We start from the raw sequence: 69,913 nt of genomic DNA, 5'->3' as shown, positions 1-69,913 counted from the left end.
GTCACCAGTTGTTCTTGGTTAACTCTGTTGGTCTGGAAGCATTGCTATCAGCTGTAGACCAGGCACTGTGTCCAGCACAGAAAGGAAGCCTGAGATCCTCATGAAGAGACTGTATCAGTAGCTCTGACCACCAACACTTGAGTGAGTCACCTCTGGGAACAGACTGCCTAGCTGACCTCACCTGGACAAACTTCAGACCACATCAACAGACAGATTAGGATTTCTAGGACACAGTTCAGGCAGAAGCTTTCTGAAAGCCAACAATGAATGAGAATTAATGACTTCAGATTGAAAAAGGTCATTTTACTATGATTATTATTTTTTAGAACATTCTTGATGTTGTGTTATCTTTCATAGATCTGTGAGGAAGCCCTTTCTCTTCCTTCTTAACCTACAATTTAATAGACTTTGCTTTTGTAAATTGAAAAAAAAATCCTTGTTTTTTTTTCCCCCCAGAAATGACTTAAGTCTCTGGGTGCTTTTTCTCTCATGTACCTCCCTCCTCAGAGGTGACTACTCCTCTAAATTTGATATATATTATCCCCATGCATTTTAAAACACTTTGTTATATATAGCTTTCCATCAGTGATATATGGCATAGTTTTCAAGCTCTTAATCTTCATAAAATGGGAAGCATGTTATAACTCTCCCTCTACAGTTTTCTCTTCTGGGGAGTTTTTTAGATTTGTCCGTATTGATATATGTAGTTCTCACTCATTCATTCTCCCATTGTGTGACTATACTTTATCCATTTCCTGTCAGCGGACATTTAGGTTTTTGCCATTGTTTGTCTATACAAATGGTGATGCACTAAACATTTTGTACAGGTCCGATGACCTATTTACTGAGTAGAAGAACCTCCAGTAGAAAACTGGCACTGTTTCAAACAGCTGATAGCCGGGTATGAAAAGAAACACTTTCATGTGATTCCCACTGATCCCCAGAACTCAGCTCTTAGTTCTTTCAACTTTTCATGGAAGTGTAGGTTCAATGAGAAACTGTCCTCCTTTTTACTGAAATATAATTGGATTGTGCATTAGGGATGCACCTGGGGATAATTCTCATTTAGCCAGGTATGATCAGCAACTTTATGTACAGAATCAATGCTGCAAGGCCCTCCCCAGAGAGCACACCCAGTGCCAGCCTCACGAGTGGCAAATAAGGTAGCTTCCTGCAGGCCAGGAGCATGCCCCAGTCTCAGGAACTTTGAAAAGAGAGGAAATCATCTAGTCACCTGGTGTTGACAGCTACTTGGGCTCCAGTTTCCTAGCAAATAATAGAAATGTTCCTAAATCCAGGCTGAGAGCCCTTATGAAAACTTCCAGACAGACAATAATTCCAGGGCCTTTGCAGTTGCTTGATGCTGCATGGTTCTCTAGATTTGAAAGCGAACTCAAGGGGGCCTGTAAATTAATGGACATTAATTTACTTACTACACCTGTGTAAATAATCATGCCAAGCCTGATTAGACCCATTGTTTGGGGAACAAGAATACATTTTGAAGATTATTATGACCCTGGAGGGACTGGAGACTGCTTATAAAAAATGTGAAAGACTTTAAATAGGCAAAAGAATGACCGTGTGTCTCTTTGCTGGAAATTTGGCATGACCTAGTGGACCTCAGGCTTGTCTGATTTTGTGGGGTACACATCTTTGACTGTCTGGGGCTGGGCTGTTTTGTAGCTCTGTAGAGGAAACAGAGTTAGCTCCTGGAGGCTAGCAGAGATGCACATATGTCTTGTTCAGGAGAAACTATAAATCTCTATAAATCCAGTTCTCATGTAGACTGCCTGTAACAGCTCACTGACTCCTCATTAATTAAATAAAATGTGTTGCATTTCTATTTGCATAAGACATATGTGGATACATATGCATGGTTTTACTTTTTTAATATATTTGGTGCCTGGGTGGCTCAATGGGCTAAGCATCTGACTTTGGCTCAGGTCATGATCTCAGGGTCCTGCGATTAAGCCCTGGCTCCTGCTCTCTGCTCAGCGGGAAATCTGCTTGTTCCCCCACCCCTCCTGCTGCTCATGCTCCTGCTCTCTTTCCCTTTTTCTCTCTCTCAAATAAATACAATTTAAATAAATAAATAAAATATTCTGTAATACTTATTAATTCCCACAACCACTCTGTGAATTAAGTGTTGTCACTACTATTTGATAGGAAACAAACTGAGACCCAAGGCTGGGCCACACCATCAAGACTTGATGCCTCCAGTTCCAGAGCCCAGTTCTCAAGCAGCCCCACACCTGCTTACAGATGCCTGGACACAGTCCAGACATCTACCTTGTCAGTGCCCTGCACCCCTGTTCTCTCTAGGATCACCATTTCCTCTGCTTCTGAGGCAAACAACTTACTGTCCCTTCCCTGCCCTATCTCCTATGGCTTCCTCTGGGCTGTGGGCAAGTGGTTTTTTTTCCATGCACTGCTCTGTCCATCCTCTGCTCTGAGCAAGTCCTCTGTCCCTGGCTGTTCCCCTCTCAGCTATGGGTCAGTTCTTTTTTTTTTTTTTTCCTTTAGAGATTTTATTTATTTATTTATTTATTTATTTATTTATTATGAGAGACACAGAAAAAGAGGCAGAGACATAGGGAGAAGGAGAAGCAGGCTCCCTGCAGGCAGCCCAATGCAGGACTTAATCCCAGGACCCTGGGATCACAACCTGAGCCCAAGGCAAATAGGCATTCAACCACTGAGCCACCCAGGTGCCACCTAGGTCAGTTCTTGCATGCAACTCAGCTCTGCTCCCTGGTTTCCTCAAAGCAACATTGACCCAACCAAAGATATAGGACTGGGCACCTGGGTGGCTCAGTGGTTGTGATCCTGGAGTCCTAGGATCGAGTTCCACGTCAGGTTCCCTGCAGGGACCTGCTTCTCCCTTTGCCTATGTCTCTGCCTCTCTCTGTTATCTCTCATGAATAAATAAAATATGTAAAAAAAAAAAAAAGGTATAAGATTAAAGGTGGGATTTTCAGCCCACCACAGAATTAAAAACAACTTAAACTGAGTATTAGTCTTTAATTCTTACAAATACAGGTGTTTGCCTCTGAAGCTCTTTCTTGGCCATTGGTCCTTCCTCAGGACTGTCTCATTGCCACCTCCTCAGGCCCCTGTCTTCTTCTAGACTCCTCATTCTCTCCCCACCCTGCCCCTCATGGGCTCCTCACACCCTCCTTGCTAATCCCCCACAGGCAGAGGCAAAATTACTTTATTAAGAAGAACAACTCACCTCTCTGGCTTCCGCTATCCAGGCCATGTGGGAAAGAGAGGAAGAATCATATTTCAGAAGGAAATATGATCTTAGGGCTGTTCCCACACACACACACACACACAAATGACCTTTTGACTCTGTTGGAGGAATTTATGGTTTTCTGCTGGCCCAATCCGTTTCAACTTCAAACTGTAGGCAACTTTTCTAATAGAAATTGTTTTCTCCCTATTACACAAAAATCGAATTCCCCGACAGAAGGTGATAATCTGTCAGCATGGAATGCACCCAAACGTTGCCACTGGCCTGCAGATGCTTCCCAGAGAGGAAATTCTAGAATGTGCTGAGCAACTGCAGTCTTTTGTTCAAATAAGGACACATTTACACAGCACATGGGTTCACAAGGTGATGTTCGTTTGCATGAATTGTTGGCTGGAAAACTTATAGATACACATCTTAAATGTAAATCTTGCCTATGGTCTCCCAAAAATTCTTGTGAACAAAATAAAGATTTGCCGCTCACAGGACAATGGGGCAGGGGTCAAACTGGGGAAACCAACATTTTAAAAGAGAACACGTGAGCAAGCATGAGTCTATAGTGATGGGCCTCAAGGCTCTGCAGGTAGTGGTTCTGTGGAGTTCAGTGATTTTATTACAACTGATCGTGTCATCAACCTCCTTATTTAAAGATGGGGAAGCTGGGTTTGGGCCTCTAAGTTGACTGTGGGAGGTCCCACAGAGGGCTCTGAGCAGAGTCGGGACTTGTTCTCCTACTCATCGGTCGACCACCCTGGGTGCTGGGCTTCACCCAAGTTAGGAGGACACAGGCTGAGATGGAAGCCGGCTGTGACACACTCAGAGCCTACAGACTGCTGACAAGGCTCCATTGTTGGGTCAAACTGATCAGGTAAAGTGCAGCCGGGAGAAGTGCCAGTCTACCTTAAGTATGTAAAAACCACAGTTCAAAATAGGCAAAAACTAACCAGGTTACTGCGTAGGGGTGATGGGATTGGCACTCCTTTGTTCCAGTTTTTAGCGAACAATGCCCCCAGGCTTCTGCAATAAGGTTTGGTGGCCACACGGCGGGGCCAAAGCAGAGCATGGTGGCCTACAGCACTCTCAGCGCCCGAAGCAGGACCTTGACGCCGATGGAGGCAGGGGACACAGAAGGCTCCTGCTGTTGGGTGGGGGGAAGATCTGTGGAGGGAGCAGATAATCTCAGCCCACTGCACGCAGCACAACAAATGCCAGGACAGACAGATGGACTAGTGGGAGTGCGCTCAGAAGAGGTGGCCGACTCCTGGGGCTGGGCACTTGGGTCTGAAGAGGACGGGTGTCAGTAGGATCTCTGAGGATCAGTAGGTCAGTAGGATCACTTGGCCACAGCACAGCAGAGAATAGTGGGACAGTAGGAAGGGGCCAGGCAGCTCAGGTATGTCATAGAGACAGTAGATTCAAGGCAGGGAGTGGAGGAAGACGGAGTAGAGAGATGGTCAGGGCCCAGCTCCTGAAGGGTCTGGATGAGGGATTTGGGCTTGTGTGGGAAACAGGACCGTCTGGTCAGGAATGAGCCTCTGAAGATTTGCCTTGGCAGCCACGGTACACTCCAGGGATGGACAGGAGGGAGATGGCACAACACTGTCATGTTAGTGCAGGAGGAGAGGACAGGACCTGAACCAGGAGGAAGAGAAAATGGGTAGAAAGAAACCAATTCAGAACTCCTTAGGAGGCCCATCAGAGGACTCTGTGACAGACAGGGACGTGGAACCATGGAGAACACTCAGGTCACAAAAACCCCCACAGATGTGATGGGCTCATTTGTTTCACAGGCAAAGTTAGGAGATGGCAAGCAGGTGGGAATGAACACAGCTCTGGGATGCTATCCTGCCACCTTTCCACTCTGCCCTGCTCAGTGAGTGGTTTTCTGTGCTAAAGTCCTTACGAGGCCTCAGGGTCACAAGACAGCCACTGTACCTCCAGCCTTCATTCCAGGCAGGGAAGGTGGCAAGGACCTTTCTCTTGAAAAGGCTTTGAGTTTTCCTTTGGGATGCCCTCCTTCATCTCATTGGCCAGGACTGTGTCATAAAGCCACCCTAATTGCAAGGAAGGCTGAGTGATTTTAGTGGAGTTCATTGGTTCCCTGAACAAAATCAGAGTTTGGTCAGGGAAGAGAAACAGATGAGTATTGGCTGGGTACCAAGCAGTGTCTGCCCCAGGGGGATGTGGGAGATGGGGATGTCTCGGAAATACCCCAAGTCTGACAAGCCCAGCTTAGAGTCATAAACAGTTTGAGGTGCCCACTGGCCTCCAGAGAAGATGGGCAATTAGATACACCCACTGAAGTTCCAGTGAGGACACTCACCTGAAGCCAGAGATTTGGAGTCGTCAGCTCATAATGAAGGATAACCTTCCAGAAGTTCCCAGCCCGTTCCAGAACTCTGCTCTACAGAGAGCACACAGCCTCCAGAACCACTAAGTACGAACGGCGGTGCTGTATCAGGCTTCCAGAGGAAAGCATCCCGTTGCCTGAGCTCTGGGATGGTTTCTGCGTATGAACCTTGGCCCACCGCGAGCTCAGCATCTCCTTGGGGAAGAACCGCCTTCTCCCTGGTCGTTGCACACGCACAGAGGGCGGGAGCGTGGAGGGCAGGAGCTAGACAGGCCGGGCCGGACGTCGGCCGTCCTGGGACTCTAACAAAGCAGTTCCTTAAGCAAGACTCAGTGTCCCTCTTTGCCACCGTGTGTCGACCTTGGCTGACTGGGACAAGGGACTTTTCGCCCCTCTCCCGCCGCAGCTGGGTCCTCATCCGTAACCAGGAGCTTCAGGAGGCTGCGAGGAAGCCCGTTAATTATCCTCCGTGTGCTGAGAGGGGCCCGTCCTCAGGGATTTGCAGGGATTTGCTCTTCCGCATCCAGAGCCAGGCCTGCCCACCGGGGCCATCGTCGTCGTGTCCCAACAATCCCCGCCTGAGAGCAGGAGGAGCCCCCGAGGGAGGAGCTTTTCCGAAAGTCCGGGGTCTCTCGCCACCTCAGCAGTCCTGCCTCCAAATCCTGCCTCCCCGACGTCGGCGGTCAAGCTGCCCCGAGGCCGACCTCTGCCCCCGCCACAAATCCCGCAAGTGCCTGCATCCCCTCCCCACCCTCAGCGTCGACCTCAGAGCCCCTCAGCCTCAACCTGGAGACGCCTGTCGCCTCCACAGGCTCCTCCCTTGTGAAGGCAGGGTACTGACTCTTTTTTTTTTTTTAAGATTTTTTTTTTTATTTATTCATGAGAGACACAGAGAGAGAGAGGCAGAGACACAGGCAGAGGAGAAGCAGGCTCCATGCAGGGAGCCCGACGCGGGACTCGATCCCTGGACTCCAGGATCACGCCCTGGGCGCCTTAGACACTAAACCACTGAGCCGCTGAGCCACCCCGGTGTCCCACTGGCTCCGTTGGTCTGTAGAGCCTTGAACACACAACCATGATAGGTCCTGCTGTGCCTTTCTTGCCCGCTCTCCCCCAACTGTGAGTGCATCAGGGGTAGGAACCATACCTGAATCTTCTCTGTCATCGCAGGGATTCTGTGGGAGATGCCTGGTGAGTGAATGAATGAATGAATGAATGAGCAAGTGAATGAATGCCTAGGGGACTGGAACTGTGCAGACCCAGTGTACCCCCAACCACACAGGATGAGGAAGATAGCACACTGTCTATACTCGCTCTCGTGGTGGGACAAGTTCTGGGGGGAGGGGGGTATCAGATGACCATTCCTCCTAGAACACAGAGCCCTACATGGGTTATGTTCCCTGGTCACACACCAATCCTCTTGAGATGAGTAAAATAAGAGTCTCACACACACTCGTACTCACAAACACCTACTTGTAGCCTCCATCCAGTCACATTCTCTGGTCACATGGCCCCTCTGGAAGACACCATGCAGTGCACATTCACTGGTGTGAGCTCCTAGAACCCATCCCCCATTTCTGTGGAAGCCACGCCCTAATTTGTGTTCAGATGTCCACCCTCCTCCTCTCGGCCTAGCCCCACCTCCAGCTCAGGGCCTTGTAATTTTGGGACAATCAGAGGTCCCCACCCCCAGCCACAGAAACTGACTGGGCACTGGGGACTCAGGCCAATGAGACAAAGGAGATTTGCTGAAGGGCTTCTGCGAAGGAAGACTTATGTCCCTCTGCAGAAGTTTCTTTCCGCACAGTGCAGAGCACAGATGTCAAACCTGAAACTGATGGGAACCCTGTCCAAAGATGAAGCTAACACCCAGGGAACAGGGGGCCAAGAACATCATGGAAGGCCTGAGCTCTAGCTTGAGTGCCCATCTACTTTAGATGCTAAGAACGCCCAGCCAAGGCTTGATGAGCAAAGGAACCCAATGTTTGGTCACAATGTCCCAGTTCATACCCAGTGTTTGGGAGTGGGTGACACTTAGAGGTGTGAATACTTAAATTCCCAGAGTGTCAGGGCCAGTGGGACCAAGAGAAGCAATGCCAGTGTGGTTTCCAAATCCAACCAAGGATGAAGAACAAGAGGCCAGACAGGGCTGGCTAGTATCAGAGTCACCGTGGAAGGGCTTGGGAGCGAACAGAAGGGAGGGGAGCTGGCTGGAGGGAGGGGGAGTTCCCAGAGATGGGCTGGGGCCTTCTGAAATAGTCTGGTCACTGCTTGTGCAGAGTCTATGGCTTTGGGCAAGGAGAGGGAGGGACCATTAGCACTGACAAGGTATGTGCCGCTCACCTCTGAATTTCAATTTCCCTCAGACAGACAAGAACCTGGTAGTGTCCCAGCTCCCAGACACTACCCAGCTCAGGCTGCCGGCCAACTGCCTACCCTCTTGAGCAGGGGCGCTACACCCAGGCTCCCTACCTCTGGGGGCCCTCTGCGTAGGGTCAGCTCCCTCCCACTGCCTGTATGGAACTCCCTGCAGGCCCCACCCTGTGACACACAGCAGAGCTTTTCCTCCAAATTTAGCCCCACTGTAAAGCAGGACCTCCTTGAGGGTCAGAGGGTACAGCTCAAAGCCACCATTCAATATATCCATGAATCTCACATTGTGATTAAGCCTAAGGCAAATAAATGTTTCCTTAGGAAAATGTATTTACATTTTCCATCCCGAAATAAAAGTGAGGATTCTCATGGCACACCCCCATAGCCCAGGGCACACCCCCGAGGTTCTAAAGCACAGTGGAGCTGACCAAGTCTGGGCTTCAAGCCCAGCTCCAGCAGCAATTAACTGTCACTGTGGAATGAATGAATGAACGAACGAACGAATGAAAAGCTAAAGCTTTCAAAGCAGAGGTAAGTGGAAATGAGCTCCGCGTGCCTCCATGTGCTCAAGGAAAGTGTGGTTGGCAGAGCCAATGCTGTCACAGCCAGACAAGGCAGGGCCACAGCAGTGGCCGTTCTGCCACCTGAAGCAAAGCCCAGGGGTTTTACAAAAAAATAAAGCTAAGATTCTGACATTCACCTCCTTCACCAGCTTTTTACCACTTTTTACCACTGTACAGAGTTATGTGGAGACAAGTTATGTGGAGACCAGGAGCTGCCTGCAGTGGGGACCTTCCTGCTGGAAAAGGAGGGAAAAGACAGGCCAGCTGAGCCCATCCCTCCTGGCACCAGGTCAGGCCTTCCCAGGCACCCGAGGGCAAACATTCAGGTTCAAAAGCCTGTCCCGAGAATCACCAGCAAGCCACTGACCCTCCTTGGGCCTCGGGTTCCTCACCTGGGAAATGGAGTCCTGGCTCCTGACCCTGGAGTTTTCACCCATATTAAATAATGTCACTTAGGCGGCACCTAGCTGGCTGGCACCCTTCCCTTCCCATCACTCACCCCCCATCACCTGAACCCCAACCAACCATCGGTCAGAACACCAGGGGGCTGGGGCTGAAGCTATCAATCGGATCCAGAGGAGCTCAAGAGGAGGTGGCCAGCACACCACAGCTGGTGGGGAAACTGCAAGAGTGTAGTCTACTGACCAGCAGCACCTGTCCTGGCAGGTCCGGGGGTGGACTGTCTCCATAGAAGTGCCGCAGATAATCACAGTGTACTCATACTGCGGACAGAGGTGGAGTGAGAGCAAATAAATGAACATAGGCTTTCTGAGTGGTTTCGCCAGTTTGTTTCATTTTGCTTGGAACACTAAGATTTATTTTCAAACGGCACACAGACGGTCTGCAGGGTGGGGCCAGGCCGGGCTGATGTCTGGGCCCTGAGCTCTCTGGAGAGACCCAACCCCACCCACAGCAGCTGCCAGGAGAGAGGACCCTCACCCAGGCTGCTCGGCCAAAGCTTCAGGCAAGCAAGGTGGCTTGGCAGCCCCTAGCCCCGCCCTGTGGCCAGGCACACATGCGGGACGCAGGGTGGGTGGCCAGAACCTAACTAGGGGACACAGCAGCTTCAGGAACACTGGTGATTCCACTGGACTTGCTGAAACCAGGCTCTTTGGAAAACCACCTAATCTTTGGGAGAACACCTCGTGGCTTAGGCCTCTCCTCTCAGTTTCCCTTTGCTTTTCAAAAGTTTAAAAACAAAAATCAAAAAAAAAAAAAAAAAACCAAAACACACATTTTTCGGGAAAAGGTGTTCTTCACACGCCCAGAGAGCTGCACCAGCCGTGGCCCTCACTGAACCCGCTCTGTGAAGTTCTCAGGGAAGACGCCCCGGCATTTCTCCAGCTCCTTGTGCTGGTTCCAGTCACTCTCCTTCACGCCCATGAGCCAGCCTTCATCCTGAGAGTGAAGCAGAGCACCCAGGTCACACAGGGATGGGGGCAGAGGGCACTGGAACCCTGCAGGGCATGGGTCTTAAGGGAGATCTGCTGGAAAGATGTCCCCTCCTTGGTCTTGATCAGTTCCTCCAGCCCATCACACCCACTTAAAGAATGCCTCCTCCAGGCAGCATTCCCTGCTACCCCAGACCCAAACCTGCCCAAGCTAGGAGCCATCTGCCCTTCACCAGTGGATTTAACTCTGGCATTTGTGTGATTCCTCTTCTCTCTAGAAAGGCAGCCAAACTGCTGCACTGGTCTGAATGTGTCTAAACGCCATCCCAGGCCAGGAGCTTCCCACTATCAGGTGCCCACAGAGCATATCAGTTGTCCTTCCAGACTTCTACAAACAATACCAGAAATTTCTGGTGAGCACTGACCAGTTAAAGTTTCTCAGTGACTCAAAGCCCCTCATGAAGCCCTCCAGCTCAAATCCAGCCTTTGCTTTCACCCTGACAGTTCACCAGGACCACCCTACCCAAGCCCTGACAAAGTCCTTAGCCCCAGACCCTGACCCCTGGGCCTGCAAGGCTCATTCATCCCTGCCCACAGTGGAGGCCATCACTGACCCTGCTATGCCTGGGATCTCCCTCGGTCCGTCACAGAGCCTACGTATGTCCTCTCTGACCCAAGTCCACCCACCTACATGACTCCCCCTGGTAGCCCGCCCAGTCCAGGGCTGGCCGAGGGAGGATGTGAGTAGAGACCCAGGGGTTGACAGGAATCTGCCAATTTAGCACCAGGCTCAGGAAATCCTTGTTATTGAAACCTCCCAGACCTGTGGCCTCAGTCCATCCCTGCTGCCCTCAAGTCTCAGCTCACTCAGCACCCCCAGCAAGCCTGCTGCTAAGAAGCCTTAGAGACCTGAACCAGGCAGCCTGTCAGGATTTGGGGGTGCAGTCCCCACTCTACACCAGCCCCAGGCTCCATGGGGAGCTCACGGTGAGACCAACTGACATGGAGAAGCCACAGCAGGGGGTGCTCTAGGAGGTATCTGGCCTGGGGAACAGCTGGGGACACAGCTGGGATGTTGGGGGTCCTGCCAGAAGCCATACTCTGTCCCTGTGGGCAGGGCGCAAGGGCAGCCTGGAGGAGGCAGCCCAATGGGAGGCCGCAGAGTGGGCATCTTGCCCTCTCACTGCCGGGCAGGAGGGCTCATGGAGAGGTGGCCAGGGATCCTGTCCTAGGAGGAAGGATGCCTTGAGGGGCAGCGAAGGGAGGAGGGGAGAAAGACCTTTAGCTGCAAAAAACTGAGAGAAAGGCAGTGCCAAGAAAGGAGGAAAGCTGACAGTCCGCGGAAGCAGACAGAGGGGACACGGGGACAGGGAGAGAGACTCAGGGAGATGGGATGGCATAAAGGGAAGGGGGAGAGGTGAATGGAGGGAAAATGCGTGAGGGAAGCAGGGTACAGAGACAGAAGAGCAAAGAGGAGGAGGTGGGGAGCGCATCTTCACGCCCGGCTGTGGGTCCGCAGCTGGTGGGGCTCTGCTGCCCCCTGCTGCCTCCTCCCGCCACAGCGGCCAGGGCCTCACCTGCTCCTCCGGGTTCTGGAAGGGGATCACCAGCACCACGTCACCCGCCTTGAGCTGCAGCTCATCGGTGTCGGTGGCCACGTAGTCGTGCTGGGCCTGCACCTATGGAAGTTTGGGGAGAGCTCAACCCCCCCGCCCTCATAGGCTCCGGTCCCACCCGCAGCCAAGCATGGTGCACCAGGCTTTGTAGGGCTTCAGGCTGCCCTGGCAGCATGGTGACTGGGAGCCCGCCAAGGCAGCAGGACCAGCGCTCGAGCCGCCACCCTGCCCGCTGGGCAGCCAGGGGAGTGGGGGCCAGGGGCCGGGGGGCCGGGGTGCTTTGGGCCAACCCACACAGCTTCGCAGCTCAGTGTCCTCGTCTGTAAAAGGGCAACGTCGGCTCAGATAGCAGCCCAGGCTGTGGGGCCAGCAGCCCATGCTTACCTTGAACATGAAGCCTGGGGGCAGGTCCAAGCGTCCCGCCCCACCGCCACCCTCCACGGTGCCATTCACAGTTGCTGAGAAGGTCTCTACCACCACCGCAGGGAGAGAGCTCTGCAAGGAGGAAGCACAGTCAGCGTGGGCAGGGAGCTGGTCCCGGGAGGGCAGGGGCCATGAGGGCAAGGGGAGGGGAAGGTCTCTGTGACGGATGCCAGACTGGTCTGCCTCCCCTGTGGAACTGCCACCTGGACCAGCACAGAGCAAGGAGCACAGGCAAGACGGGGCTGGGGAGCCATGAGTGGGAGGGCAGGTGGACAGCAGGAAAGAAAAGACAGGGCCTTGGTCCCTGTCATCTTACGGAGGCCGCTTCACTTGCTGCTGTTTCCCCGGGCTCCTGGGCTCCAGCCGCAGGTGGGGTCCCACCCGCCACCTCCGAGGCCTCCGCTGGCTGCAACATAAATGCCGGCATGGGGTCAGACACGGGACAGACACCGTTCCCAAGACAAGGAGAGAGGCCATGGACGGCAGCACTGAAGGGGCATCTAGAGCCCACCAGTGCCTCTGAGGGTACAGGAAGCCCCTAAAAGAAAGGTCAGGTCCCTGCAATGGGAAGCAGCTGGAGAAGCACCTGGAAAAGGTGCTGGCAGCACAGAGATGCCAAGTGACATGCTGCACAGGCCTCTGGGTGCCACCAGGACCCTCCCCCATAGGCCCTATCTTCTAGGCCCAAAACCTGACCAAGCCTCAGCTTCTTCTCACCTGCCTGGCCTGGTGGCTGAGCCAGCAGACCCCATGCTTGGGGACAGCAGCCAGCCCCTGTCCCAGTCCAAACAACTCAAGGCAGGCCCAGCAGCCCCTGCCTGGCCCTGGACACCTGCTCTCCAAGGAGGGGGCAGCACAGTGCTGGGCACCATGGTAGGGGCCTGGCCGAGGCAGAGTGCACACGGCCCAGACTCAGTGAGGCTGACCTGGCCAGCACTCACTCAGCCACTTCCGAGCTCTGGGAGCAATCACTCAAGCTTCCTAGCCCCTACTTCCTCGCCTGTAAAAAGAGCAAATGTCTAGGTTAGAGTGAAAATTAAATGAGAAGATTCTGGAACGTGCCTGCCATAAACCAGGAGATGCCCTGACCACTCCTCCCTCCCTCTGCAGGAAGCCTGAGCTGGGAGGCTGGGGTAGGGCTGGCGAGGTGGGAGGGGCCTATCTGGCCTGAATCACGGCAGGCAGGAGCGGCCTGGCCTCACCCTCAGGCTCACAGCAGCTTTGTCCATCCTGTGCCCCCTCCTCCGGGCTCTTCCTTTGCTGCTACACCCCCAGAGACTGGGGACAGGTGGGGGCTGGCAGGTGGACACTTACTTGGGCAGGCCCCGGCTCGGCCGTCTGGCTGGGCCAGGCCACAGCAAAGGTGCCCTCGGTAGCGCTGGGCTCCCCGGGAGGCAGGCTGCCAGCTGGACTCTCTGTGGGCTAGTGATGGGCCACCAGGGAGAACGGGGCGGAAGGGATGGGAGGCCAGGGAGGAAAGGGTGTCGGGCAAGGGCACGAGACAAGAGAAGAGAGTTGTGAGCAGCCTGGTGTCGGCAGAACAGAGAGCGGGTGCCTGCAGCAGGCAGCCTGGCCCAGGGGGGACAGAACCCTTAAAGGGAAAGCCACTCCCACCTCCTGGCTCCTACCACTGCCAAAGGGATGAGCAGGTGCAAATGAGCCACACACAGCTCAGCACCCACAGTCCACTCAACAAACTGGTGGCCCACACCAGGCTTTCACTGGCCTCCTCCAGAGTAAGACTATCCGGAGCTTCGAGCTCCCAGGAGGATATGCTGCCAGCACTTCCACACCAACTGCTGCTGCTGCTCCTCCTGCTGCTGCTCCTGCTCCTGCTCCTGCTCCTGCAGAAGCTACACTGTGGTTGTTGATGAAGTCCCACGCCCTCCCTGAGCCTCATGCCCCAGCCACCAGGTGGTGCTGACACCTGCCCGGCATGCTCACATTAGGGCACCTGGCCTCACCCTGCTTCCTCTGTCCCAACAGCTCCCTGATGCCACTACCCTGTAGGGCCCCCACAGACAGAAAACTCCTCAAGGACGAAGACCCTCCACCCCACGGGCCCCCTTGCAGGCCTCAGCAGGGGACCACTCACAGAGCCTGACAACTGAGCCGAACCACAGAGGACCCTCTTCTCTGGCTAAACTGAGGAGCCCCCTCCCGACAGGGCCTGCTGAGGGGCAGATTCTCCACAGACGGGAAGCAGTGGGACAGCTGGGGACAAGCAGTAACAACCAGCTCCCTGTGTGCATGAGCACCGGCCCATGCGTGCAAGTGCATGCACCTGTGAACAGGCTAGGTGCAGGAACAGGCAGGGTGGGCCGGGACCACGCAGAGGAGCAGCTCCCCCCCGGGGGTGGGCACAGAGCAAACACGGCTTACCTCCCAGAGGTCCCACGGAATTGACTAAGCGCAGCAGAGAGGGAGAAGGACAGAGTTAGTACAGAGGTTAGTGACAGGGTTGGGCGAGCAGTCCCCAGCGACCCCCATCCTAGGGCCCCAGAGCCCCCCAGGCACTGGGCAGCACAGAGCCAGGCTCCAGGGTCTCCAGAGAGCCAAGTCCTGGACATCTGCCAGGGCGCTGAGGCCACAGCTGCTGCCAGGAGAGGGCAGGATGCTGATGGGGGGCCTTATTTTTACCGAGTGGGTATTCAGCTGACCCTCCTCCTGAGGGTCTTCACCCTGACCTGTGTCTGCTCCTCCCTTCCTCACGTTCAGGGCTAGAGGAGGTGACAAGAGCTGGGGCCAGGGGGCTGACAGCCTGGTGACCCCAGAGGCCCGGCGTAGGTGGGCACACATGGCCAGACGTGAGCCCATGCCCCGGTGCCCCAGAGACCCACGGGCCTGCAGGCGGTGGTGGGCCCAGACCAACCTGACCAGAGGGCGTGGGTGCCTTCACTGGGCTCGCCACAGGCGGGAGGGGGTCAAAGTCCAGGTCCAGCAGACTGGCCTGCTCCGAGAAAGGCCCTGGGACCTCAAACTTTGCAGCAGTGGCAGAGGAGGAAGGCAGTTAGTGACAGGCCGGGAACATTCCGCAGGGTGCACACACTCACAGACACGTCCGCCTCACTAACAAGGGAGCACTGCCCACGCCACAAGCCCGGCATAAGTTCCACGCATACAAAGACAGCCCCTGCCACCCACCTCAGACACCAGCGGCAGGCTCACCGGGGCAACCACCCAGCGGCCCAACGCCAGCCCCGACTGCCTGCTGTCCCTGCCCCCCAGGCCGCAGGTCTCCCAGGGCCTGCTCCTCCTCCCTGCACCCCGCTCTCCTAGCCGCCCGCTCCGCCCACCCCTCAGAAGCAGCACAGTCCATCGCCCAGGCTGACAAGAGCACACGCACTCCCTCTAACCAAGAGGGCCCTAGGACAGGCACTGACCTCACCTCGCCACCCCACAGACACGCCTGTGGTGACACCCAACCAGCAGCCAGAGCCACTGGGTTAAGGACAGGCTGAGGTGGCACACACCACCCAGGAGCTCAATCTTAAGTGTGGGTCCCCCAACACCAGGGCTCAAGTGCAGGTCCCACCCCAGCCACCCCAAGATTCCCCTTCAGTGGGCCTGAGTGCTTGTGACAGGCATGACCCCAGGAGACTGTCCACACTGTAGGAAGCCAGCCCCGTGGTACACTGGGCCAGACAGTCAAAGGAGAGCTGCCCTTGAGGATGAGCTGGGTATGTGCCAGCACTAAGGACTCCCTACCCTCTGAGGAGGTGGGGCTTGCTCAGTGGCACCTCCAACTCACACACAGAGTTTCCCTTTGGGGGCCAGGGAACACTTCGCTGGAGAGGAAAGGCCCTGGCTTGGCCCTGGGTCCTCCTGCCCTCCTTCATGCAGTGCTAGGAGGGCCATAGCCCCAGCAGCCCACGCCAGCCTCTCATGTCTACTTGCTCCTGATGGCACCTAATGCTGACCTATATCCACCTAGTCTTCCATCAAGAAGGACCCAAGGCTTGGGTCCTGGGGAGTGGTCTCCCCAGAAAGGACTTTATAGCTGCACCTATCAAGAGAGACTCAAGACTCAATTCTGAGAAGACGAGGTGCCAGCTGTCTCACAGCTCAGAGGACAAAGTATCCACTCTGGGCAAGCCACAGACTTCAGAGAGCCCCAGCCAAGTGGTCTCACTTCCTGGACACTGCCCCAATGCTCAAGCCCCTGCCTCAGGCTCATCCTCAGCCACTAACTTTCACTGCTCTGTCCCCATAACCCTGCCTCTCAGCGAGGGAGTGCTCAAGACACCAGGGGTGCATGGCTTTTAGGCTCCCTGCCAGCAGCTCGCAGCAGCATTTCTCTCCCCCAGGTAGCTTCCCCACCATCAGAAGTCCATCAAGCCCAGACAGCCACCCTCTCATGCTCCACCAGGCCAAAGGGCAGACCACGTCCTCCCTCCCTGCCTCCCAGCAGGCCAGCCTCCCCACCATGCAGGATCAGAACTGTGCTTTGGTGCAGGGACGCAGGCTACTCACCTCAGCCCTGCAGAGCAGCCCTGTTAGCACAGCATCACGGACAGCCCACCCCAGCCCTGGCAACAGCACCCACGGAGTACGCTTCCCACCCTCGGGGCAGAGACCTGGCTCCCTGGAGTGGGCAGATGGGGTAGCAAGGAAGGCATGCGGTGAGTGTGAGTGTGGAGAGGCCGACACACTTGGTGCAGGCAGTCTGGCTGCAAGTCAGGCCCATAGGCTCCTCACCTGTTCAATGAGGGCAATAACCCCCTCCCATGCGTAGGTGAAAACCCAACAAGGTCACATAGATAAGCGGCTGGCACCACGCCCTACTTGGTGTTTACCAGCGCTCTGTGTCACCCTGTCTCCCTCATGTGCACTGCCACAGTTGAGACATACTCCAGCTGGCAAGCGTTCCAGCAGCCAGCTGCCCCAGAGCTCGTGCCTCCCGGCTTTGTCACCATGTAGGAGGACCCCTGGACCAGCTTTGGCTTCCTTCTACAGAGAGGGGCTCCCCTGCCTCCCAGGGCCCTGAGCCAGGGGATCACCCACCTGTATTGCACCCTGTATTGCCACCCTGTATTGCACCCTGTATTGCCACCCTGTATTGCAACCCACCTGTATTGCACCCTGTATAGCCACCCTGTATTGCAAGTTCCTAGTTCTCACTTGGAGTCCTCCTGTTGGGGCTTGTTGCCCACTTGCTCCAGGCCCCTCTCAGCAGAGACCACCGTCCTCATTTCCCAACTGCTTCTCCCTCCAAACTTATACCCTCTGGCCCTGCCCCTCCCTCTTCCCTTCAGGCCTCTGAGCTTGGGCAAAGGAACCTTCAGGAGGCAGAGCCCAGAGGCCCTGGGCAGAGCAACTCTATGGCAGCACTCCAGAGCAGGCTGGCCCGCAGCATGGGATTAGCCAGTCTGCATGACAGGCCAGCCCCTAGTGGCTGCAAGGCCCAGACACCAGGCTTAGAGGGGTGAGGACACTGTGGCCTCTGTACGCGGATCTGACAGTGTGCACCCACTCCCGTGCCACCATGGTTACCCTCCTGCTCAGCTCTCCATCTGTCCATCTGTGGATGGGCATTACATACCTTCTCAGGGCACTTACAGGCAGCAGCCCTGCTCTGTGGCCCAAGCACCGGCCCCCCTCCAAAGCCTGGGAGCTAAAGTCTAGGTGCCTTGGTCAGACATTCCAGGGCCTTCTGAATGGTGTTCCCATGGTCTCCTCTTGCTGCCCCACTGCAGTACCCTGCAGACACTCTGAACTCCCAGAAGCTCCTGAGCCCATGTCTTATCCCTCCCGGCCTACACACATGCTGCCATCTCTGGCTGAAGCAATGTGTCTGTTTGCAGGCACCTGGCAAATGTCACCAGCTCCAAGCAGCCTTTTCTGACTGGCCCGAGTCCTCCCCCCTTCCCGCTCTCCCCTTTGGCCATTGCATCAGCATAGGCACGAGGTCACTCCTGAGCGGACCAGCTCAGGACCACCCACCTGTGTCCCTGCATCTGGCCACAGTACGTGCTCAGAGATGGATGAGGGAGGATGGATGGAGGGATGGAGTGATGGATGAATGAGCAAGGCAGAGGCTCTGGGCCAACCTCTAGGGCCAGATTCTGGCTCTTGAGGTAGAGACATAGCCCATAGGATGAAGGAAGAAGGCCATGCACACCCCCAAAAGAACAAGAGAGAGCTGGGCCGCGGTGGCCGCGGCTGACCTGGGAGGGGGTGGTCACGCTGATCTCAGGGACAAACGTGTCATCAAACAGGCTGAGGATCTGCTCCTGCTTGACCTCCTTGGACGGGGTGTGTTTGGGAGGCGGAGGGACTGGTGGCCCTTTCCGGAGCTGTGGGTCGGAGGGTGAGGGGCCACACAGGGAGGCGCAGCAGAGCATGGAGGGCAGGGCAGACAGACAGAGACAAAGCCACAGTTAGTCACACCCCAGGCTGTGCCCCCCACCAGGCAACTGAAGACACAAACCAAGAGGAATCACTGCTGCCCAAGGCACAGACACCAGGACCACAAGGCCACCCTTAGAGGGAGACTGAGGAAGGAGGTCCAGAAACACTGTGCCTAGAGAGAGAGAGAGACAGAGAGAGAGACAGAGAGAGAACGACAGAGGGGGGAGGAAGTGAAAGAGAAAGACAGGGAGAAGACAGAAAAGAAGAGAAAAAAGGGAGAGCATGCGAACTGCCCAGGGGCCGCTGGAGGAGTTGGGCTGACACCCAACTGGGTAAGACCCTATAGAGAGAAGCAGTAGCTGAGGAACAGCCTCCCTCCCCACCTGGGCTCTCTGCCCCTCAGGGACTCTCTCTGCACCTCCTGCTGGAGGAACTCTGGCCCACCTGTCACCTGTGGAGGCTGGCACAGAGGTGGAGCCAGCGCTCGGCACAGGGCTGGGCAGGATGGCCACACACTTGCCCACTTGGGGGCCTCAGGCAACTCGGGAAACCCCGGCAAGTCTGGGTTTCCTCAGATGTCAAGCTGGGTGGGCATCTGCCTCAGAGTGGTTGTGAGGATTTAATGTATGAAAACGTAGAAAGTGCTGGCATCGTGTCGGGCCCAGAGCAAGTGCTATTCAGGTGTGGGCTCTTGTCACACTCAGCATTGTTATCCTAATCAGCCGCAGGACCAGAGTGCTGCTGCCGGGAACTGATGCTTCGGGAAGCCTGACAGCTCAGACAGGGCCGCAGGCCAGCGCCTGGCGACCACCCGTGGAAGGGATGCTGGGCTTTTGGAAGCCCAGCGTCAGTCTCCTTCGGCCACCTCACACTCCCCTCACTGAGCCCTGCTGACCATGTAAAGGTCCCATGTGGCCCCACGCCAAGAAAGAAGGTGAGGAGGAGGACATGCAGCCACCTCTGCAGATCCAGATGCTCTGGGGCTGAGGGCCCCAGAGCCTGTATCAGAAGGAAAGGAGGATGGAGGAAGTAACAGCCCCGAGGAGAGGATGCTGTGGGGACAGAGGGAGATACACAGCCACAGGTGCCCTGAGAGAAGACAGGACCATGAGCCCAGTGTTGCGGACAGAGGACCGAGAAAGTGGGGGACACCAGCAATGCAGGAGGATGGGGGCGGGGAGGGTGCCTACCTGAGATGGGGACTTGGGGAGGGCTGCCCCGGCTGCTGCCGAGGGCTCAGGCTCGTGGTTGACTCTGATCTCCGGGGTGGCGGCTGGGGAGCCGTCTGGCGGAGGCGAAGGGCTCTTGTTCCCTTTTGCAGGGGCGTTGTCACTGTGGAGGTAAGACCAAGAGGAAGCCCAATGGAGGGAGATCATTGCTTACAAGACGGACCATGCGCATCCACAGGTGTGCACGTGCACATGACCCCAGGAATCGCCGTGTGAAAATGCGTAGGCATGTGTGTATGAGGGTGTGTCCATCAAGAAGGGTGTGTGTGAAAAGGAGGGTGTGGGTGTGTCCACACAGACTCACCGTGAAAATGTGATGTCCGTGTGTGCATGAGGGGTGCCGCAGTGCTTGCATGTGAGAAATGCACGTGTGTGTACCAGAATGGGTGGAAACCAAGGGGCCTGGGCACAGCCCCTGCCCTACAGACCATGGTAGCCTGGGCGGAACTCCAAGCTGGAGGCCTTCGATCTCCAGGCAGGCCACCCCCCAGGTCACTGCCAGGCTCCACCGGGGAGCCCAGCTCCACAGCAGGAGAAAGCCAAACATCCTAGAGGCAGATGAGTTTCGTCCCACCCGTCACGCAGCAGCCTCGGGGCCCAGGCTGGGCCCCACTCCTCGGCCGGCCCCCCTTCCGTCTACTCACTCACACCAGGACACCCCCCTCCGCCCTGCTTCCAGGCTCCACACGCCTCAGCAACCCCCGCACCCCGCAGTCACCATCTCCACACTTTGCTCCCACATGCCCTTCTCCTGCTCAGAGGAGAAGGAAAAAAGCCAACCAGAGGCCACAGGCAGAGTGGCTGCCGGGGACGAGAAGGCGAGGTCTCCCAGCCTCGTCATGAGGTACAGAGAGCAAGAGCGATGGTGGGCCTAACCAGCCCCTCGGGGGCAAGGGGGCAGAAAATAAAAGCACGCATTTGTTCCTGCATCAGGAAACTAGAACCGGTGAAGACAGCCACTGGCCACAGGCAGCTGTTTACATTTATATCTGAATTAAGGGGAAATAAAAGTGCAGCTGCTCAGTCACACCGACCACATTTCAAGTGCTCACCAGCCTCCTAAGGTGAGTGTGTGATGGGGCAGCTCTGGAAGGATGCAAAGAAGCTACTGACCACATCACCCGGGGGTGGGCAGGGGCAGGCTTGTGAGGGACACCGTGCTTCCTCCTCATCTCTACTGAATTTGTGTTTCATGGGAATGTGTTTGCCTCCCTAAGGCATACAATAAACACAGTACGAGCACACACACGCACACGCATACACACGCACATGCACACGCACGCACACGCACACACACACACACGCACACACACACACACGCACCATTTTTTAAAAACTACCGCTGTGCTAACAGAGCCCATCCTCTGAGCCTTCCTGGCTACATTCCCCTGTTCCCCTTCTGGCCTGGGCCACAGCCAGGTGGATACACTGTGGCACAGAGAGAATATGCTCAGCTGAGCTCAGGCCATCTGCCCCCTTATCCTTCCCCTGACAGCCCCTGAGCCCCCAGTCCCCCCAACACACACGTGACACAGCACAGCCCTCCCCGCAGCACCACACACGGGAAGACAGGTTAGGGGTTAGTGGCACCCTCAGAGCAGGGCACCAGGCGCATGCACAGGGGCGGCCGGCCAGGCTGCTGGCCTCAGACACCCCCACAATGCAGCACGCAGTGCTGGTACCTGTTCTTCTTTCTGAGCAGCCGGGAGAGCAGTTTAGTTTTCTTTCTGTGGGAACGGACGGGACGCAGAGGCCTTCATTTTGGGGAAATGCCTGATTCAAGGCTGGCCTGTTCCCTCATCAGCAGCCCCTCTGCTCAGAGGAGTGCAAAGGGGCAAAGCCTCCCTTAATCCTCAAAGGCCATGAAGAGGGCCTGACCCTGCTCTGAGAACTCCATTGCCCAGTCCCGGGGACCCCACCAGCCTTGGCATGCTGTCAGGTACCCCCGGATGGATGGAGCTGACAAAAGAAGCAAAAGCAGCAGCCCCCAAACAAGGCCTGAGGAGCTGGGGGAGGACTGCAGGCAGCCCACCCGGCCTGCAGCTTGGCACACAAGGGCTCTGGGACCCTAGGGTACCACCGGAGGTGGGGGCAGCCGGCCAGCGTGGGGCCTGGGAGACAGAGGCAATCAGGGCCTCTCCTTGGTGTAAAGGCCGTTCACGAAGTTCCACTTTCTTCCCTGTGGGCTCGACCGGCCCCTCCCACAGGAAGGATCCAGCCCCTGCACTGCCTAGGAGGGCGGCTGCTTGCCCATCCTGAAGAGGGGCAGCACCATTCACAAAATACTTTCTTAGTGCCAGGTAACATCCCAATCACCCCAGGACACAGATATATTCACCAGTTGTACAGAGAGGAAAAGTGAGGTTCATCCACGCTCTCCACATGGTATCGCCACAGGTGCAAGCCAAAAAGGAAGGGAAATCCCAGACTCGCTATTGTTTCCCCTGAGGGCAGTCAGAGGGCCAGGCACTTTCCCCCCTCCCTCCTGGTTTCCCCTCAGGAAGCAGGAATCTCCTTGCAGCTGGAGAGACCCTGGGAGGCCAGGCCTGGCCAAGGAACAAGGATGCTTTTGTGGGTGTGCACAATGCCAGCCTCCAGGGACTCAGGCTTCCCAAGAGCTGGAGAGGGTGAAGGCGGCACTGCATCCTGCTCGAGGAGCAAGGCTCACCTTCCAGGGGGCTCTGCACCAGCACTGAGTCATCCAGTCCCCAGGGCCCACCTCCAGAGCTACACAGGCACCCTGGCTGTTCTGGTTTCCCAGGCAGGGAAGCCAGGCCCAGGGCCCAGGGATCCACAGACTACCCAGGAGTGCTGTGCTCCTTCCCTGATGGGACAACACCAGAGGAATGTGGGGTGCCCCTACCTGTCCCCCTGATCACAGAAAGGCCAAGCCAGAAAGGGCAAACCCCCAGGGGTAGGAACTCGAGTCTTGCCCCGGTCTGGCCCTGGCCTGGCAGGAATGAACGAACCCCAGGATCCTGCCCCAGACCACACCTCCCCCTACCCACCTACAGCCAGGGCAGTAGGCAGCACACACCTGGGCTGGGCCTTGACTGTGAAGGTGTTGCTCCCATGCTGCTTCTCCAGGCTGACCAGCACATCGTTGAGGTTCTGGTTGAGCTGCAGGAGGGACAGCCAGTAGGTGGGGAACAGCCCCACTCTCCCCAGTAACATCCATGCTTCTCCCCACATCTTAGCCCCTTCCTTGCACCCCTGTCCCCTACCAAGAACAGGCTTTCCAGACTGCCAGAGGTTTCACCAAAAGCACAGGCAAGACAAGAGGTTTATCCCATGTATACAGTGATTCTCATTACTGAGAAAATTTTCCTCTTTCGCTTTGGCCATCAGGAAGCTCAGAACTGAATTTTCTTCTTACTTTACATAAATGTTTCCTTCCCTCAAATGCCTCTGTTTTGTTTTGTTTTGTTGTTTTAATTTTTCATAAGTTGTCTCAAATCTTTAAAGGGAGGAAGGAAAAGAAAGGGAAGACCTGAAAGGCAGGAAACTATAGTCAAGGTGGTGACTCAGGAGTGCCCCAAGCTGCTTTTCCTCCTCCAGCCCTGAGCCTGGAATCCACTACCATCACTTCATTCCTCAGGGCCCAGGAGACAGACTCAGACCCACCGACCATACAGCACGGGGGCTGCCAACACTGGGTTTCTCCAAGTCTGCTTTGCAGCTTAACTGTCAGTTAAGTTAAAATGGAAATAATACAGGAATTTAAGCTAATTCAGACTCCTTCTTATACCAGATTCTGGCAGGTAAAGCAGACGTGTTTCATTGTCTTAAGAAATATAAGAAAAAAATTGAGAAAATTCTAGTATTTTATTGATTATTTGCCTATGAACTAAGAAAGGGTGTCACCATTCTCTGATGCCCAGCTCCCTGGGCCACCATTGCCTGAGAACACGTTGGCCGCTTGAGAGGGGCTGGCTCTGTCCAGGCAGGAGGGGTAAGATGGGGGCAGGGAGGGGGCAGGGACTGGGCCCCAGTGGGTCTGGACACTCTAGAACAAGAGCTCCTGGAGGGCAGGGCTCAGTGGCTCCTCCCCAGGGCCCGGAGGTAGCACTGTGGCCACTAGTGTGTACCAAACCCCAGCCGGAAAGAGGGAGCTTGGCCCTGGCCCTTGGCAGCAGAGCATGGCCCAAGGGTCTGAGTCCCATAAGGGTCACCAGGACCTACCTTACTCATCTCCTTGTGGAAGTTCTCCTCCAGGCCTGCAATGCTCTGAAACGTGTTGACATAGAAACCTACCCGGCTACGGGAGGAGGAAGGGAAGTGAACACAGGTCAGTGCAGGCAGCCCAGGTGAGCCACACACGCACTGATACACCTCCACCCTCACCAGAGACACACACCGTGGGAGGGCATGGGGCACAAGGCACATGAGACACCTTGGGCAGCCTCAGGAGGGAGGCCGAGGCTCTCAGCCCCACTGCCTCCCGAGACTCACCTGTTCCACAGGGATGGCAGCTCTTCCTGCAGATCCACGTTCATCTCCTCAAACACTTTCTGGGCTTTGATGAGCTCCTCCTCTGCCTGAGGGGCAGGACTGGTCATTCCCCTCTGCTCGGCCTCGGCCTCGGCCCCAGCTTAGGCCTAGCCAAGTCTACCCCACAAGACCTGCTCCCCCTAACCTCCCACCCCATGTGCTAGGACCAGGGCTCTGGACATAATGGGGGTGGACCAGATGAGGATGCTCAGGGGGACTTCCCCATGTAGCTCCTTGTTCACCTATAGCCAGGTCTGTAGAATCTGCTACAGGAAGGGGAAAGCAGAGAGCACCCATGGCCAAAGGAAGAGCCCCACCTCCTATCAGGCCCAGATGGGCCAAGAGGGAGATGAGCAGGGCACAAGAAGGCTTGAGACAAGGGGCCCGGGAGCCAGGGCACCGGAGGGGGCAGAGGCAGAGCCCAGCCCCAGCCCCAGACCAGCAGGGACCCTGCCCACTTACAATTGAACCCCTCTCAGGCTGAGTGTTAGTCTACTGCCCAGCCCCCTTGGCCTTGGCCTTGCTGTCCCTGCCTGAAGACCCCTTTCTCAAAGCCAGTCCCACTCAGCCTCAGCCTCCTCCCTATAGGATATGGCAGCAGTATGTCCTATCCCTCCCCCTCTTTCCTCTGTGACCTGTCCCCACCAGCTGGAAGCCAGAGGCAGCAGATCAGACACATCCAGGAAAGACGGGGAAGGATAGGGAGAGGGCAAGGCCAGGGGAGAAGGGAGCTAGGCTGTTGCTCAGGATGCCTGTGCTCACCCCCAAAGCCCTCAGCCTACCCCTACCCAGGCAGGCCCAGCACCCTCCAGGCCTACTCACAGCCACCAACAGGTGTCGCTAAGGCCCCATCTCACCACTGAAGACTAGGGAATAAGACCTCAGGCCCCAGGAAAGGCAAGCAGTGAGTCACAGACAGAGAAGGGGCTCAGCTAGCTCATTTGGAGGGTGCTGCTGGAAACAGTGACTCAGTGGGTGACTTGGAATCAGGGTCTGAGTCACAACCCAGGAACGTGGCAGGCCTCTCCCTGGAGAACACTTCCTGCCTTCCTGCCAGCAGCCTTACATTTTCAGGCCTTCTGGCAAAGGCAGCCAACCGGCCAGAACTCCAAACTGCCACAAAGCCCACAATTTCCCCAGCCCACCCAGCTGTCCTGTCTGACTTCAGGCACCAGGTCAGCCCCAGGCAGCCTCATATCCCTGCTGTTCCTGGCCAGCCCAACCTCAGTGATGCGGGCGGGGCTAGAGGAGAGAGGGGCCACCTGACTCCTAACTACAATTACCTTCAGGTTGTTGGAACTTGCTAGAGTGAACATAAGCTCCTTGCCTAATTTTTTAAAATCTAATTTAAAACTTAAAGATAGAAAAGGAAGAAAAAATAAAAGAAAAAAAAAAAAGAGAAACGTCTGTGAACATGCATGTCTTAGGCAGCTCCTGAAGAGGATCAGATCCAGCAGGCCATCCCTGCCTTACCCCACTGGGCATCCCAGTACTGACTGGAGGCCACTAACATGAGTCTGTAGCACCCACAGAATCAGTGACTCTCACAGATCGAACCACAAGTGTGGGCACTGTCACATACCCCTCCGACCCAACTGCCAAGGGTCTGGCTCAAGGCTCATGTTCCCCAGAAACCTGCTTTGGTCCAGCTGCCGTACCCCAGAGACCACTTCTTAATGGCGATTCAGCCACTGCCCCGTGATGCTGGTCCTAACCCCTCAAATGAACATCAGTGACAATGACAGTGACAATGGCATAGCAGCTCACGGCTATAGGCCAAGCCTGATTCTCGAGCCCAGCAATGCTGCAAAGAACAGAGTAGCTCAGGTTTCAGCTTTCCTGGAACTCAGGGTCTGTTCATTATTCCCTTTGGATCACATTCTTCATGTTCTGGCTGTTTCAGGAGAACCTGAGGTGGTAGGAAGTGGGGGGGGAGAGCTGTCCATTGTTGGAGCCCCAGTGGCTTGGCTACATGCTGATGGACACATAGAGCAGCGCCCAAAACCAGACTGCTTATGATGCCCAGGGCACCAGGATCCTGCAGGCAGGTTTTAGGGGACTGTGACCAGTGCAAAGAGCAGTTTAGAACAAGCCCAGGGGATATGTGGTGCTGATCAGCTTGAGAGATCACAGCTTCACCAGGTCACACTCTCTCCCCAAAGTCAAATCTGCCAGCAGGGCAGTGCGAGGACCCTAACACCCCAGCTCACAGCCAGCCAGCTGCCCATGGGAACTCAGAAGGCTCCCCAGCTTCCAGCCAGGTGCGAGGCAGGGTGGGAGCAGAAAGACGATATATGCCAATAAAAATTGGGTCCAAATGGGAAAGCCAATTTGGCCGAAAGGCTAAACATCTGCAGTCCAACATTCAAAAAATGAGATCATGTGCTTTAGCCTCCCTAGTGGCTCCCCTGAGGTGCGGGTGTGGGGCCCTCCCAGCAGGATCCCTCACCCACATCCAACTCAGGAGTCCGAAAACAGCCATAGGCATTACCCACCAGCTTCACAGTCTCCCAGGGGCAACAAAAATTTTCACCTGGTCTCTCACCAAACCCATTTCAGGGAAAATTATGCAGAAACCCTAGCTTAGGGTCAATGGCCCCATCCTCTAGCCAGAAGTCCTGAACTCTACAGGCAGGGCTGGTGCTCCAGTCTCTAGCTCCTCCTTCACCTCCCGCAGACCATCTCCCCCAGACCTTGGAGATCCAGGGTCACCCCAGCCTCAGAGTGGGGCTGCACCGACTCTAAAGTCAGCTCATAACTTTGGCCTAAAAGAAATCAGGCAGCAAGTCAGGTAAGAAATTGGGCCGTGAGCCCATGCTGAGCCCAGAGCTCCCCTACCACAGGCATTCAACACATGTGGGTTGAAGGTGATGAAATCAGGAGATGGCCTAGAAGAAAAAGGGGCAGCTGCCCAAAGAGAAACCCAACCTTGTGGGTCAGGGCTCCGTTGTCCACCCCTACCTCAGGGCCATGATGGGGTACTAGAGTCCTATCAGCTTCACTGGAGACCATGAGGCCACCTCTCCCAGGGTGTATCTGGTGATCCCTGGCCACACTGCTCACCCAGAACCCAGCCCATCCCCAGGGCAGAAGGCTGAGAAGAGTGTATTGCCAGGGTATTAGATCAATCAGGAGTTTTGTACAAAGAGCCTCCTCTGAGAAGCCCTCTAGAAGCACTGTGGTGAATAGTCTGCCCTTTATGAAACTCCCAAAGAGCAGACCCTCTAGGCCCCAGGTCTCAGCATCCCAGCCATGCCGGAAGAGCTCAGCCACAGTTCCCCGTCCAAGCGCACCACGAGGGCCCACAAGGGTCCCTATGAGCTGAAGATTCTGCCTCTCTGAGCAGGTTTGTCTCTTCAGTAAATTCTGGATAGCCTCACAGCTTTTATGAGGCCTGAAGGACAACACATGTCGGGACAGGAGCCCTCCTGAGAGGACAAGCGGCTCGGAGGCTTTCCTGTGTTCCCAGAGGCTAGGATTTCAGAGTCTCAGGGCTCCAGAGACCCAGGCACAAAGCAACAGACTAGGACCCACCCCTGCTTAACCGGGGCCCCAAGCTCTCTCAGCCCCCCTCATTTGGCCTTGGGTCTCTTCCAAAGCAGGAGCTCTCTCAGCAGAGACCTTTGAAAACGGCCCTGCCCCCCAACCCAGGAAAGAGACTGAGCCCTCCCCCACCCTGGGCAACGCAAGACAGGCGCCCAGCGCCAAGGACAGGACAACAGACCAGAAGGCGCCAGCACGTGCAAGGTTAGATGCCAGTGTCACCTGATTTCGGAGCAGGTTAGTTTGAGCTACGAGATGAGCCTGCAGTTTGCCTTGGCACCACTGGGGGGCGGCTTTCTCAAGCAGCGAGACAGGCTGGGGGTGGGGAGAGGAGGTCACGGCAAAGGAGAGTGGAGAAACAGGAGGGAGATGGGGAGAGAGAAACAGAGACACAGATATTAAACAAGTCCAAGTCCAAACGTCCCAAATGCAGTGACAGACAAGCCGGTCACCCCTCCAGGGGGCCAGCCCCCAGCAGGTAAGGCCCTTGAGGCTAAGAGGATTAACGGGATTCCTGGGTAAGGGGCAGAGAAGGGGTGAACTCCAACTGCAAAGCAAAATGCAAGAATGTTAGCAGGGACAGTGGGGCTCAGCAAGCTTGGTCCTGCCACACGGCGGGGTGGGGAGGGGATCCACTCTCGGCCCCTCACTGTGAACAGTGTGACCAGCTCAAGCCCTGTGCCCTCTGGCTTGTTCCAGCAGAGACAGGGTCACATCAGATCCCATGACAGAATTCCACTCAGAGCATGCCAGGTCGGGTGGGGCTGTTCCCGTTAAACCCAAGCCAGGCCTGTTCTCATCCTGGAAAGTGGCCGCAGAGCAGGGTGGAGGGCCCAGGGCCCAGGGCAAGCACCAGACGGTGGGTGGGTGGGCGGGTGGGCGGTGCGCCTTCAGCCAGCTGCTCACAGGGGCCTTTCCCCGACCCCGCTCTGCTACCTGGGCACATCACCAGCAGTACACCCACCTGCAAGGGGCTTGAGGATTCCAGCCACAGGGGAGCAGCGATAACCCACAGGGCAAAGGGGTACAGTGGGCACAGCACAAGAGGAAGGTCCCTACCCCTCTGAAGACTCTCCCCCAGCCCCGCCCCCCAGCTCTTACCTTGGCGATCTTGGCTTCATCCTTCTTTTTGGCGGTTTGGAGGGACTCATAATGGTGCCGGGCACTGTCATAGTCCACCAGCTTCCGCCCTCGCTTGGCAATGCGTGACTGGAAGACAGGGAGGTGGGAGAGGGGGGCTGAACAGGGCCTGGCACCCAGGCTGAGATGTCGAGATGTCGAGATGTTCAGAGAAACTGGGTTGTGGGCACTGGGAACTGGATAAAGCCGAAGGGCCAGGGCAGCTGACCCAGGCTCATGAAGTGCATCTGATGCATGCTTGAAACAGGCTCCCACATGTCTGGTGGCCAAGAGCTTGCCCCTTCCAGGCAGCCCATGCCCTCAGGAGTCCTTTCTTATACAGAGGCCAAACCAGTTCCTTCAATACTCAGCCATGTTTGCCAGTGCCCACCAGCCAGTTTTGTATGGGACAAGCCTCTTCCCTGGCCTGGCCCTCGGCTCCTGGACCCAGGCTTCTCTTCTCCAGGCTACCACCATCAGCCTCCCTTGCGCACTCCCCATCAGGCATCTTGAGGAGCCCAAGGCACCTGCACTGGGTGGACACACTGCAGCATTGAGCCAGACCCCCAGCGTACAAGAACTAGCATCACAGTCACCACCTGGCCTCAACACCTCTACTTCCATGTCTGAAGCACCTGGGCCCATCGGCTGCAGGGGAGGGCACCCATTAGGCACACGTGCTTAGGCTTTACGTCCCCTTAAAATACCTTATATGACCCTATAGTCACTCCACAGTGACGCAGCCATGCAGACATACATGCACCATGGGGTCTCTTCCTACAGTCTGGAGACCCAAAGGTACAGGGCCCCAGAGCTCTCTGCTCAGAAAGGCTCAGGCTGGGGGGCTGGTCTCAGAGGGAGCAGCCCTGGAGGGACGAATTGCCAGTGCCTGAGCCAGCCCTCGGCTGACCCCTTCCCCCCCATCCCTCTGTCCCTGCTTCACCTCCAGTGCACAGGCTATCAAGCCAGAACAGGACAGATCTACAGAGTGCCTCTCACCTTGATGTCAGGGAACTGGCCCAGGTATGTGTCCATAGTCAACAGCGCCTGGTCCACCAGCTTCTGGTGGTAATCCAGCCAGAGGAGGTCGTTGTTCTGAAGGAGGTGAGAGCTCATGAGTATACAGCCAGGGGGGACTGGGCCACACCCAGTCCCCAGCTCTCTCCCCCCAGAGACCTGGGGTCCACTTGAGCCCCACTGCTTCCCAGCACAGAAGCTTCTCAGAACCTCAGGTTCCTTGGCTGTGAAGTAGAGGTGATAATTCCTGCCCTATAGCCTCTCCCAGGGCAACTATAAGGAACAGATAAGCCCAGGGTTGGTAGGGTCAGGAAGGGGAGGGGACTTGCCCAAGAGCACACAGCCTGTGAATGCCCAAAAACCAGATGGGCTTGTCCAAGAAGGTGAGGCAGGGCAGGATGGGCCAGCAGCTGAGACCAGAGGGTCCTCTGGGAAGGACGGAGGTCACCTGCCTCACGCTCACCTCAGCTATCTTGTTTGCTTCATCCCTGCCAGGCCAGTCGGGCTCGTACACCTCCTGCAGACATTCATTCAGTTTCTTGGAGGCTTCGTGCATGGCTGTGGGGCAGAAGGGCCATGCTGCAGCCAGGGCCATGGGCGACGAAGACGGGGCAGGAGGGCCCAGGAGGTATGTGGTCCCCAATGCCAGCGTTCACCCTCCACCACAAACCCTGGTCTCCATCCCAGCTCTGCACCCATCAGCTTTAGGTGGGGCAAAGGCCCCTCAGTGTCCCATGAAGCCCACCTACCCAGACCAGGTCTGCCCCAGGAGCCTGCCTGCCCCTTACCCTTGACTGAGGCCAGGTAGGTCCGGAGGTCCTTCTGTAGTCGAGTGCCCTCAGTCTGCAAAGAGAAAGACAAGGCCAGGGTGAGGGCCTACTTGTACATGACCCTGTCCTTCCTGTACTCTCAGGTGGACAAACGCAGGCTGCTCCCAATAGCCACCACAGATCAGCTGTCCTCATCAGGGCGCTGGCAGGACTAGAGAAGACAAGACATGTGCAACAGCTCCTGGGCACAGCCTGGCCCAGAGCGCCCCTCAGAGCACAGCAGCTACTGCCTCTCTTGCCACAAACATGTACTAAGCATCCAACACTTCTCAGCACCATCCCTGCCTCAGGAGCCAAGGGATATTCATCCAGAGATTGTCAGCACCTGTCTCTTCCAGGAACAGTTCTCAGCCCTATAAGGAAGGTAGGAAAATAGTGGGCCCCCCACACACCCTAAATAACACACTGGGGGCGCAGGCTGAATGACACACATGTACAGTGGGATGGGCATACGCCAGGTCTGCCCTCAGGCAACCACGGACCAGGTGGCCAATGAGCACAGGACACAGGACTAGAACACCCTGCCCCAAAAGCTTAGGCCAGCAGGCTCCCAGTGCATCGTGCCAGGGACAGAGGACGGCCTGCAGAGGAGGCTGCAGAAGGTGGAAGGGAATTGCTTAGCCAGGCTGCAGAGAAGTGAGGAGTGCATGCCCAGAACTCTCAGGACACTGGCCCAGCCAAGAGGGCGGATTTGGATGTAGGAAGAAAAGATTGGCCAGGGGACTGGGCCAAACGGTGAAGGCCCTGAGCTCGGGAGGTAGCTCCAGGGACTTGCTGAGACAGCAGGACCAGCAGAAAGGATGGACCCATGGGCAAAGCCTCAGTCCCTCTGTGTTATCAATACCATACAAGGCAGGAATTGGAAAACTGAGCCCCAGGTGAGAGAGGGGGTAAATAGGGTGAGATAACAGGTGATATATGAGACCACCAATGGTGAGACCCTGGAGTTTCCAGAAGCCATGTGCAGAGGGGGACAGAGCACACACAGGCTTTGGGGTTATGAAGACCCAGCTCTCTAGCTCTGACCCTCACTAGACATGTGACCCTAAGCAAGAGACTGAACCTCTCTCTTCATCTGTCAGCTGGGGTGAATGACTCCCACGGCAGACCACAACCTAATGTGTGCTCAGGGAACAGCACACGTGAGCCAGCCCAGGCCCCTAGCCTTGCAGGCCAGTTTCAGGAGATGAGCTTTATGCTGAGGATGGTGATGTGAGGCAGTAGGGGGACATGAGGAGAGAGGGCTTCTGGACGTCAAAGGATGGCAGTGCCAGAAGCTGACTTCTACAGGGGAAGAGCACCCTCCTGGTGTCTCCCTGCCTACTGTTGCTCACATCCTTATTTTAGATCCCCTTGCCCTTGCCCTGGTGGAGGGCCAGATAGACACAGACCCAGCAAGCAGCCGTAGTCCCACTCCTGGCCAGCCTGGTGCCTCTGCAGGAGACAGGCGGTCTCCACTCCAGCTGAGGGCAAGCAGGGACACACCAGCCTTCTAGGCTCACCCCAGGTACCCTCAAACCTCTCCTGTACCCCCCATCATCAGACTCTCCCTCCTCACAGCCAGGGCCTGCTCCTCCCCTCCCAGTGTCCTCAGAGCATCACACACCAGCTGTCCGCCGGGGCTGGCTCTTTCCCTGCACATCTCTCTAGCATCACTGTCCTCACCTGATAAATGAGGGAGCAGAGACGTTCAGGGACTTGCCCAGTGTTACACAGACTGGTAGAACTGGTGGGAATCCCCACAGCCCCTGTTTATGATGATGAATGCTTCCAGAAGACAGTAGAGGTGTTGTGCAGGGAGGGTTTCAGGGCAGTGCATGAGATATATAATTAGAAAGAAGAAAAAAAAAACAAAAAAACAAGCGGTGGCGGAAAGGAAAAAAAAACCCTCTCCAAAATTCCTTCAATCCCCACAGACCACAGAGTAGCCTATAGAACCCTGACCACACAGACTCTGAGGAACTTCAAAGTTTAAGGCCTACTGATTAGAGATTAAAGGAAGAAACAAAGGCCAATCCACAGCATCCAGATCTCTCTGGAATTCCACCAGGGATCGGATGTGGACCGTGTAGGCCTGGGAATGAGGAAGGGCCTGTCCTACTCTTTCAGTGATAGAGATGAGGATTCAAACATGTTCATGATGTGATGCTATCACATTCATCTGATGCCACAGAATCCTCCAAACTTGGTTTCCCTTCCTGCCAACCATCCGTCATCTCACTCCCCTCCCCACCATCCTTTGAGCGCCTGTCTACACTGCACCCCGAGGAACGGGTCTCCCGTGGGGCGGGTTTCTGTGCTTGCCCAGGCCTCAGGCCGTACCAGGGCCCCTTGTGCCTCCCAAACAAGGCCACACTGTGAGCCGGCACACTGGACACAGACGAGCAAGGGGCCGCGCAGAGCTCTGCCTCACTCCTGTGCCAACTGCAGCTGGGCCCCTCAGCCGAACTCCGAGTCAGTGCCTAGGATCAGACATAGCCCTGCCCCACGCAGCTGCCTCCTGCAGGGCAGCATCCAGGCGGCCAACACAGAAGCTGTGTGTTTGCTCCAAGCCGGCTCCCTTGGCACCCCCACCCAAATAAGGCGCCCGAAAGAAAACTCTCTGGAGGTTCCTGGGGCTTTAACACACTCCTAGCAGAGCAACTAGGGGAAAACTAAAGTTCTGGAGCACAGTCTGGTCTGGACTCAGGGGTCTGGAAGGATACCACAACCCAATACCAACACTTAGTATCACTCCACGGAGGTGGTTTGGCCAGCACCCCGCATCCTCGCTCTACATCCCTTCAAAGGGTGCTCCCTGCCTCCTCTGACATCATGGTCTGAAGACCCAAGCCCCCATCTTCCCAGTGGGTGTAGGGGCAGGAACATCCCTCCCGCATGGACTCCCTCTGGCTATAGCTGACTCTTGCCCCGCTGCAGTCAATTCCAGAGGATGTTCACTCAATAGCCAGGGATGCCCTCTTTGAGCAGGCAGGCCCTAAGAACAAGAAAGAATCAGACCTGGCCCACATCAGCAACACAAGCCAACAGCAGTAATGTCCCAGGAGGAAGAGCCTGGCTCACACCTCCCTCGCACTGCCCCACAGCTCACCATCCTGGATCCTCTGAGGGGGCCAAGCTCTGTTTCTCAGTGCAGGGCAGGAGAGCCAAGGCTAGTGCTGGGGGGGACCAGGAAGGGCCATGAAACCTACCCCTGTGAGAGCCGGTGACAGCTGGCTGCCCCAGGTTCCATTCCAGCTGCAGAGGCATCATGGGCCCCTTCAGTGCTCTTGGAGGCCTTGGACATGAATGAGGAGTAGGGAAAGACCTGGTCCTTCCCAGCCCCAAGTCTGAGCCTATTTGGGCCTCTCCTAGCACAGCAAAGACCCTGACTCTACCCTCCAGCCCTCCTTCCTATTTCCCTTGGTCTATGCCCCGAGCCAGAGCTCCCTCTTCCAGGAAGTCTTCTGTGACCTTGCCAGCCCACACCAGCCCCTTCTTCCAGCTCGCTTACTCCACAAATTCAGCTCTTGACATTTTCTACCTGGCAGCCACACTTCCATTTTGCACAAGCTCCCTAAGGCCAAAGGCCACCCCCACTCACCAGCTGCTTGTTGAAATTCTGGACACACTGTTCAAACTGCTCATCCTTTGTTTCATCCGCCTTCCCCAGTTTCTGGAGGACCTGCCAAGGCAGCAAGAGAAGGGAAGTGTTACCATGAGAAAGGGGGTGGCCAAACCAAAAGTGCCCAGTCACCAATACCACAGATGGCTCCCACCCAGCCAGGATCCTGGAGGCCCTCAGCCAGGATAATGCAGCCCAGGGCACTGGGACCATCAGAAGGTCTCCTGGCTGCTGTAATCCCCAAAAGCAACCTCGAGTCCATCAAGTCTTGAGACCTCCTCATTGTCTATGGGGCTTGCCCATCGGCCAAGCAGAGGAGTTCAGGTCAGGCTTGCTGCAATAACTGAAACCAGGAGGGGGGGGCTCCAAAGACAGCTTGAAGGGTCAAGTGCCCCTCCTTGTTGATCTCACATTGCACCCCTGAGGGTTCCACCCCAACTCCGGCAGCTAAAAAGTGAGCTGAGCACAAGAGCAGCCAGGTGGGACAGCCCCACCTCCCTACATGACTCCATTTCCTGGGGTCAAGACTCATGAAGACCAGAGGGAGGAGCAGAGCAGCCCTGAGCTGGGAGGTAATCACCCCAGGACACAGAGGGCACCAAGAGGAGGCAGGGATCAGGCTCTTAGTGTCACTAGGAGCCAGCTCGCAATCTGAATAGATTCTCAGATGTGACCTTTTCCAGCCACCCTGCTTCCTTCTCTACGGCTCAGCAGACCATGCTGGGCCCTCTCTTGGCGTGCGCGCGCGCACACGCGCACACACACAAACACACACACACACGGGCTCATGGACACCTGCTCTACTCCCAACTAGAAATCTCAGGGGTGGACTCTCCCTCTGATTAGTCCCAACTGTGCTTTCTCAGCTGTGTGGGGGGAGCGGGAGAGGAGGGCACAGGTGGGGAGATGGTTGGGTAGAGACAGAGAGACCCTGAGGCCAGAAGAGAGAGAAAGACCTAGAAGAAGGAGGAGCTGGATCAGAAGCCTGAGAGGAAGTATGATGAAAGAGAGAGGAGGTGGAGGCAAGGAGGGGTGAGGGCAACAGGGGAGTAGGAGGGTGGGGAAGGAGAAAGATGAGAGATCGGGTGCAGAGAGGGGAAGCTGAGGCAGACATGGGGTGGGTTTGCAGGAAGAGAGGGTGGCAGAGACCAAAATGGAGACAGTGATCCCCCACCTAGAGCACCCCACAGGAAGCAGGAGGATGACACCGAGGTGCTCAGCAGAGGCAGTGGCCAAAACCCAAAAAGAATGAGGAAAGGGGGCAGTGGGTGGGGGTGGCAGGTGGAGGGAAAAGTGGTGGATCCTTCCCAGCCCTGACTGGCTCTAGGAGGGCCTATCCTGCCCTGTCAGCTCTCAAACCTTCTCTGGGCGTGGGGTACATTTGGTCACCTCACCAAGTGCCCTCTCCATACACGGCCATGGGCACCTCTGCTGGGACAGCAGACATCAATCAGACATGGATCCAGCCAGACAGAGGGAAGCACATGGCACTGTGGGGGCCTGGGGCGGAGAGCCCAGGCAGCCTGGGCAATCAGGAAAGGTTTCCTGGGGGAGGTTGCAGCTCAAGTGGCAGAGAGAGCATGCAGCAAAGGTGAGAAGACCAGGGAGATGAGGTATGCTACCAGGGAATTTTTTTTTTTATAAAGGTTTTATTTATGTATTCATGAGAGACAGAGAGAGAGAGAGAGAGAGGCAGAAACACAGGCAGAGGGAGAAGCAGGCTCCACGCAGCGAGCCTGACATGGGACTCGATCCTGGGTCTCCAGGATCACACCCTAGGCCAAAGGCGGTGCTAAACCACTGAGCCACCTGGGTTGCCCTTACCAGGGAATTTCGAATAGCTCGAGGGGTGGCAGGAGGAGCAGGGGTAGGGGTGGGAGAGCAGCCCACCAACAACTTTGTGCTATAATGGTCACAACACAGTTTATTGGGCAAGTGCACTTGCAGGCCAAGGGCTGACACTGAGGTGAGAGGCGAAGAGCAAAATAAAACCACTGTGAACAAGAGAATTAGCACTTCCCACCAGCCACGGGCCCCCACACCTCCCCCTCGACAACCATACCCAGCTGGTCCCATGGAAACAGGGTGGAGCTGTGGGGGTGCCTGGCCCACTCTGCACTGAGCTTGAGTAGGTGACTCACCCCTATCAGACGCCAGCCCCTTGGCCCCACCACCTCCAAAGACAGAAATGGAACACCAGGTGGGAAAGAACTTCCAGAAGTCAACAGAGGCTAATGGATGGAGCAAGAGGCTCCCAGCAAGGTCAAGGCCTGGTTACCCCTCAAGATAGGAGGACTGGGAAAGTGGCCCTGTCTACCCCTTTCCTCTCTTCTCCCCAAGGAGATGTACTCTATTGGCCAAAGGTCCCTCATCCCTGTCCTGCCACCAGAGCTCCAGAGGGCTCTAAGCCCCCGGATTTGCACCCAGACATGCACACCTGACCTCAGTTCCCCAATTGGGCTCTGTGCTCCACCCAGACAGCTGAAGCCACCAGGGAGATAGATGTTCAGGCCAGCCACAGTGAGCTGTGTCAGGCAGTGAAAAGACCATTGAGAAAAGGGACTTTCTCTCTGAGCCTCAAATGCATTGTCTGGAAAATAAAGAGAACATTAGCACCCACCTTAAGGCTTGTGTCTGCGAAATGTGTCTCCATACCTGGCATACTCGAGTAGCAACAACAATCTCCTAAAAAGCCTTCACAGCAGCTTTCCCACAATGGGGAGCCAGGCCCGACCCCAACGAAACCCCATGCCAGGTCTAGTCTGACAGCATCCGGAAGACAATGCACACATACTAGACATATACGCATGGGCAAGTGTGCACACAGTCAACTCCTTCAAAACTTTGCTCAGATTACACCTCCGTGAAGCTGGCCCCCGCCCTCTCTCTCCCCGACCCCATCCCACTTAGGACCAGGCCCTATTTTCCTCACTGCTGCACCATGTGCCCAAGGGTCTGCCTCTAGCTCTGCCCCAGCCATATGAACGGCCTGAGGTCTGAGACCTCAGCTCCTGCACAGGGCTGGGTCCAGGGCAGACACACAATGTGCTCTTGGTGGCTGCTGACTAATGTAGGCCGTGAGCTCTGAGGACAGCGTCAAGACCTGGAAGAAAACATCCTATCTCTCAGGCTAAGTATCCTCTTATCCTCTTATGTCCCCCTTAGAACCAGGGTTAGAACTAGCACTCACATTAATCTGAGGTCTGGGCTTGGGCAAGGCGGCCTGGCTCCACTGGGTCCCAGGCCTGAAGAGGCAGCACGCCGGGAAGCGAGCAGCACGGGAAGGTAGGCCAGGCTCCCAGCTCCACGTGACCTCAGGTTAACTGCTGACCCTCTCCACACCTCAAACAGCAACCACCACAGCGGCCAAGGTTTGAGAAAAGGCCCGGGGAGTGTATGCTGGCCTTGGCCCCATTAATCTTCACTGTCCCCACCCCAATTTTATAGATGACAGAAGGAGGGCACACAGCCTGGGTCCTGACCTCAAGGTGCTGCGGGAGTGGCTCTAAGAGGGAAAAACAAGCTGGGCGTGCCTGCCTCAGGACAGGGACCAGGACGAAATTTGGTCCAGTAAAATCCCACAGCCTCCTGCTACCGGCTTCTGTTTTTCTACCTTCTGGAACTGGAACTCCTGCCACGGCCCAGCCACTGGGTAAGAGGCCTTTATGACCAGCTACTGGGGAGCTCAGACCATGGCCAATCCTGTCCCTACCACCTAAAAGCTATTCAGCCCTGCCTTCATCTGTCCCCATCCCCAGGAGATGCCCCAAGGCTACTCTCTGGCCCCCACTGGCTTCACCTAGGTCTCTCTCTCACACACACACACACACACACACACACACACACTCAGTCCTCTACTCACCAAGAGGGAAGCCATAGCCACGGCCATGGGCCTTAGGGGCACAGGTGCTCCACCCGTTCAACACAAGGTTAGTGGGGCTTCCTCATGCCAAGGTCACACATGGACCCTGAGAGCAGCAGGGGGACTCTGGGTGTCCAGAGAGGCCTGCTCCGCAAGATTCCCACTGTCTGTCCAGGGTTATGTACGGGGAGAGCCCGAGACCCTCTGGTGTCACACATCTCCCTTTGTAACAAACACAGGGAGCCTTTCTGATGATGGGACAGGCCCTGCCACACCTTGGTGTTAGCCCAGGGGGAGGGCATGGGGACAGTTCAGCGGCCCAAGGGCCAGCAGACCAGAAAGCCTCATCAGTGCTACCGCCTCTTCTCAACACTTCATCAGCCCAGCCAGATAGCAGTGGAGCGGACATGCCTCCGAAGGGGCAGTCCAGGGCAGGGCAGAGAGGACAGTTCTGCAGCTGGTGGCAGAAACAAACCTCCTTTTGACAACATCCACTGTTCAGCCTCACTGAGCCTGGGCTGTGAACCAGGCCAGCAGCCCCCCGCTGCGCAGGGCAGGAGGCTCACCGGGGCTCAGGGGGAAGGAGATGCCCTTCCAGCCCCTCTGCTGTGACCTTTCTCACAGCCCAGAGCATCCCACTCCCACCGCCAGCATGGGGTCGTGGGGTGTCCTGCCAAACCCTCACTTCTCCTCCTCCCAGGCAGCGAATGGCCCCCTGGGGCAAGACACATGTGCCTCTGCACAGCCATGCTTGCGTGACCACCAACCCAAGCAACAGGAAGGCCCTTTGGGGCCAGTCTTCTGAACCAGGAGCAGTTTATTGCTTACTTCTCAACAAGCACTGAACAAAGCAATTTACAGACACCAAGCACTCTCTCCTACAGGTGAGTGTCTTCACCTCCATGTGACAGATGGCAGGTGAGGACAGATAAATCAGGACACATAGCCTAAGGCTTTACAGTCCGGAGTAAACTCTGAGCTTCTCGCTGCTTCCAATCTCCAAAACTGGAGGAGGGGCACCTGGTAGCCCTCACCCAGCACCCAGGCCAGCCCAGCAGATAAAGTGTAGATAAGCACATCTGCAGACCCTCGCTCACTGAACTGACACTGGGTGGCCCTGCTTAGAGCCCTGAACTCACGGCAATCCCCTCCTGGGGGCTCTAACCCCTCCTTCCTCCAGAGAGCGGTGGGTTCCCTTGCATTGAGGGGGCACACGCTCACATCTGAATGGCATGGCACAGGGCAGGAATAAATGCTTTCTAGAACCCAAGGCTGGGCTAGGGAGAAGAGGGACGCCAAGGGGCCCAAGAGGGAAGCCCAAGGAAGGCAGGGCCCGTGTTCCCAATCAGCCCTGGTCCCTAAGCTCAGGGCCAGGCAGGAAAGCTGGGGGTTCCTCCAACGGCTACAGCGCCCCTGGTCATGGCTGCAGCAGAAGCATCTCACAAAGCCAGCAGCCAAGATGAGGACGACCCGCACCTCAATCCAAGTATCCCCAGAACCCCAACACACACACACACACACACACACACACACGAGGTGGGGAGGGGCTCCACCCAGCCCCCCTCCAAGGACCCAACCTCCAGCTGCTGAGACCCACTCTCAAACCTTCACCTTCCTCATCATCTCCTGCCAGCACCTGTCCAGTTGCTGCCTCTGTCAGGGTTGGTGGAGAAGTGAGCTGTACCCCAGGGGGCGGGGGCTGGGTGTTGCCACCTCACTGCTTCCTCCCAGGAGAGCTTGTGGTTGGTGGGACCACAGCAACAGGATGCACATCCTCACACCTCGCACAGAGGCTCCCATACAGGCAGGACAGGCAGACAGACAGACAGACAGACATATGGGCAGGCAGGTGTCAGGGCAGGTTTTCCCAAAGATTGCTCAGCACACACAGCTGGGCCCTGTTCCGAGGAAGACCCACTAAGAGGGGAAAGGCCAGAGCAGCCCCCTCCCCGAAGGCAGACATACCAGTTTGGCAGATTCTCTCCACCCTGCCCACGGGCCTCTGGGTTTCTGGCTCCCTCCCTGTCCCCCTGGGGCTTTCTTTCTGAGATCAGCTCTGGCTGCCTCCTTCTCCACCATGCTAGGGAGCTCTATAGGCACCGCAGAGCCCTGTTCGTCCTGTTACTATGCCGCAGGGCCCCTCAACCTGTGTGATGGGCTCTGACGCTAGTGGCCTGAGCCTGCTCCCACACAATTCTAAGACCCTCTGGCAACCCAGGAGATGGGCAGGACGCCAGCAGCACCCACAAGAGAGGACAGAAGGGGGGCCCCAAGCCCACCACTCACTGCCACATTGCCTGTGCCCCGAGAGCCAGCCATTTCTCCAAGCGGCCCTGGTTGTCTTTAGGGGGAGATGTGTTCATGGCTACCGGGTATACTTTCTCCTGAGTATCTCACTTAATCTTTAGGTCACATCCTGAGCCACATATTCTTACCCTCACTTAAGAGATAAGAAAAGTAAGGCTGAAGACATTAAGCAATTCAGCCTCATGGCCAAGAAGGAGCAAAGCCAGGACTTTGCGGCTCTGTGGTGGCCATGAGCAAGTGTGGCTCAGATCTCATCTGCTGTGGCAAATGAGCTAGGCCTCTGGGTCCACCACTCTATCCCAGCCGAGGCCACACTGCCCATGGGCTGCTCCACTGAGGGTGCTGAGGCGGCAGAGGTTAACGGGTTCCAACAAGCGAGTCTGACCTGGGATACCCACTAGCCTCGCTGAGCCTCTCTCGCCTCTGTGCTGCAGGCTGAGCCCCTGGCCCAGGACCCTCCTCCCCTGGCCCCTTCTTCTGAAGTGGGTGTCTGGTACTCTCACTAAATGAGAAAGAAGACAGAAGTAAAGAGTGCTGAGATAGCCCGTCACCTGGCCAAGGCTAGATCCAGGGCTCCTGATTCTTGGGTCCTTTCTCCTGGGTGTCACTCTTAGGGTATGGCTCCTGCACCTGGACAAAAGGAAGTAGCTTCATCTTCTCAGCTGGCACCCAGGCCCTGAAGAGTCTGCCCCTCCTTCCACAGAGCCCTGTGAACCCGCTCACTGAGCAATCAGGTGGCTCTGCCTTCAGACCAGGCAGCAGGGCTTCACCCAAAGGCCCAGGGTCTCCCAGTGGCCAGTTTTCCCTGGTCAGTGGCCCCAGAGCTGCTGCCATGCCTCTGGGTTGGGCAGGGACCAAGGGGAGAGGGGGAGGAATAGGGGCCTGCCCTCTCTGGGAAGGAGTCTGGCCCCGCTCCAAGCCAGCTGTGGCCAGCAGCAGGAGAAACCAACGAGGTCCTGCCTAGGAGCAGAGCCCAGGGTCCCAGAAAGCAAGTCCAGAAGACACAGCAGGGCAGCCCTTCGCCCTCCTGCAGTGCCAGGCTTTTCCTTACGCCTTCCCAAAGGCTCAGAGACTTTTGAAGAAAGATAAATGTTGAAACACGAGCCTTGGGCAAGAGCCAGGAACAGCAAGCATTCCATCTCCGGAGGCAAGAATGCTCCCCAGCACCAAGGCCCCCCACGCCACGGCCACGCACAGGCAGGAGGCACACCCAATCCCCGCATGTTCACGTGCTGATGCTCGTGTCTGTACACACACTCACACACACTTCCTGGTGGGACTCCTACCCACGACCCTTCTGTACCCCCCACCCGCCCCGCACGGCAGGAAGGCAGCGGGAAAGACAAGGAGGCCACAGAGCCAGGCAAAAGGCAGAGCAGAGACCAGGAGGTGCTGTGCAAGGAGAACCCAAAATGAGGAAGGGGAAACAGAGAGAAAACCAGAGAAAGGGAAACCAACAGTAGCTGAGAGCTTGAGCTGGGCTCTAGCCAAGGAAACGCCCAGCAGCCCCAGGCAGGTGGGTCTCAGGGAGAACAGAAGAGCCTACACACACACACACACACACACACACACACACACACACATTTCTCCTCCCAAAAGACAAGGTTGGCCAAGGGGCCCTGGTCCCTTCTCTTGGTCTCTCTGCAGTCTCCTATTAGGAACCCTATTTCCACAGGGTGGCTGCGAGGTGGTGGCAGGAGAGGCTGGCATCTGACGTCCTGCCTTCCTCCCGGGGGAAAAATACTGCCAGCTCCCCCTCATGCTCAAGAGGGGTTCCTTCACCGCCAGACCCCAGCCCAGCCAGGGTCCCCGAAGGCTCCAGCCAAGCGCACTGCAACAGCCCCTCCTCCTGAGCTCCACCAAGATCACACCAAGGCATGACCCCAGGGACCCATGTCCAAGGACCCTCCCTGAGGGAGGCCCACCACTTCTGAAACTTCCCCTTCGGTCTGGCTCACACAAGCAGGACATCCTGAGGTGGGGACTGTCGTCTCATTTTACAGATGAAAGAACTCATCTTCTGAGGCTCAGAGAGGTCACTCGGCTGATGAGTGGCAGAGTCAGGCCCGTAAACCTGATGGACTCCAACGTGTAATTCTGCAGTAGGGAGTGGGGACAGCCAGCAGTCACAGGCATCACGGAGGTTTTACTACAAAGATGAATCTTTGCTGCTACTCCATCTTGCTGCATTCCAAAAATTTAACTGGTAAAGAAAGCACGTTTGAAGGGGCGCCTGGCTGGCTTAGTTGGTTAAACATCCAACTCTTGATTTCGCCTCAGATCCTGATCTCAGGGTTGTGAGATTAAGCTCCATGCGGCATGGTGCCTGCTTAGGATTCTCTCTCTCCCTCTCCCTTTGTCCCTCTCTCTCCCCCCCATCTAAGGAAAAAAAAAAGGCACTTTGTGACATAACCAACATATAAAGACAGATTGTGTAGCAGAATGCAAAGTTTGCAAAGATTTTTGCAATGAAATAGAAAACTAAAAAAACATTTCCAAGGTTCCAACTGGCCAACTGAGGCTGGGCTGAGCACTACTCCCCCCTCAGCCCCCGCACACCCCTCTCCCAACCCAGGAAGTTCCTCACTCCACCCCACCCCCACTTGGTGATCTTTTTTTTTTTTTTAGCAAGTCCTCGTGTTCTGGAAGTCACTGTCCCCTGATACCAGTCCACAAAGACTCATCATCTTTTTCTGTGGGTTCCTGGTAAGATCCGCTGACTGGCTAAGGAAGCCAACTGGCCTTGCTTGGGAGACGGTCACTCTAAAATTATCTCCTTCCTCTTTTAGCGATTTTCCCTTTCCTTTATGAAACACTGGTGAGAGTAAAGAGTGATGTTTGGTTTTCTTTTTTACATCCTTAACTGGATATATATAAACTTGGCCACCACCGATATCAGCCCACAATGCCTTGAAATGTGACTCGCTGGTCAAAAGTCAGAGTGCAGAAGCTTCTGTGGCCCCCATCAATCCATCAGTCCCAGGGCTGGAAGCCTAACCCCTGAGACAGTGGGGGGCCGGGGGTCTGTTCCTCCTCCATACCCATCTCTCCAGGTGGAAGCGAAGGCTTCCCCCCACAGATGACTGCAGGCCAGAAAGCCCGTCCCCCTCTCCCTACCCTTTCCCTTCCCAGGAGGCCTGAAATTCCAGTCTGTTCAGCAGATAAGCCTGTGGCCAGAGGCCAGGGTAAGACCACCCAGAGCCCAGGGGAGCAGAGGCAGCAGAGATGAATATCGGGATGAGGTAGGGGTTAGGGAGAGTCCAGAAGGGCCCAGCTGAGCTGGGGGAGCAGGGGTGACGTGGAAGCCACAAAACAGCAGCAGTCACTCATCTAAAGACATCTGAAAGGTTTACAAGTGTCTCCAAAGCCCAGGGGAAGAGGGAGGTGATCCATAGACAAGGAAACTGAGGCTGAAAGCCCGTGATCTCAGGGCCACATCAGCCAAAAGGAGGTTTAGGCTGAAAGAAGCACTGGACCCCCAAGACAGTGCTGGAGGGGCCCAGGCTTGGGGCAGGCTCCCCTCCTCTCAGGGACCACCCACCAGGCTGAGCCCTCCCTAGTCAGAATCAGACTTCCACAGCAGAATCAGGCTTCCCCGTGAGTAGGAGGGCTTCTGGAAAGACCAAAACCACCCCGACCAAGGCCGGCCACCCTCTCCCACACTCAGAAGCACCTAACTATCCAGACCTCCCCAAATAGCCCTCCACTCCTCCCAACCCACACTCCAGTGGGAGAAAGGAAATTTTTACCAATTTTTCCAGGAGGGCTCAAGCTGCTCCATCCTCAGGACCTTCCACTTGATTTTGCCCGTCTCAAACTATCCACAGTGAGGAGTCCCTACCCCTGGACTCCGGGGGCTGGGAGAGCTGCAGGGGGAGGGGAGACCTCATCTTGGACACCCACCCCCAGCCAGCCACCCCCAAAGCAAGATCCCTGAGCCAACACTCCACAGAGGAGGCATGACTGGTGGTAATACAAGTCTTTAAAACAAAAATACAGGGACACCTGGATGGCTCAGCGGTTAAGCATCTGCCTTCGGCTCAGGTTGTAATCCCAGAGTGCCAGGATCGAGTCCCACATCAGGCTTCCTGCATGGAGCCTGCTTCTCTCTCCACCTGTCTCTGCCTCTCTCTGTATTTCATAAATAAATAAATAAAATGTTTAAAAATAAACAAACAAAAATACAGCGGTTCACAGACTGGGTAAGGCAAGGGAGGTCCGTTCTTAGGAAATACCTCAGAGAAGTGACATCTGAGACCTGATGGAGAGAGAGGACAAGCAAGTGCAAAGGCCCTGAGGTGGGAAGAGCAAGGCCAGCACAAAGGGAAGGTAAGAGGGTGGGGCGAAGGAGGAAGAAGTCCTAAAATACCGGTGCTGAGCACTTCACATGATTCATCTATCCATCCCCCCAAATCACAAAGGAATTACTAGTACTTTATCCCAACTTTGCAGATAAAGAAACTGAGGCACTGATTTAAAATCTCCCAGGGTCACACAGCCAGTCAGCAGGGTGGTTGGAATCCAAACCCCAAGGCTGGATCCAGAGGCCATGTGCTCTAACTACTGCACAAACTGCCCTGGCAGCCAGGGCCAGACCACGGGGCTTACCTGGAGACCCTGAAACACCCTGGCTTTGAAGCTGTGCATGAAATAGGAAGCCTCGGGGAGCTCTGATCTGACTCACAGCATTAGAACACCCAGGCTGCTGTGTGGGGACAGACTAAAGAGCAGGGTAAAGCAGGGAGCCCATTTAAAAGTGTCTGTAATGACCCCGGCAGAGCTAAAGGTGGTTTGGCAAGGGCAGGAAATGGTGAGAAGGTTGAATCTGCGGTGACAGAGAGAAGCGAAGGAGACTCCAGAATTTGAGCAACAAGAGGGAAGGAGCAGTCATCACCCACGACAGGGACAGCTGAGGGTCATGGTAAGTCATGGTGAGGTGCTCAGAAACGTCAGGGAGGGATGTGGAGACACAGCAGCCAGGGCCGACCCCACCATCAGGCTCCTGTATCTCCCCACCTCGGTCTCCTGGGTCTCCTGCCCTGGGACTCCCAGCTCAGAGTGTCTGGTCTGGACAAGCTGCTAAAGGGAAGGGAAGGGAGGAAGAGAGGGTGGGAGGAGCCTGTCCCGGCTCCAGGCCTCTCTGCAGTGAGGCCCCATGGCAGAAGGTTCAGGGAGTGGGCCGGCTGTGCAACCCTGGACAGGGTGTACACCTTCCTGGGTCCCGAGCCTCATCAGGAAAATGGAGCCGAGACCTCTCCCTCAAGGCAGGATTAAGGATGAAGGATGACCGAGTAGGTAAAGAGGGCCCAGCACAAGAAGCTGGCTGGTTTCCTTTCTGTCCTTTTACCCCTATCTTGATCTGGAATTCCTTATACCCAAGCCAGAAAGTTCAGGCAGCCTCTCCTACCCAGTCCCCACCCTGCCCTACCCTCTCACCCCCCAACCCACACATGCCTTCCTTGGTGCCTGCCACCGAGTGGACCTACTCCCGGTGACTCACTCAGGCTGAGTGAGTGGTGGACGGCAAACAGCAACCCACGCCACTCCCCTCAGCAGCCTCCCCCACCCCACAGCTCTGCAGGGACCCTGCAAGCCACCTCCTTACCCCTGCCGGCCAGCTTTTTTATTTTTTTATTTTTATTTTTTATTTTATTTTTATAATATTTTTTTATTTATTTATGATAGTCACAGAGAGAGAGAGAGAAAGAGAGGCAGAGACACAGGCAGAGGGAGAAGCAGGCTCCATGCACCGGGAGCCCAACGTGGGACTCAATCCCGGGTCTCCAGGATCGCGCCCTGGGCCAAAGGCAGGCGCCAAACCACTGCGCCACCCAGGGATCCCGGGCCAGCTTTTTTAGTTAAGAGGGGGAAATGTTAGATCCCGCAGAAACCAAACAGCAGCTAAGGCTACAGTTCCTCTTAGGAACAGCAGCCACCATCAAGAGCCCTGACATTCCTGGCATGGAGCCTGGAATACAGCCCCCTCCACGAAGAGGTCCAGAGAAGGCTCCCAGGAGGGGCGTATGAGCAACACAGGGCCTCCTGTCGTGCTGGGTGGGGCCTGCAGAGGGCAGGAACAATCCCTCACCCTTGGCCCAGCACCCAACACCACCTGTTCCGAGATGTCAGCACAACCACCTCCAGAGCCACTATCCACCCCACCTGTCTCCTCCATGCAAGTGTGGGTGTTATTCTCAGCCCTGGGCTCAAGGACGGAGGCCATCAACGGAGGGGTGGGATCTGCCCCTCCAGTGGGTTGCCTCCCACAGGCCCCTCATTAGCTGCTTCCTTACCTCAGTGGGCGAGCAGTCTGTGTAGAAGAGCAACAAAGCACAGGCCCAGCCCACAGCCCAGCAGGGCACACAGCCGGGGCCAGGAGAAAAGATGAAGGCCTTGCCAGAACCCACCACCATTTGGACCAAGAAAGGCCAGCCTGGAGCATCCACAGTCTCCACCAGGAAACCCTACTTCCTTAATAATGCCAGCCCACGCTGGCCTTTCACATCACCTCTTCCAGGCAGCCTTCCTTCCCTGACTCCATCCCAGCCACAGGGACTCTCACTTGCCCGACTGATGCCCCTTTGCATATGTCTGTTCCTTTCAGAGAAGTTGGACCTAACTATGCCAACAGGTCATTCATTTGTTTCACCAACTGGAATCCTCCATGTTCACATCTGTGAAACTGTTAACTATTAAAGAGTACTTAGGGGCACCTGGGTGTCTCAGTAGTTGAGCATCTGCCTTTGGCCCAGCGCCTGATCCTGGAGTCCCAGGTCTGAGTCCCACATCGGGCTCCCTGCATGGAGCCTGCTTCTCTCTCTGCCTTTGTCTCTGCCTCTTTCTGTGTGTCTCTCATGAATAAATAAATCAAATATTTTAAAAAATAAAACAAAGAGTACTTAAAGGAGATAAGATATGGGATATTTTTTCCAAATACAGTATCACCACTATTTTGGCTATCGTTGTTATTTTGTTACTCAGAGGAGTCAATGCCCACAATCACCTTTCAATAGTTCCCACCCAGTCTGGCCCAACAAAGTGCAGACAAGTACACACAGCCCAGCAGTCCCGGCCCCCACACTCACTCCCAGCTCTCATCTGCCTGAGAGCTGTGCTCACCTCCCTGCCTCCGCCCTGGACTGTCCACAAGTCCCCAGGACCTGTAAGGGCACCCCACAGGGACCCCCAACTTCACAGACAGGGGATCAATGGGTAAGGACCAGCTGGTTGAGTGCTCCCCAGCGTACCAGGGCTAGTTCCACTGCATTTCACTAGTGGAGGCAGGGGGAGATTTGGGAAGGCACTGGAGGGGAAGGGGTATCTGACCACCTGGTAACCCGGTCATCCGGTCGAGAGTGAGAGCTGGGGGAGGGGAAATAAGTGGGACCACCATCCATCACATGTCTGCCTCTGGCAGATGGAATGAATATTCAGGGGCCAGGACAGGCTTTTCCAGGCTTCCTTCTGCTGATCCTGCATCCTGTTTTTCTGTGCATCTGGAGGGGGAGGTTAGAGAAAGAGGGTGGGCGAGGGGCAGACTGAAGGGGAAGGCACCTCCCCCCCAAGCTCGGCAGACAGAGGAGGTCAGTGCACAGGAGCAGAGGCCTGGAGGCCTCACTGGCTCGGGAACAGCTCAGGGGAATGATGTGGGGCCACCAGAGGCCTGGCAGGTCAGCACTTTTCAGGTCTCAGGGTCCTACCTCTACCATCAAAGGAGGGAGGTGAGGACCAGGTGAGCAGTTAAGGCCTGTCCTTCTGGGCTTCCCAGGCCTCATGCAGACATCAGCCCTGGAGCCCCTGTCTCACCACCTAAGGAGGGACCCAGGGATCTGGCCCACACTCCTCCACATAACACATTCAGGCTCCCACCAAAGGCTGTTAACAGTGAGGGCAAGGAAGGGTCGCAGAAACTCCCAAAATCACAGCAAACACCAGAACACCTTGTATGCCTGCTGGGGAGGAGTTCATGCCTACCTGCCCTTCTTCCCCTGGGGCCTTCTTACCCAGGAAACAATTCAACATGAAGGGGAAGCTGAATGGCCAGACAGTTACCAATTCTTTTTAGAAAAAAAATTTTTAAATCATGGTAATGTGCCAAATGAGGCACACAGGAAAGATCAGAGTGGGACAAAGCGTGGGGATGGACACCTCACCCCAGATTCTGAAGGTCAGCCCCTGACCATCCCATGCTACAGCTCTGGACACTTCTGGATCATCTAAAAGCTGCTAAGAGATTCTGTTGCCTGCAGGGAAAGGAGAGCAGGGTGAGAGAGCTGAAAGGGTGGGAAGTGAAGGGGGGTCCATGTTGTCACCCAGCCCCCACCCCCATGAGCCCTCTCCAGGAATGCCTCCTCCCTTCCTCCTCGGAGACCTCAGGCTCATTATCTAGATTAGATTACAAGCTGGGCCTGGACTACTGTATCATCAGTGGGCTAGGGCTGGCCTAGACTTGGCCGGAACAACAGGACACACACAGAGTGCAGGGTGCAGTCAAACACCCTATTCCCACCTAAGGCACCTTGGCCACCCCCACTCCAGAGCACAGCTGGGTCTGTGAGCTGACACCCCAACATTTAGCGTCTTGGTGTGAAGTGGAGACACCATCCTCCCATTTAATCCTCACGAATAGGAGAACCGAGGCTCCAGAGAGGATAAGTAACTTGCTCAAGGTCAAGGGCTTGGGAGGAGCAGAGCTGTGATTTGAACCCAGGCCTTCCACCTTGCCACACTAGTTAAGGCACTTTGCAAAACCTTTACCATTGCTTCTGCACTGGAGCCTCACACTCCAACCCACTTAGCATTACACGTCTACTATGTGCAGGTGCCAGGCACAGACTCACCATGGGACCAGCCTCCACCCTCAAAGACTATGGGTCTAACAGGGAAGATAGCTACCCCATTCTATGGAGGAGGAAACCAAAGCAGGAAGGGTTAAGTAGCTGGCTGAAGTCCCAGATAAAAGGCCAGGAGAACAGGAGCTAGAATCCCAGGTCTCGGGTGTGCTGAGAGCACCTGACTGCCTGGAGGTTTCTCTCTCTGCTGCATTGCTCAGGAGTGGCACTGCGCTGGCTGCAGAATGTGGTGGCAGCCTCCCCATGTCTGTTAGGGTGCACAGCGGGCAGTGTGACCTGTGAGTGCAGTGGCACAAAGTAGGGATGAAGGCTCCAGGTTCTGTCCTGCCACTGACCACGGGCTTCCCAAGGTGCTGACTCAGCTGTTCCTCAAGGTGGCTTCTGCAGTGTCCTGGACCAGCAGTGCCAGGATCAAACATGAAGATGGGGCCCCCCACAGTCCACCAGATCCAGGGCAGGGCCACCCCCAATATCTCCGTGAAGGGCCTGGGGCCCCATTTGGTCGTGGCTTCCTCCAGACCCATGGTCCACCCAACTAGGAGGGCTAAGGGGTCAACATGGGGAAGGCGGGGACATTCTAGCTCATGCCAAGCCACTGCCAGAACAGATTGCTAGAATGTCTTGTGGGGTGGGGAGGGGGAGCAAATAAATAACCCCCGGGCTCAGTTTATGTTTAAGTTTCAAAAAAACAACAGTATTTGGGTCCTGTCCCAGGTTCAGCAAATGCCTCCAATTAATTGTGGATTTTGTTTCTCATTTTAGATCAGTGCTCAGCTCACGCCCTCTGCCATTAGCTCATCCTTAAGTCTCTCCTGTCAGAGGACCCCCAACTCTTTCTTTGTGGGAGGCAGGAGCTATGGTGCCCAAGCTCAGCCCCCTCTTCTACCTTTGGGCTCCCTGAGGAGTACAGATCAGACCAGCTCTGTCCAAATCTGACCCTCTGGGGTCCCTTCACTCCTGGGGACAACCAGGTTCCCCCTTCTCTCATGGAGTTCGTTGGTGGATGCCAGGCTATGAGGAAACCCCAGTACAGTGAATGGCCAGTTCTGCAGCTTCACCTTCTACTCTGACATGCCAGTCTCCTGGGGCAACCACCGGCCAGCTTCATCTTCCCCAACACACACACACACACACCAGGCACAGGCATGTACATGGTCACTTCAGTAGACTCGCCCTAAGAGAGCCTTGCTGGCCTGGCTGGCTCAGTGGGAAGAGCAAGGGACTCCCGACTTCAGGGAGCTGAGTTTAAGCCCCAAGCTGGATGTGGAAATTACTTTAAAAAAAAGAAAAAAGAAAAAGTATCCCCCAACTCTGGATTCAGTGATGGGGGTGGCAGCATCTGTGAACGGCCAACCTATGGCTAAGTCTGAAGACTGGAAGGGAGGAAATCCCAAAGATTCCTGAGCTTCAGTGCTCTCATCTGCCAAATGGAACCATAACCCAGATCTGCCTACCTCACAGGTCAGCGAGACAATGAATCAAATGAAAAAAGGTGGGTGTAGGGGTTGTTCATAAATTGCACAATGCTGCAGAGATAAGATGACTGTTCCCCTGCAGAATCCTCTAGACCCAGCAGGGACACATTTCTGCCACTAGCACTTATAAGAGTCCCAGAGCTCACCTTATCTCACTGAGAGGAGGATCTCATCCTTCTCAATTCCCAGATGGGCACGCTGAGGCTCGGAGGCCCAGCCAGGCCCTTCTGTTGCAGCTCAGGCTCAAATGAATGAATGAATCATGGGAGACCCAGCATCTCTGTCCCATGCTCCATGCCCTTCATCTGGTCCCTGAAAGCACAGCGTACCTGGAACCACCTGTCCTTCCCCTACCTCATTCAATTGGGCTCTGGCTCAGGGGGCTCTGACTTCTGTCCTCCAGGAAATGATACCATTGCTTCCAATTTAGCTTTTTCAGCCAATACAGGAAAAAAGGGGTAGGGGGGAGGTACACCGCAGTTCAATTTCAAGAATCCTGTCATAAGCAAAACAAACAGCCCAAAACACAAAAGCCAGAATGGTCCATACCTGTGGGTTTTCAGGGGCTTCCCCAAGATGCTCCCAGGGAAAAAAAAGCCTGTGTATCAGCGCCCACCAGGGACCAGGCTCCGATCATATCACTTCCTCCTGGGTCCTCTCCACAAGCCCATGGGAACAGGAACCCTCATTCCCATTTACAGAGAAGGAAATGGGGGTGCAGCTTGCCCTGGACCGCAGAGTATGCAAGTGGTCACAGGGGCCACACTTCTTCCTCTCTGTTAGGGCCTGTCTTCCTCCCACACACATCTTTTTTTTTTTTTTTTTAAGATGTTTATTTATGTATTCATGAGAGACACAGAGAGAGAGGCAGAGACACAGGCAGAGGGAGAAGCAGGCTCCATGCCAGGAACCCGACGAAGAGACTCGACCCCAGGACCCCGGGGTCACAACCTGAGCCAAAGGCAGCTGCTCAACCACTGAGCCACCCAGGCGTCCCACACACATACCTCTTAACCCCTAATCAATCTGTCCTCTGCCTTTGCCCAGCTGCTAGTGTTCCAGGCTCCAGGTTAGCACCCGCATCCACCCACCACCTATATCTGGCCCCAAGATAGTTATCATGTCCTGGCAGAGTGGATGCTATCCCAGAGCACAGAAATAGGGGCGCCATGGTGGATGGGAGTGGGGAGCGGGGCTCCCCTTGAGGGGCCTCTCCCCGCCCAGGTCTCCTGTACCAGGTCTGTCCCTAGTAGCCATTGGTGGGCCCAGGCTCATCCAGGGCTCAGGCATGTTGGCGACAGTCCTGGGGAGAGGCTGAGCTGACCCAGGGTCCAAAGAAAGCAGCAGCAGCTGTTGGAAAAGGGGCTGGTCTGACAAAGGCTGTCCCGTCACCTGATCCCCCTTCTGGCCCCAAGGGCTTCTGATGGCTCCTCCAGCCACAGGCCTGAGTGGAAATCCCAACCCGCCTCACCAGCCAGCACCACCCACTGAGCCTCCATTCTACAACATCACCAACATTACTATTCCTGTTGTCCACTCCTCTCCCAGCACTCTCCCAGCACAGCCAAAGGCCCCACCCGCAGGCATGACCCCTTCTCCCCTGAGCGCCCTCCTCCCCGGAGGACCCTCCTCCCCTGAGGGCCCTCTCCTGCTCTGACCAATGGCCTGGCCACAAAGGGCAGGACACAGGGGTACCTTCGAGAGGGGTGAACTGATGCATTGATGGCCTCTCCCAGCTGTTAAACTCTCTAAGCCTAGCAATCACCCCCCGAGTGTCACCTTGGGGCCCCCAAATAAAGAAGCATGTATATATATGAGGTGGGGAGTATAGGATGTTGTGCCTTTCTAGCAAGCCTGGGGAACAGTTATCACCAGCCCCTGTGATCCCAGCCCTGAGAGACTGGACTTCAGGATGGCAGCCCTACCCCAGACCCCTAGTGGCACAGATGGATCCTAACCTGGCCAAGCCTGAGGTCATTCCCTCAGGGGACTGACCCTCACACCCAGATCTCCTCCTCTTCCCCAGAAAGCCAGGGGCTCCATCAGCCCTGGATAGTGAGACACCAGGTTCTCGGCTAAGCCCAGTCTAGAAGACAAATTGGCAAATGGCTCAGACAACACACGAGGAAGAAAGGTGAGCAGATTGAGGCACACAGGGGTCTGGGGTCCCTCACAGCCTCCAGGGTCTGCACTTCCCCACCTATCCTTTCAGTCTCGGGCCTCACCCCAACCACCCTCACTCACACACATTCTAGCCACCCCTGACAGGCTGCCAGAAACATCCTTCCCCAACCCCACAACCTATCTCCTCTGCCTTTCAAACCCAGCTCAGGTGCTTCCTCTGAGGAGACTTCCATGATTGGCCAGGCTGGATGAGAAGCTCTTCAGGCACTAGCGTCCCTGCCTCAATCCCTCCCCAGGGCTGTGATGAGCACTGGGAGTTCCTGAGGACAGGAGCAGGTTCTCTCAGTACCCTCAGCACTTCCGCATGATGGCCCACGGTGGGCAAGCCACAAACAGGAGAATGACAGCCAGGACAAATAAGATCATCACAACCTGACCAAGCTAACTGAATATAAGTGAGGCATCTGGGGGCACCTGGGTGGCTCAGTGGTTGATCTGCCTTTGGCTCAGGGCATGATCTCAAGGTCCGTATCGAGTCCCACATCGGGCTCCTGCATGGAGCCTGCTTCTCCCTCTGCCTGTGTCTCTGCCTCTCTCTGTCTCTCACGAATAAATAAATAACATCTTTTTAAAAAAAAGTAAGTTTAGCATCTAAAAGGAGCCAGCAGGGACATCCTTAGGAAGCTGCTCTGGGAGCCCCAGCACAGGGAGGCCGCAGGGGCCCAGCAGGAGCAGCTGCAGAGTCCCTCCCTGCAGCCCTGTGGTGGCTGCTGCTGGCAACCGCCCACTCACTCCCAGCCCGTGGGGCTCAGCCTAGAGATGCTGCGGCCTTCACCCTGCAGAGGCAGACACGTCTGCGGCTCACTGCCCTGCTGCAGGGCGGGGGCAGCTCCAGGGCCTGGCTGCCGCCCCAGGCTCAGACACAGCCTGGGAGGCACAAAGGCCCACCCCCAGGGCACCACAGATGGCTCTCTGTGTGCCCCACTGCCTGCAGCTCCAGTTCCCACTCTTGGCCCATGCTGGGGTCCCACTCCCACCCATCTGCTGGGCAGTGGGCATGAAGGTGAGGCCCAGGAAATGGAGGGAAGAAGCCCTGCAAAGAGTGGAGCGGAAATGGGTATGAGGGCAATGGCTCACTGGCCGTAATGGTGAAGTCATGGTCCAGCAAACCACATAGACCCCAAGGTCAGCCATCCTGGCATTTCTGCCCCTAAACGCTGTCTCAGGCTGGAAGAAGACTCTGGCAGAGGGCTCAGGACAAGCCCTCTCTCGCATCTGGCCTAAAGCCAGGCAAGGCTGCCCAGCAGGGCCACAGCCCACTCCTGAGAACTGCAGTCTCTGCGCCCAGGCGCTGCAGCCCCAGGCTCAGGGAAGCTCCACCACAGTCCTGGACCATTCTCCTGTGGGAGGTGGTACCTTGCAGCAAGGCCTGAGTCCCTCAGAAAGGCCTATGGCAGGCAGGGATATGAAGGCCTTCCCTGAAGGGCTGAAATCCCACAGCTCCAGCTGCCCTACCCTGAAAACCATCCTGTACCCTGATATCCCAGGGGGTCTCCTGGGCCTCTACCAGCCCTGCCTAAAGAACCCATGTGAGCACTGTGCACTGAGCTGGAGAAGCCACAGCCACTGCAGGAGCAGGACTCAGCCTCACAGAACAGATATTTTAGGGGGCCTGCACCAGACGACCACGGGTCACACTCAAGCTGGACCCACAAGAGCTGCCTTCCCACTCCACAGAGCCAGTCCACAGGTGTGGGCAACAAGCTCCCCAGGGGCAGCGGGTCCCAGACTAGATTCCACTCCAGCAAAAGACTTCTGTGTTTGCCAGTGCATGTGTGTGTGTGGCCAGTTGCACGACTATTTCCTCCCCAAGAACATTTTTAAAAAATAGTAGTAACATCACTTTATAAAAGAAACACTGTTGCAACAACATAAACAAAAGGAGACAAACTCTCCTAATAAAGAGGGTTTCTTTATCCTGAATGAACTGGATGCAGCTTTTATTTTTGGGAAAACACACTCACATACACACCACATTACCTCATCTGTCCTCATTGGCTTGCACAAACTCTTGTGTTAGATGGCATCCAGAAACCTCTGGCTGTCCCCTCACCCTACACACCCCGAAAGGGTAAAGGTCACATCTAGGTAAGGATCCAGTGGGGGACAAGGGCCCTCAAATCTCATTTCATGGGGGAGGAAGGTCTTGGGGACCCAAATCTGTCAGTTGATCAGGAAGAGACAACACCTTCTTGGTCAGGAGGGATCAGGAGGGGTCATTAGAGATTCGCACTTCATTTGCATGGCTCCCCAAAGACACAGTAGGTAAGCCAGACAGTTGACCAGGAGAGCCCACGGGCAAGCCACACGACTGCTCAGCCTCAGTTTCTTCCAATTGTTCAGTGGGAATCATCATGACCTCACCTGGTTGCAGTGGGGATGAGAATTTCTGCTGAGCACCTGCACACAGAAGGTACACAATAAACCACGGCTGTGGGACACCTGATGGCTCAGCGGTTAAGCTTTCAGCTCAGGGCATGATCCTAGAATTCAGGGATCGAGTCCCACAGCAGGCTCCCCTCAGGGGAGCCCCTGCTCCCTCTGCCTATGTCTCTGCCTCTCTCTCTCATGAATAAATAAATAAAGCCTTTAAAAAAACAACAAAACAAAACAATACCCACGGCGGTTATTATTAAGTTAATATTTGACAAAGGCTTCCCTTAGAGCAAGAAGAGTCTGCCTTTCCATTTTCACCTGCCCAGCCCTGACCCGTCAGCCCTCAGCATACAGCCAGCTTTGCTCCCCCATCCACAAGTGGGTGGCCTCTTTGGGAGGTGGTAGCCTCTTTGGGGAGGCCCCAGGAGCTCCAGGGCCAGCCAGTTCCCATGAGTACCCCTTCCAGGGCGCAAGACCAGCTCCTTTGGGGAATGATGAGCCCTGCTTGTGTCCACTTAACCTGCACAGCAGGCCGCATGGCACGTGCCACTTCTATCAGGTGAGGAAACAGGTTCAGAGAGGTCAACGAGACTTGCCCAAGGGCAGTAATGCCTGTGGAGCAATCCAAACCCAGCTTTCTAAAAAGTCTTACAAGTGCCTGTGCGCCATCTGCGGTGTCTCCCTCTTCCTCCTTCAGGGACCCTCCTGTCCTCCCCATCCTACATCCTACAACTGGAGCCCCTGCCCGGCCTCCTCCAAGCTGCCCGGGCCAGTCCTCTGTCAGTGCCTTGCTGGGTGGTTTTAGCATTGGCATCCTCTTCTTTGTACTTTTAATTCCAAAAGGAGACTTGCCAAAGAGGCTTTAGAAAAACACAACATATCAGGGTGACATCCAATAGCAAGCCTTCCTCCCCCAGGTGCCCTCTCACCTGGAGACCAGAAGCTGCCACTCAGAATCCATGGAGGAAAAGTGAAAGACCACCTCCTGCTTCATTACTGCCAGCATGGTTGTTTCTTTACCAGCTCCTCCCCACCCTCCCACCTAGAATGTCAGCTCCCTGAGGGTGGGGTTTGGTTTTGTTCAGCCCTGTACCCCGGTCCCTAGAATAGTGCCCAGCACATAGTGGGTATTTGGGGTTCATTTCATGGATAAAAGAATGAATAAGCAAACTCCCAACACTTAACTGATGGCCAAAGTAAAGAAGCCCAGAGAGAAGGGAGAAACTTACCCAGAGCCACTGGGTTTATGTGTAAGGTGAGTTAAGATTCACTCCAGAACTGTCTGATTCCCTCCCCTGCTACAGGTTGCCCCTGTACACACACACACACACACCACCACCACCACCACCACCACCACCACCACCACCACTACCACCACCACTACCACCACAACCACCCGGGGACTGGGACATCATAAGCCCTGATCAGCTAAGGGCTCAGCAGGGATTAGCTGTCTATACAGGCCTGTAATGGACACTCACAGGGAGAGGGGTGGGAAAAAGGCCTAGGCAGGGACGGCGGGCTCCAGAGTGGCTTCATTGTACTGCCCTGCCCCACAGGGCTGGCATTTAGTGAGCACTGGCTGTGCGCTGGGCACTGTCCAAGGCTTTACTCCCCAAAACAAACACATGCAGAGGAAACATTATTGCCCCAATTTATACGTGAAGGTCCTGCACCTTGCCCAAGGTCTTGGCTAGATGGGGAAACTGAGGACTGCCTGCCTGCCAAGAACATGTGTGTTGTCTCTCCAACATGACCTTGTAGTCGTTTCTCCTGTGGTGGGAAAGAGGCCTAATGCTGAGGGTAGGACCCAGGGATTCCAGAACATGATGGAAACAGAACCATGCAAGACTTGGTGTTGGGTTAAGGCAAGAGGGAGAGGCAAAAGCATTGTCTTCACATTGTCCAAGTCCCTTGCAAGGGACAAGCTGGATCAAGACTGCGTAGTCCAGGGATGCCTGGGTGGCTCAGTGGTTGAGCATCTACCATCAGCTCAGGTTGTGATCCTGGGGTCCTGGGATCAAGTTCCACATCAGGCTCCCCACCTGGAGCCTGTTCTCTCTCTGCCTGTGTCTTTGTCTCTGTGTTTCTCATGAAAAAATAAATAAATAAAATAAAATAAAATAAAATAAAATAAAATAAAATAAAATAAAATAAAATAAAATAAAATAAAATACTGCCTAGTCCAGGGGTAGGGACCTGGCCGGCTGCCAGAAGTCGGAGATGGGAAAGGGGCTCCTGAAGGGGTCATCAGTGGGGAAGGGAGAAGAATCCAAACTGTGGCTTCTCTGAGAATCCAAGAGATATACAGATTTTCCCATACGACTTGATCAAATCTGGCCCAAAGCTACCACCCAGCCACCTCTTACCACTCCCAACACAGCCTGTTCCTTTTTTTCAAGTGAACAGGTGGTCTCCTGTGCTCATTCTCACCCCACATGTTGGCTCACATGGATCCTCCCAGAACACCTCCATGCCCCATGCAACCCAGTCAGCACACCCTTCTCTGCAGGCCCCTGGGCAAAACAGCCTTTGCCTCATTCTGAGTCCTGGCACAAGCCAGCAGACTCTACCGAGTGGGGATTCAGCTCATCCCTGGGCCCCAGCCCAGCCAGGGCCCACTGGAGCTCAGGGAAGTCTGGAGTCTATGTCTCCAACCTCTCCATGCCCACATTCCTTAGCCAAATGTCCCCTGAGTCCCCACAGACACCCTACCATTGATGATGCCTGGCTCAGAAACCTCCCCTCCAGCAGGCAAGGTGAACCATCTCTACCAATAACTCGGGTTCAAGGAGAAGCTGCTCTGGGGGTAGAGAGCACAAAAGCCATGTGCAAGCTCAGAGGAAAGAGACACGGATCAAGGAGATAGAGAGAGGCCAAGGAAAAGGTGCCATTGGGTGAGATGTGGGCACAGACAAGAGACAGGGACAGGAAGCATCCTCAGATGCCCAGGGACAGAGAGAGAGACAGCAGGATGAGGAGAAATGCAGAATACAGGGGGAGAGGACCAACTTTTGGCTGCGGCCTGGGGAAGCAGGGAGGTAAGAGGAGCCTGGAGCCTCACAGGCCCTCCTGCAGACCCAGATGGGCCCCACTCCCAGGGCACCTGCTATTCTATGTGGTCGGCTCCTCTTAAGGCTGCTGTGAGGGTAAGGATTGGTTGTACAGGCCTGGCTCCAGCTGAGGCTGGTAGGGCTACTTTGTTAGGAGACCTTGACCACCCGACAAGCATGGTGCCATCAGGGCCATGTGTCAGGGTCCTATAAATAACTGCCATTGCACCTTTCTTCTGGTGAGCCCTGGGCCCTGCCCCCTCCCAGCTGGGCCTCCCCACTCCCAGCTGGCTCAGGGAGTCAGAAAGAGTACACACTCCCACCCTCCACGCTCCCCACTCCCCCCCCACCCCCCCGCCACCCCACGCCACAGCCTTCTTCCTTGTGCTTATCATCAGCCCAGCTTTGGCCTCCCTCAAGTACGCATGCTCCATGAGTGAGGACTCCTAAGCAGTAGGCCTCAGGCGCAAGGGCCAGCAGGCCAGATTCCACTCCCACCCAGCTGTCCCTTCTGCCCCACCTGCCCCTCCCCCAAGGGGCCCAGCAGGCCAACCTCTAATCCTCTGTCATCTGACCCAGGCTCCACCCTACATTGGCTCTGCCCAGCCACCCTACTGAGGCCCAAAAATGGACAGAGTCATTTACAGAGGGTCCAATGAGCCAAATGCAATAGGAAGATGACCTCATGACCCCCCCAGCCCCAGCTCCAGGCACACGCTCTGCACCCCAGGACTCTGAGGCAGCCAGGTACTAGGAGGCAAGCAGTGCTCAGACCCTGATGACCCTTCCAATACACTCTCATGCCTCCTCACAGCCAGAGGCCATGGGACCTTACAAAAGTAGGCTGCACAGCAATCAGAGCCATGCACACCCTGCTCCCCACTGCACCCTGGGCTCAGCCCAGGACCAGGCACACAGCACATGTCCAAGGCAGGATTTGCTGAACTTGGGGAAAAAAGAGAAGCATGCAGCACAAATCAGCCCACCCCCAGGCCTGCATCAGGGCTCCCAAAGCCAAGCCCCTAAATGCACTTGTTTGTCCATAAACAGTCACTCCACACCTGCACTGGCCGGGGCCACACACACAGACCTGCCCTCCCATCAGGGGGAGCACCCAGAAGAGGGATACAGGGGTGGGAGGAGGATGAGATGGGTATTGCCCAGCCAAGACCCACGGAGAGACGCGCTAGGCTGGGGACATAAGAGAACTGGCTCCACAGGCACCAGAGGGCAAGCCTTTCTTGACACAGTCACCCTCTGAACCCTGGTGGATATTTGGGCTGTGGGGAGACGCAGGTAACTGGGAAAGAAGAAAAGGAGAGACGAGGCCCCCCTACCTATGCGGATAATATCCAGGTCCTGCACCAAGGGTCCTGCTTGTCCCTGGTCAGGAAATGCCCTCCTGTGGCAACACAACTGGAATCGTCCTCATGACGCACCGATCTGGCCGAGGCAGGGTGGGGACAGGGGCAGGGGTGCCCGTGAGACCAGTGGCAATGGGAATTAGATGGGGTCCTGAACACTGCCAGAAGATGCTGCAGGGGCAGCTCTCAATCCAGGCTGCACCAGACTCTGAACCATAGGAGGGCAAAGGGGAGAGGTTGGTGTGCACTGGGGCATCAGGCTTCCCCGAACGGGCTGCAGCAGGGTCCTGAAGGAAGCCTGCTCTCTGGCTTTGCGTACCCCTAAACAACCCGAGTCTGTTGGAGCCCAGGCTTGGGCAGGGCCAGCCCCGGACCAAGGCCAGCGTCCACGGCTGACCAGCTGTCAGCTAACTGCCCATGCCCTGGAACAGGAGCTGAAGAGGGAGGGGTGGCAGCTCTGTGGGGTCAGTGATGACACACTGCCACTTAAAAGGAAGAGACACAGCTCATGCCTACAGCCCCTGAAATGAGTGAAAGAGGCCACTGGAGAGACAAGGCAACCAGGGCAAAGGAGATACCCAAAGAGCAAAGGGGAGCAGGAGAGGAGTAGGACATCAGTGGAGTGGGGGCAGGGACTCGGCTAACCTTCTGCTTCCCATTCATCTTCCTCAGCTCCTGAGGAGCAGGAAGTCGGCTAAGCCCAGGGCTAAACCCAGAGCTGCCGGCTCCAGGCACCTAGATGGATTACCCAGTCCTGGGCGGGAGGGGGGTGGAGGAAGCAAGGGCAGCAGCACCGCCCCCCCCCCCCCCAACAGGGGCGCTTATTGAAGCCCTCCCAGCCCCCAGGCAGCGATCTGCGCTGCTCTAATCCCTCCTGCAGCCCGGGGCAGGGCGGGGGGGGGGGGGGGGGGGGGGCGGTGTACAGCTGCCGGGGCAGGCCAGGTCTGGAGCCTGGCGGAGGGTCCTACCCTCCACCACACCCACCCATCTCCTTAGCCTGGGACTTCAAGGATGAGCAGCTGGGCACTTAGGGAGGCTCTGAGGAAGCTCTGGTCGCTGCCCCCTCCCATCATGTGGCTGCATCCTTAGGGAGCCCGCAGGTCTCAGCTGCAAAAGTCCTTGTTTATCAACAGCCGCAGACGGGCAGGAGCAGGCTGGCCGGTCCCCGGGTTCCCACTCTCGGCCGAGCATCGCGCGACAGAGAGGGAGGCTCCGCTGGGGGGCCCAGGGGGGACCACCCGGCTGGAGCACAGATTCTGCAATCCTTGATTTCAGAGTCCGAGTCGGCAGGGGAAGTGGCGTCAGCGGCTGGCGTGATCCAATTCAATGAACCAGAGGTGGCAAGGGATGGAAAGCGGAGCCGTGCGCCCCCCGCCCCCACACTGCATTTCCTGCGCTGTCAGGGTGCCCCGCGAAGCCTGGCTCCATCCCCCACCCCTGCGCCCGCGGCCGCTGGCTCCGGGCACTGAGGGGTCGGGTTTCCTACGGCGCCCTCCGCGCCCCGGGGGGGCCTAGCTCCCCGCGCAGGTGGGGGGCTCCACCGCCGGAGCCTCCACCCCCTCCCCGGCCGCCGGAAACGCGAAGCCCCGGCTGGGACTAGGCACTTCCCCGAGGGGCGCGCGGTCTGCGCTCCCCGGGGGCCCGGCCGGAGTGTCCAGGCCGCGGGCACCTCTCAGGAAAGGAAACCCGATCCGTGCCGCGGCCGGCGGGGACGCGCGGTGGAGACACGGGCGGGGAGGGGCGGCGGCGCAGGACGCGCCCGGAGGCCTGGGGCGGGCGCGCTGGCCCCCGACGGCTGAGGGCAGCCTGGGGACTCCGGGGCGCGGCCGGCCCGGGGGCGCAGGGGCAGGCTCCGTCCGCCAGCGCCAGCGCCAGCGCCCGCCCCGCCTGCCGGGCCCGCCGGGCCGGGGGACTAGGGGCCCGCGTCGCCGCCCAGCTTCGGGGCCCTCGGCCTCGGGCGGGACTCGCCGGACCCGGCGCGGGGAGAGGAGCGGGGGCCGCCCCTTTTCTGCAGGCTGACGGGGCAGACACAGAGCCGGGGCGGGGGGTGACGCGACAGCTGCGCCCCGTCCTGCCCCGCTGGGGGTGGGGGCGCCGAAGACGCGGGCCGAGAGGCGCCCGGGCGCTGCGAGCGCAGGCCCCGGACCCCCGGAGGCCCCGGCAGCGGCCGGCCGAGGCGACAGCGCCTGGCCCCGGGGAGGCCCAGCCGCGGGGTCGGGGGTGCGCGAGGTGGCCCGGCCCGCCCGAGGCCGGGGATCGGCTCGCTCACCTTCTCCTGCGCGCGCGTGAGCTTCTTCTGCACGTTGCTGGCGATCTTCCCCGCCGTCACCCCCTTGCTGCCCATCTCGGCCATCGCGGCTCCGGCCTCGCCCGGCGGCGGGCGCCGATCTGCCAGCCCCGACCCCGGCCCCGGCCCCGGCCCCGGCCCCTGCCCCGGTCCCTGCCCCGGCCCCGGCCCCGGCCCCCGCCCCGGCCCCGGCCCGGCTCTCGTCCACACCGCGCGCCCGGCAGCCGAGCGGACCGACTGAGGCGGAGCGTGCGCCCAGCCAGCGAGCGTGCGGCCGAGCGACGCGGGGACCCGGAGGGGCGGGCCGGGGGCGGGGCAGGGAGGCGGGGCCGGGCCTCGGGCTGGGTCGGCGCCCCCCGCCCGCCCCCTGGAGCGGACTCTGCCTTTTAAAGGGCCCTCGCGCGTGCGGGAGGCCTCGGCTGCGGACGCGGGCGGTGCGCGCTGGGCGAGAGCTGCGGCCACTGGGACTCCTGGGACGCCGCGGTGACACCGCCCCGGGGCGGAGACTGACGTGCGGGTCCTCCTGGGAGGGGAGACCTGTCTGGAGGCCGCTGCGCTCAAACACTGGCGGCTCGGAGCTGAGATTGGTGCGCGCCCCTGGAATCGAGGAGCCCCAGCTGCGAGCGCGCGGGGCTGGGGCTGGGGCTGGGGCTGGGGCCGGGGCTGGGGCCGGGGCTGGCGCTGGGGCTGGGGCTGGCCTCACGCTGGACGCTCCGCCGCCGCCTGGCCGGCAGACTCACAGGTTTCCACCAGGGTCCCCTGGGACACCTTCAGAGCTCTGTCCCTGGCTCCTAGTTTCCTGCCCACCCTGCGCTCCATCTTCCCACGCGCTGGCAATAATTATTATTATAACAACGACGTAACGTTACTGAGGGCTTACTACGTGCCTGGCACTCGGCTAAGTGCCACCACCACCGCCCTAGGAGGTAGGTGCGATTATCATTCCCATTTCACACATGAGGCATATAGAGGCCTGGAACCAAATCTCTGATTCTGCATTCCAGGATCTCAACCACTATACAGTGGGCTGTCTTCTCTTCCCTACGGGGGCGGGGGGGGGGGGGGGAGTGATCGATGATCATTATTCAAAGAGAAGATAAGGTTACTGCTAACCAGCTTTTCAAAATTTATAAATCCCACTCACACCCCTCCCCCAAGTCATGTCAGAGGCTGTGAAGGATGCCACAGCCTTCTCTGTCCCGGAGGCCAGGGCACAGCCCTGGTAGGTTTCTCAGGGACTGTAGGTGGAGCTGAGTGAAGAGAGTACTCCTGGGGGCCCAGCTGAGGAGGGTGGACAGATCAGGGCAGGGGACCCTGGGAGGCTCCTGGGAGTCAGCAGGAAGGGCTTTGCAGACCAGACACCAAGCGCCCTCCTCATACAAATGGAGAAACTGAGAGCCAGGAATAAAAGGTTCTGGCTCCCCTCTGCCTGGAAGGTCCCCTGAACTCTGATTACTCCTGCAGGTTCTTCCCATTACTACTGCTCAGGACCCATAGGAGATGATCTTAACTAGTCCTCCCTCCTGGCATATTATTACTCCTGTTTTGCAGAAAGATAGAGGCTTGCTGAAGGTCACAAGAGATAAACAGATCTCCAAACCCAGGTTTTCCTGCCCTAAAGCCCTCAGCTGATAAACCAAACTGCTTCCCAGAAAAAAACACCAAGCACTGCACCAATGGAAAGCATTTTGTCAAAATTATTATTATAAACTCATGGCCAATTCGTGAGTTACAAAATCAAAACCTAAACAGTGCAGACTCAGTTGCTGAAGCAACTTTCTTCTAAAAGCTCAATTTCACTTCATGATCTCTTTTCCTAATTTTATAATTGTCATTTTTCTAACCATTCCCTAAGAGCTATTTCTCCCAACAGTCCTCTGAAGAAAGGAGGAAATGAGCAGAAGTCAAACTATTCCAGTTGACTCCCAGGGAACAGTGGGAGATTCTGCTTTGCTGTACTTTGGTGTTTCAAAATATCACCTGACAAAAAAATTTGAATCTTAGATGGTTATCAGCAGGATTGAGTCAGCTAGCTTGCACAGCGACCCAAGGGGCCATAGGGGGATCATTCTAAAAAACCATTACAGAGATGTAGCAACATGAAAATAAAGCTTACAATATAATTGTGAATGAAAAGGGGAAGAACAAAAACTGCATGCACTATCCTTGCAACCACTAAAAGTAAATACAAGTACTCATGTTCCAAGATTCAAAAGGACCATGCCCAAAGGAAATAGACGTGTATAAAATTAAAGCATTACAGGTGATTTTTTTTCCTCTTAATTTCCTAAATATTCCATATTATGCTATAATATGGCCTTCATAACTAAACACACACAGCTCTGTCCCTAAACATGGCAATTCTTAATGTGATCTCCAGATTAGAAAGGTTTTTTTATTTTTATTTTTATTTTTTTAGAAAGGCTTTTTTAAACACAAAAGCATTGGAAGATATTTTGAAATAAACAATGCTACTTTGAGGATACAAAAAACATTTTAATTTTTTAAACTTCAAAAAACACTGTTAACACATAAGGTTAAAAGTTTGGAAGGACATACTCCAAAAATGTTAGTTACAAGTCCAAGGGGTAAAAATGTAGGAGATTTTTACTTTCTTCTTTTTGATTTTCTATTGTATCTGATTTTTTATTTTGCCGTGATAGCCCTTTGTTTTCACTATCACACACACAAAAAATAAAGGTGTTTCCATTTTGAAAAGAAATTTGACATAAAAAGATTAAAGTGTTAGAAACAAGGGAAATATTTTAAAAAATAAAATAGAACTCTCACAATTCACAAGAAAAACATTAAAAGATCCCAATATAACTAGGCACATGGCACAAATGGATAATTCACAAAAATGCAGATTCAGCCTTGGGGCACCTGGGTAGCTCAGTCAGTTGGGCATCTGCCTTCAGCTCAGGTCATGATACTAGGGTACTGGGATCCAGTCCAGTATCAGGCTACCTGTTCAGCGGGGAGCCTGCTTCTCCCTCTCACTTTGCCCCTCCCCCTGCTTGCACATGCTCACGGTCTTTCTCTCTCTCTCAAACAAATAAAATCTTTTAAAAAAATAAAATTTAAAAAAATAAAAGTTCAATCTTGGGGTGCCTGGCTGGCTCAATTAGAGGAGCATGTGACTCTTGATCTCAGGGTCATGAGGTCGAGCCCCACATTGGGTATAGAGATTACTCAAAAATAAATAAATAAATACTTTAAAAGTTCAGTCTTACCAGAAAATTTAAAAAGCATTCATTAAATCAATGAAACATAACATTCCTGCCTCTACTTTCTTCAAAGTAGTGAATTTTTTTTTAATGATGTTACTTAAAATCAGAGACAGACCCATGCTTTGCTTCTGAAAGTATAACAGATAATAGAATTTCTGGAAAGCAGTTTTGCGATATGTAGTAAGACTCATCGAAATGCCTATATTCTTCAATCCTAGAATTTCAAGTCTAGGAAATAATTTAAAATTTTAGGAAAGCTTTAATCACACAGATGTCTGTCATCTTAATTATAATAATGAGAACCTGAAAACAGGAGTGGTAGCTATTTATTGCCATTGCTTGCTGCTACTGTGCATGTTTGCTCACTCCTTCAGACTCCAGACATTTCTGAGCACCTCCTAAGTACCAGTCCCAGGCCGGGCTCTGCAGAAACAGCAGTGGGTTGCACCCGGGAGAGCACCACATCTGGGACAGAATGGGGTCTGGGAAGGATCAGGGAACTCTCTGAGGGAGGGACATTGAAGACCTGAAGTGAGCCTTGACAGGAGAGCAGGACAAGAACCTGGTGCCTGGTGGAGCCCTCAAATATCGAGGCAGGAAAAAATGAACAGACAAGCAAATATGCAATGTATTCTGGGGCTGCCTTTCCTTCTGCCCCTTCAGGGCCAGGTCCCCACCCCTGTGTCCCTCTAGTTCTGCACAGAAGACCCCAAGGGCCCAGCTGTCCAGTCTATTCTCAGACCTCTGCACAAAGGGCTATTACCACGTGCAATTAACTAAACTATAGTATAGCAATGCATGAAATGTTTGCCAAAACAATGCTTATGAAGTTTTTTGTGATGGGGAAATGCCGCTAATGTGTTGTTAAGAGAATAATGCAGGATATTGAATTGTATATGAGTATAGTGCCAGCTGCTATCCAAATGTGGTTGGTATCTCTGGGTAGAGCAATTTGGGGTGAGGCTTTTTTCATTCCTTTTTTATTTTCCAAATTTTGTGCAAATACTATTTTGGTGATCAAATGGTATTAAAAATGCAAATTGAAATGAGGAAGTTGTCTCCTGGGGTGCTGATTGGGAAACCACAATATGGCAGAGCAGAACGAGTAAGCACAAAAGCAGACCGTGTGTGCTGTGTGCCCGTCCAAACTGTGAGGTCTGGGGGACTGATTTTCCAAATCACGAAGAACTCAGACGCAAAGGGCAGTCCTCCTTTCCCTTGGAGAGAAAATAACACTGCCTTCGTGTTTTCCTTATGTTCTTCAAGAATTGATTAAGAAGCTTTCATGATCATGATCATCATCATTCCATCCTACAAAGCAAGTTTTTTATTTATATTCTTGTGACTATCTGAAGAATCCTGTGTTCCATAGCAGTAAGACTTTGTGTCATCATTATATAATGATGGGGACTCAGAGAAGACAGGGTAGGTTTACCCAAAGGCACAGGGCACAGTGTAGTTCCTAAATGGAGTTCAGTCCACACTTGGCCATCTCCAATGACTGGAATGGGTCAACTTCCTACCTCCCTCCTGGGACAGCAAGCTTTGTCTATTAGAGATGGAAAATCCAGGAGAATCTACAGGAAGAACCAAAAGGGGATTTATCTTTCTAGAAGCATTATTTCAGGGCAGCCCATGTGTGATGTATGTCCAAGAAGGGCCCCCTGAGAGGTTATCCTTACTCCCTTTCACATGTAAAAGGCCACAGGATATTTTGAGAGGAAGAGACAGATCTAGTGTCAGAAGTCAGGTCCTCCATTGACCACTTTTCCATCCTTGGCTATATTATTTAAACTGTTCAAGCCTCATCTGTAATAGGGGGTAAATCTCTTTAAATATTGTGAAAATGATGAACATTATACATAAAGCCCCTGGAGTGTCAGAATTGACCATGTAAACGGTGGCTGTATACAATGGATGCAGATGCAGTCAATTTGGTCTCCTCCTCTAATTGACCTACTTTCTTTACGGACTCATTCCTTATTTGATATGGTTCGGTGCAGCCATGTGCCATGATGTGCACCATGATGTGCACATACCCCAGGTGAGCTGTTCACCCCAGCCATGGCAGCTGCCTCAGGGTGAGCACATGACCCAAGCAGAGCCAATCAGAGCCTTCTCTAGGCATGAAGCCATGTATTCCTGTAGGAAAGAAAAGTTCCTCTTTTCAGGAGAGTTGCTAAAATGGGAGGATGTGAGTCTATAGTCCTGGGGACCAGCTTGCCCGCCATGTGGACAATCCTTCCTAGAAGATGAAATCAACAAGAGCTGGAGAGATGGGAACAGAGAGAAACAGACACAGAGAGACACATGTAACGATATTGTTTGAGAACTTGGTTCCAGTAAGGCTTTGGTTCTGCCCACCCCTGACCTTCAACTGTCTAGCTATGCCAACCAATACATCTTTTTGTTAAGGCCAATTGCAAGTCACTTACAATCAAAAGAGTCATGGCTAATGTATGATATCATAATAACGCCCTTCTGAGAGACAGCCCTGATTACTTCCTTATGTATTGTTAAGTGAAAGTTTCTCTGAAGTGCCTCTCTTCATCCGTCTGCATTAACATAAACCAAAAGGGGTTGGGGAATGGGTGATGATTACAACTGACAGCAGATAGAAACCAGGAGTGTCCTGGGCAAATTGGGACATATGAGTACCTGGTGAAGGCACAGAAGTCAAGACTAAAGGTAGAAAAGGAAGCTGAAGACATGCAGTTCACAATCTGTACTCGAGCTGGTACTGAACACTGACATTGATCCACTTTCCCAGGCCTGTCCAGCCATAATTTAGGAGATCCTTGCAGAAATGGGAGGGTGACCTTCCAGAGGCCCTTCTGACGGACTTGTCCCAGGCTTTGTCTCCTGGTTTTCAAACCTACCACCCCAGATGCTTAGCTCCAGTCTTGATCTGATTTAACCAGGCCGTGCAGGAAGCATCTGCAGAGTAGGCCAGTCACTGGGGCCACAAACTGGCCCCAGGATATTTCCGAGGCTTCTTGGAAACAAAGCTTCCAGCAAGAACCAGTTACGCTCTTTTGCCACCAGTAAATGAAGTCTCCGAGAGCAAAGCAAAATTTTTAAGATAATCAACTTGCTTGTATTTCTCTTCCTATCTTTAAAGTTTTGCTGTCACGTGTGTGGTCTACGATGTAGCTAAAATGTAGTAGAGCAAGAAAATGATATCATAGGCTTCAGAGACAGAAGGCCCAAGCTCTGTCACCGTTAGTCATGTGACCTTGGGTCAGTCACTGCCTGCAGCTTCCAAGTGGAGCAATAATACCCAGCAAGCAAGACTGCCATTGAGAATCAGAGGAAACATAGGCCCTCCTGGCCCTGGGCGTACCGGCTTCCATAAATGGTATTTACTATTAAGACATGTTGTCCTAAAGGCCAGGAACAATGTCTCTCAGTTAATCTGTCCTGTGGCCCTCTTTGTGGTGAGCAACAGCAGGCTGACCTTTGCCAGCTTTACCGACGGGCAAATAGAGATTCAGAAAAGTAAACAGCCCTTTGCCCAGTGCTCCTTCAATAAATCACAGCTGACTTCCTTTGGAAATAAGATTCTAGCCTTTGGAAATGCTCACTGGAAATTTACTAGCATTATCTTTGTTTATGTATGAAAAAAATGGTTTCCAAACAAAGAGCAGGGACAAAATGGCCCATGTATGTTTTCAGGCATTTCTAGAGTTTCATTTGTCTATAAACAAACTAACAAGCTATTGGACTCTTAGGAGGACTGGACGATCACTTGAAATTGAGGTTGACATCCATGTTACCAGGAGCCCTTTAGGAAAGCCATTTCAGGGCATGTAACAAAAGTTACGCTCAAGCTTTGGCATCCTGAGAACACAGAACACAGGTTTAAGTATGGTGACACTCCTCACAAGTAAAGCAGTAAAGAGCGGGAAGCAGCCTAAATGTCCAAATATGGATTGGTTAAATAAGCAAATTTTTTAATTTGGAGGGAACCTACTAGATGGCTCAGTGGTTGAGCATCTGCCTTTGGCTCAGGTTGTGATCCTGGGGTTATGGGAGTCCCGCATCAGGCTTCCCCACAGGGAGTTTTCTTCTTCCTCTGCCTGTGTCTCTGCCTCTCTCTCTGCATCTCTCATGAATTAATAAATAAAATCTTTTTTAAAATTTCTAAATTTTGGCATATCTATATTTTGAAAATTAAGCTGTCATCAAAAAGTGATAAATGGGACTTCTTCAACATTTAAAAAGTCTGCTCTTTCAAAGAGACCATGATGAGGTTTTCCAATGAGAAAAAACTACTCATGACACAAGCAAAGGACTTATATCAAGAGTATATAAACAACTGTTGTAGCTCAGTAATGAAAAGGTGAACAACTTGTTTTGTTTTAAGATGTTATTTATTTATGAGAGATAAATAAAAAGAGAGAGAGGCAAGGACATAGGTAGAGAGAGAGGCTCCCTCTACACGGAGCCTGTTGTAGGACTCGATCCTGGGACTCCGGGATCACACTCTGGGCTGAAGACAGACACTCAACTGCTGAGCCACCCAGGCGTCCCAAACAATCTGTTTTAACAAACAACACAAAGCCAGGCAAATGATTTGAAGAGACCCTTCATCAAAAATGGCAAAATGCACATGAGAGGATGCTAAACTTCATTAGACTTTAGGGAAATGTAAATTAAAACCAAAATGAGCTAACAATACACACAAGCATGCACACACACACACACACACACGCACACACACACAAATGGCTAAAATTTAAAAGACTGACAACACCAAATGTTGGTGAGGAT

The 69,913-nt window shown here is 55.1% G+C and overlaps 1 protein-coding gene and 1 long non-coding RNA gene across 23 annotated transcripts; one reads left to right on the top strand and one right to left on the bottom strand.

Moving 5' to 3' along the window:
* Positions 1-9,309: 9,309 nt before the first annotated feature.
* BIN1 (bridging integrator 1) lies at positions 9,310-62,051 on the bottom strand. 22 transcript variants are annotated; one of them, XM_035702183.2, is made up of 21 exons: positions 61,893-62,029; positions 40,871-40,949; positions 34,130-34,210; positions 30,505-30,559; positions 30,180-30,274; positions 29,699-29,794; positions 28,682-28,789; positions 27,803-27,895; positions 23,999-24,084; positions 23,729-23,804; positions 22,584-22,666; positions 21,229-21,273; positions 19,508-19,649; positions 18,134-18,262; positions 14,839-14,946; positions 14,349-14,372; positions 13,281-13,388; positions 12,283-12,372; positions 11,928-12,038; positions 11,505-11,606; positions 9,310-9,934 (listed from the first exon to the last, which is right to left on the bottom strand). In XM_035702183.2, exons 5-21 carry the CDS (start codon positions 30,270-30,272, stop codon positions 9,827-9,829), a joined length of 1,602 nt encoding a protein of 533 aa, XP_035558076.1. In that variant the 5' UTR covers positions 30,273-30,274; positions 30,505-30,559; positions 34,130-34,210; positions 40,871-40,949; positions 61,893-62,029; the 3' UTR covers positions 9,310-9,826. The 22 variants fall into 22 exon arrangements, with proteins under 22 accessions (XP_035558076.1, XP_025291795.1, XP_025291797.1 ...); XM_025436010.3 differs by lacking the exon at positions 40,871-40,949 and having other exon boundaries at positions 61,893-62,051; XM_025436012.3 differs by lacking the exons at positions 40,871-40,949; positions 61,893-62,029 and adding an exon at positions 39,624-39,686.
* On the top strand, positions 30,209-45,541 carry LOC118351496 (uncharacterized). The gene is made up of 3 exons (XR_004806997.2): positions 30,209-30,344; positions 37,598-37,802; positions 42,948-45,541. It is a non-coding gene; the product is annotated as an uncharacterized LOC118351496 (long non-coding RNA).
* Positions 62,052-69,913: the final 7,862 nt, after the last annotated feature.

The sequence above is a fragment of the Canis lupus genome, chromosome 19, assembly GCF_003254725.2.
Source record: "Canis lupus dingo isolate Sandy chromosome 19, ASM325472v2, whole genome shotgun sequence".
NCBI lineage: Eukaryota > Metazoa > Chordata > Mammalia > Carnivora > Canidae > Canis > Canis lupus.
This window is presented reverse-complemented; position numbering and strand designations above follow the sequence as displayed.

Excerpts from the sequence above, each read along its gene's own strand:
- BIN1 (XM_025436010.3), bottom strand. The coding sequence starts at position 61,976 with ATGGCCGAGATGGGCAGCAAGGGGGTGACGGCGGGGAAGATCGCCAGC. Across the intron at positions 27,896-28,681 it reads ATGAAGCCAAGATCGCCAAG|CCTGTCTCGCTGCTTGAGAA; the intron begins GTAAGAGCTGGG and ends CCCCACCCCCAG. Across the intron at positions 12,373-13,280 it reads CCGAGCCGGGGCCTGCCCAA|CCAGCGGAGGCCTCGGAGGT; the intron begins GTAAGTGTCCAC and ends TTTATGTTGCAG.